Source organism: Lepidochelys olivacea (assembly GCF_965140295.1).
Source record: "Lepidochelys olivacea isolate rLepOli2 genome assembly, chromosome: 2".
Lineage (NCBI taxonomy): Eukaryota > Metazoa > Chordata > Testudines > Cheloniidae > Lepidochelys > Lepidochelys olivacea.
In genome coordinates, this window is record NC_140412.1 from 69,200,521 (window position 1) to 69,269,361 (window position 68,841).

Genomic DNA, 68,841 nt, shown 5'->3' on the forward strand with positions numbered 1-68,841 from the left:
TTAGTAACCAAAATTGAACACCATACTCCAGCTGAGGCCTAAGCAGCCTTGAGCAGAGTGATACTGTCACCTCCTGTGACTTGCATACTATGCCTCTGTTAGTGCAACCTAAAACTGCATTTGCGTTTTTGGCTAGTTAAGGGAAAGGGGCTAGCTGAGGGAGAAGCTGGCAGAGGCTCTACAGCATCTGGCTCACCACAATTCAGCTCCAGAGAGGAGAGCAGAGGGCTGCTGCTTAAGAAGGACCAGAGAATCTGATTAATAGAATCCAGCTCCAGTGAGGGGCATTGAGGACTCCTGTTGAAGAGCATACAGGTACATCTACACTGCAATAAATATCCCAAAGCCCTGAGTCTCAGAGCCCCGGTCATCTGTGGTTGTCAGGTACCAGAGCATAGTCTGTCTGGCCTAGCAGTCACAGCTGGGCTAGAGCCCATACATCAAGGACTGAGGCAGTGAGCAGGGCGGGGTCACAGGAATCGTTAGAGCCAGGTTCAATAAGCAAGAGACAGGCCAGAGTCGCAGATCAGGGTTAGTTATGAGGCTGCAGGCAAGAATCAGGATGAGAGACCACAGATCAGAAGACAAGGTGAAGGCTGGAGTCACAGCAGACATAAGTTGTCCAGACAACTTTCCTGGAGCACCCTCCGGGGTTAAATAGTTTGCCTGGCTGCAGGATAGTGTCACTTTTGGTTCTTTGGGTGGTACTTCCTGTGGCACCCAGTCTCCACAGTGCTCTGTGGATGACTATGTAGCACTGTAGGGACATCAGCTATCCTAGACTCTGCTAACCCAGGTTCTAGTCCATATGTGGGGGTGAAAGATTACAGTGAAGATGTTCAGGCTCAAATTTGAGCCTAGACACTGAGACTGTCCCCCTTTGTGGGGCCTCAGAGGCTGGGATCTTGCCTGAACATCTATGCTACAATTGTATAGCCCCCAAATCCCCATAAGCCTAAGTCAGCTGACCCAGGCCAGCTGCAGATCTTTTATTTCCTTGTAGACATACTCTGAAGGACTAACTAATACAGCCAAGTTCCAAAGAGGAGAACAGGGGACCCCTGCTTAAGGAAGGATTGAAAAGGATTAATCCAGAGATAGAACTGGGAAGGGTTCCAGAGACAGACTGTTTCCAAGTGCAAGCAAGAGTCTCTGAAGGAAGGAGCCAGAGATTCTTACTTGAACTGAACCAGAGACAGTGAATGTCCCTGAGTATATCTGAGTAAGCTCCTATTTATGCTGATTGCTGCTGTTAATAAATGAGACCGTTGGAAGGGGAGGGGAGTCCTTTTTGATTAAAGAACAAGGTCTGTCTGGAGTTGTTTAAAACCCAGGGGAAGCAAAGTGAGGCAGGACTCACTTGCATTGCCACACCTGATGGAAAGGGGGTGCACTGGTGTGATCTTCATGCCATCACAGTGAAGTAAAAATGGCAAGTAGAAGTTTAAAAATATACTTGTAATACAATACTAAGTCACTGAATTTAAATACACAAGTCATAAAAGAGATAAGGTTATTACAGCAACTCAGCCTATCTGGCACATATTGTACACTTCTATCCTTCCTCCAAACCTCCTCTCACCCTTCAAAATGTGTAGCAAAGAACCAGTATCCATATACACTTTTTTTCTTCAATACATCAAAAATATTTATACCACTCAAAATGATAAACCTTTTCAATGTCTGTATTGTCAGAAATGTACAGACTTGCTGAATTCCAGCATTCCCAACTTTGACTGTGCACTCCCTTAAATATCTCTGTGGCTGCCTCTTCTGCAGGGGACACCTGAATTCTGTGTTCTCCCAATGCAACACTGTGGCCAAAAGAGCCCAGAGTCTGCATTCTGTGTGTCCTCATGCTCTGGGCTCGTTTGGCTGAGAGCATTTAAAGGTCTGTCTACACTGGCACTTTACAGCGCTGAAACTTGCAGTGCTCAGGGGGGGTGTTTTTTCACACCCCTAAGAGAGAAAGTTGCAGCGCTGTAAACTGCAAGTGTAGACAAGCCCCCAGGGACAATGACAGGGTTAAAGAGTGACAAAAGCATTACAGAGAAAACATATCTTAACAGAAACAGTTGATACATATGTCTGGCTTACCACGTGTAACCCATCTTCCACGTGTAAACCAGGTTCCAAGTATTTCATATCCTCTCACGGGGCCTGGGCTGCTTACTCACAATCTCATGTCAGTTCTTGGATCAAGGGTGAGTGACCCAATCTCCTCACATCAGGGTGATCACAAAGTTCATACAGTTCTTTGTTTCCCAGACTTCTAGAAGCAGCTCAATCCAGTATATGCAATTTCCCCCAGAGGGTGAAACTTCTACTGACTTGTGACCCCTATAAGAAATTTGCATTAAATATCACCAGTGATTTTAGTTCTTCCATAAAGCCAGGAATGCAATCACTAGCCAGCCCATAAAAATTCATGTAACATTTATACATTTGATATAATAGTCATTGAATATTCTGTGTGTCCACAGCATCTCCCATATTTCAACAACAGTCTTTGAATGGTCCATATTTCCAAAGCATTGCATTTGTCACACTCCCACTGACTTGTATGAGAACAAGATCACGCCCTAAATACATCTCAGCTACACCCATAAGAAAGATGGCTACACTTTGTTTGGCTGCACAATTAGCTTTGATGTCAGATTTGATAAAGAAAAATAAGACAGCAGCTGTTGCTTACAATGCATCATAAAATTATTATAGCTGAAAGAATTTACAAGCTACAACAACTATTCCGTTCTCAATAACAAACATAAATAAAAAGGAGGGCAAGTTGGTACATGACGTAAAACTCTTTTTATGATGTATTGACCAATGGATAAAGATGATGGCTACAGATCAGAAAAGAGATGCATTCAAAGCTTCTGCCTGCTCCAATGTTGTTTGGGAAAAAACTACTGGAGGAAGAATTTAGTAGAAAACTGATTCAAGAACAAGATAAAATGTAATCAAATCAATTCAGGTTTCTTTAGCAATGGCAATGAAAACAACGGAGCTTTGTACCTCTGATAACAAGAAATATGTGGCAATCAGTATATCCATGAATTATATAATCTCTCAGCCAGTTTCTCTTCTATTGCCCCACTGATATAGTCCACAGACTTCAAAATCAGTCCATCAAACATACAGGGTGTTATCTTATTTAAGGATATCTTATCTTGTCCTGTTCCATCACTTCAGGGTAACAAAATCCCAGGTGTTAACATAAATGTCTAAACTGTGGATGTAAAGGTGCATCTCCTCTGTAGGGGCTCCCAGAAGCATTATGTTGCTGCTTTGCCTATTGAAAGAAAGTAGTAAACCCTCCCCTCTGTGTGCTGGCCACCTGTTTGAGGAGGCTAGTGCCACTGTCACCTTGGAACTGCCATTGCTCTCTCTGAGTGCCAGAGATGGAAATGAACTGGGCTCAGCATGGTGAAGTGGGGGCATGTCCTCCTCCACTCCTGTGCACCTGTTAAAGAGCTGGGCATGATCTAACTCAAAGCATTGGAAAGAAAAATAAAAGTACACAATAAATATACAGCAAAAAGGACACATGATAAAAAAGACCTATAACAAATACAGAAACCATTGAGAAAGACTAACATGTACTTAAAAGATACAAAGAAACTCTGAAAGAGGAGGAGAGAGGTATGAAAATAATCAGAAATAAGAACAGACACTAATAAGAACAGAAAGGAACAATGTGTTTTGAAATATACAGTAGACAAAAGGGACAAGCAGATAAGGTACCTTTGTCCACTTAAAGTCCAACTGGAGAGAAATCCAGTACTAGAAATAGTATTTTGCATTTTTTTTAAAGAAAAAGATTGCACTAAGGAGTAGTAGTCATTATTCTAGGAACTTGAGATGTTAAATAGTGTTCAAGAATTGGTTCCTAAAAAAGGCCTGTATTTATAGAATTATAGATCTATATAAATGTATTTGAAAGGAACTAATTGAGGAAATCAGAAAATTTTAAAGTATTTTTGCCAATTCATTGGCTTTCGGAAAATTTCTGAGTGGAAGGTAGGAGATAACTTAATCCACAATTTATACAGATTCACAAGAACAACATGGAAACTAGAGACCATTCATTTTTGTATTCAGTTGTCAGGAAAATCTGTGAAGCCATTTTAGAAGATATGGTGTGTGAACAGGTGTAAAAGTGCACATTCATTATTTCTAACCACAACGTATTGAGGCAAGGAGGTCCTGGGGAAAGGGAAGATCAATGGATGTTATATTTTTAGATTCTCACAGGTCTTAGACATGGTTTAGCATTAAAGTGATGGAGAAGAGAGAAAATTATGTAGTGGTGGTTTCAGGGTGTGTGTGAAGGAAATAGGATGTTGGGAGAAAAAATGGATTAAGAGAAGGAGACAAGAGTTGCCATACCCTGAGAGTTTTTAAACTGATTGAGTTAGCTATGTGCTTTGCATACTGTGCTTATCTTACTAAACAAAAGTATTAAAATATAGTCTAGAACTGAAGTTAACTACAACTCCATGACATGCTCTTTTCTTGTTGGCTAGAAATGCCTGGATTTATGCAAATTGAAACTTTTTTTCATCCAAAATTCATGTATTAATTTATTAAAGCAAATAAGCACCTGTCTCATAGAAATGTAGGGCAGGGAGGGACCTTGAGAGATCATCTAGTTTACACCCCCACACACACTGAGGTAGGACAAAGTACACATACATCCTGATAGGTGTTTGTCTAACCTGTTCTTAAAAATCTCTGATGATGGTATTTTACAACATCCCTTGGTAACTTATCTCAGTACTTAACTATCTGAATAGTTTAAAAGTATTCCTCATATGTAACCTAAATCTCCCTTGCCACAGGTAAAGCCAATTACATTTTGTCCTATCTTCAATGGACATGGATAACGATTGACTCCAGTCCTCTTTCTAACAACACATTTGAAGACTGTTATCAAGTCCCACCTCAGTCTTTTTTTTTCAAAACTAAACAATACCCAGTTTTTTAAAACTTTCCTCATAGGTAATGTTCTCCAAAGCTTTTATCATTTTTGTCGCTCTCCTCTAGTTTCACTCAAATTTCATAGATTCATATATTCCAAGGCCATAAGGGACCACTGTTATCATCTAGCTGACCTCTTGTATAACACAGGGAAGAGAACTTTCCACAAATAATTCATAGAGCAGATCTTTTAGAAAAACATTCAATCTTGATTTTAAAATGGCAACTGTTGGAGAATCCACCACAACCCTCCCTAAATAGTTCCAGTGGTTAATTATCCTGTCTAAAATGGACACCTTATTTTCAGTCTGAATTTGTCTAGCTTCAGTGTCCAGCCATCTGATCATGTTATGCCTTTCTCTGCTAGACTGAAATCAAATATTTGTTCCCCACATAGATATTTATAGACTAATCAAGCCACCAATTAACCATCTCTTTGTTAAGCTAAATTGAGCTCTTTGAGTCTCTCACTATTACGCAAGTTTTCTAATCCTTTAATCCTTGTTGTGGCTCTTCTCTGAGCCCTCTTCAATTGATCAACACGATTCTTGAATTGTTGGCACCTGAACTGGACACAGTCTTCCAACATCAGTCACATCAGTTCCAAATACAGTAATTCCTCACTTAATGTTGTAGTTATGTTCCTGAAAAATGCTACTTTAAGCAAAATGATGGTAAGTGAATCCAATTTCCCCATAAGAATTAAAGTAAATTGGGTTAGGTTCCAGGGAATTTTTTTTTGCCAGACACAAGACTATATATATATATATACATACACACAAACATATAAACAGTATAATTTTAAACAAACAATTTAATACTGTACACAGCAATGATGATTGTGAAGCTCGGTTGAGGTGGTGAAGTCAGAGGGTGGAAGAGGGTGGGATATTTCCCAGGGAACACCTTATTGCTAGATGATGAACATGCACTCGGCTGAGCCCTTGAGGGTTAACATGTTGTTAATGTAGCCTCACACTCTACAAGGCAGCACGAATGGAGGGAGGAGAGACAGCATGGCAGAGAGAGAGACACACACACACACACGGTGTGTGTGTGTGAGAGAGACATGCATTGCCCCTTTAAGAAAGCTGACCGCACTCTAAGTACATTGCCTTTTTAAGTAGATCAGCAAGTTGAGACAGCAGCTGCTGCCAGCAAGCTCCCTCCGTCCTGAGCCCTGTCATGTCCCCCACACTGCTCTGTGGACATGGCCCGATGGGGTAAAGGAGTGAGGTGGAGAGGGACACCTGGTTCCAAGCCCCCACCAGCTAGCTCCAACGGGCTGCTCTTTCTGCAAGCAGGGGACAAAGCAGGCAGCTGATGAACAACATTATAAGGGAGCATTGCGCAACTTTAAATGAGCATGTTCTCTAATTGATTAGCAACGTAACAATATTAACCAGGATGACTTTAAGTGAGGAGTTACTGTACAGAGGTAAAATGATCTCTCTGTTTCTACTCAAGACTCCCCTATTTATGGGGATTGCACTAGCTCTTTCGGCCACAGTGTTACATTGAGAGCTCACGTTCAGCTGATTATCTAACACTGGCCCCAAATCTCTTTCAGAGTCACTGCTTCTCAGGCTAGAGTTCCCCATCGGGTAAGTCTGACCTCGATTCTTTGTCCACGTTTTTTAAACTGTGTTGCCCCAAAGCCATTCGCAATAACTCCCAGATACTTGTACACAGTACTACCTGCCTAGCCCATTATTCCTAATTTTGTATTGGTGCATTTGATTTTTCCTTCCTAAGTATAGTACTTTGCACATGGCTTTATTGAATTTCATCTTGTGGATTTCAGACTAATCCTCTAATTTATCAAGATCCTTTTGAATTATAATCTTGTGCTCCAGAATACTTGTTTTCTTTCCCCTCTTAGTATCCTCTGCAAATTTTATAAGCATACGTGCCACTCCAATATCCGAGTCATTAATGAAAAAATTGGATAGTACTGGGCCCAGGACACACCCTTGTGGGACCCCACTTAGATACGTCCTCCCAGTTTGATAGTGAACCATTGATAACTGCTCTTTGAGTACAGGTTTTCAACCAGTCATGCACCTACTTTATCGTAATCTAATCTAGACCACATTTCCTTCATTTGCTTATGACAACGTCAGGTAGGACTGTGTCAAAAGGTTTACTAAAATCAAAATATATCATGTCTACTGAGTACCCTCTGTCCATTAAGCCAGTAAAAGGGTAAATGGGATGCCAATTATAGGCCTGTCAGCCTGACATTGATCCTGGGCAAGATAATGGAACAGCTGATATGGGACTTGATTAATAATGAATTAAAGAAAGTAATGTAGTTCATGCCAATCAACATGGGCTTGTGGACAATAGATCCTGTCCCACTACCTTGACATCTTTTTTCTTTTTTTTTGGATGAGTTTACAAGTTTTGTTGATAAAGGTAATGCTGGTGTAATATAGTTAGCTCCTGTAAGGTGTCTGACTTGGTACTGCATGACATTTTGATTAAAATACTAGAATGATATAAAATTAACCTGATACATTAAATTTATTAAAAGTTGGTTAACTGATGGATCTGAAAATGTAACTGTAAATGGGGATTTGAGTGGGTGTGTTTCTAGCGAGGCCTGGCAGGGATCAGTTCTTGGCCATGTGCTATTTAACATTTTTATCACTGACCTGGAAGTAAACATAAAATCACCACGGACAGAGTTTTCAAGTAACACTGAAATTGGGGGAGTGGTAAATAATGAAGAGGAAATATTGCTGATACAGAGAAATCTGGATCACTTGGTAAACTGGGCGCAAGCAAACAATATGCTTTAATACAGCTAAATGTAAATGTATACATCTAGGAATATAAAATGTAGGCCATACTTACAGGATGGGGGACTCTATCCTGAGAAACTGTGACTCTGAGAAAGATGTGGGGGTTAATCAGCTGCATATGTGCTCCCAATGTGATGCTGTGGCCAAAAGGGCTAATGCAAGCCTTGGGTGCATAAAGAGGAGAATCTTGAATAGGAGTAGAGGTTATTTTATCTCTACATTTGGCATTAGTGTGACCGCTGCTAGAATACTCTCTTCAGTTCTGGTGTCCGCAATTCAAGAAGGATGTCGATAAATTGGAGGGGGTTTGGAAAAGAGCCACAAGAATGATTAAAGGATTAGAAAACATACCTTACAGTTCTGTGACGAGTATAATGCAAGACGTCAGACTAGATCTTCAGAATGGTTTCTTCTGTCCTTGGAATCGATGAAAATGTGACCTGAGTGCAACCTAAAAGCTCTGAAAGCAGAAGTCAAAAAGAAAGGAAGTAAAACTGTATTATGTTTTTAAAATCTCATGGATTTTTAAGACAATTATGATTTTGGGATACCTGATTCGCTATTTTGAATGCTTGAGGTTAGGAATACAGGGGGTCAAGTTTTTATTTAAATAGTTTTTTGGCACATTTAAAAAAAAATCTAAAGAAAGGCACTTGGGTGTTAGAGGTCTCTTTTTACCCAATTGTATACAATTAAAAATCACACCAAATGAACAAAAAAAATACAGTCATCCAGACCTTGGAGAATCATCCAGCCAAGGAAGCATTTCCCCAGTCAGGAGGGCCCTTTTGATAAATGTTCACCTACTCTCTGAGTCAAAACACAAATATCTCATTTTCTCTTGTGATCTGAGCAAAGGGAGAAAAGCAGTTGTGGCTGGCTAATCCCTTCATTTTTGGGTTTTTATCAACTAAGTCAACAATGTTACTTTCTAAGAATTTTACAGCATGGGAAGTTAATTTCTCTTATGCCATTTCTAGCAGAGGAATCCAGTTGGTCAAAGAACTCTGTCAGTGCTAAGTAACTTGTTTTCCTTTTTTTTTTTAAACCCTCTTCTCTGTGTTAATTGCACTGGTAAGGTTTTAGTAGTTCTAAGGCTTTCTCTAAAGAGAAGTAACATGTGTGACTATTTTCTTTCCTCTCCTTTCTTCATCTAGAGCTGTGCCCTAGAAGCAAGCTATCTTATGCTGCTATCAGAAACTAATGATGCAATGCAGGTTCTCTCATTCTGGGTAGGAGTGGAGTAGTGGTTGTAAGGAGCTGAGGCACCTTTCCGCGTGTGTGGGGTGGGGAGGAGAAAGAGGAGAGGAGAAGGGGACAGACCGAGACCCTTTCCCCAGTTCGTGCTGGGGATGAAGGGGTTGTAAGTGTAAGGGAAATGAGGTTACTCTCCCAGTTCATGTTGTGGGCCAGGGACAGTGGGTGTGAGGGATTGTAACTAAATGCATAGTGGGTTCTGTTCAGTTTCTAAATTTGTGACATGTCAGATAGAAAGTTCAACTGGTTTTTTTAAGTCAGATTTTTCTTACTACAGTAGAACCTCAGAGTTACGAATACCTTTGGAATGTTGCTTGTTTGTAACTCTGAAATGTTCATAACTCTGAACAAAACGTTATGGTTTCTCTTTCAAAAGTTTACAACTGAACTTCGACTTAATATAGCTTTGAAACTTTACTATCCAGAAGAAAAATGATGCTTTTGACCTTCTTAATTTAAATGAAACAAGCACAGAAACAGTTTTCTTACATTGTCAAATCTCTTTTTAAAAGCTTTCCCTTTATTTTTTTGGTAGTTTACATTTTACATAATACCAAAAAAAAAAAAAAGAAAAGAAAAGAAAAGAAAAGAAAAGAAAAAAAGGGCAAATACAGTACAGTATCTGCTACTACCTGATTGTGTATTTTCGGTTCCAAATGAGGTGTGTGGTTGACCAGTCAGTTCCTAATTCTGGTGTTCGTAACTCTGAGGTTCTACTGTACACCAGGTACACCAGGTACAGCATGTACAGAAAGCTGGTGCTCACCAACCAATTTGGAGGCCAGTCTGCAGCTCACCCTGACCCACATGGGTTATAAGGCTATATAAAAAAAATCACTTATTTTAAAAAAAATCTCATTTTACCCTTGTGGTTAGTTACATACCTAACATCATCCAATCACGGTCACCTTTGCAGTCCAGATAGCATTGGTTCCAAGTTTCCAACTTAACCTATGTACAAAGGTACATACATTTTGGCCTGATTAACAAGACAATACTAGGTTATGTAGCTAGATGCATAATACTTTTTAACCTGCAATAGAACCTCAGAGTTATGGACACCCCGGGAATGGAGATGTTCATAATTCTGAACAAAATGCAGTTTGGGCTCACGCTCCAGCTGCAGCTCCCTCCTCAGGACCAGCAGCTTCCTTGCAGGCAGCTTCTTTCCTGAGGTCAATCGGACTGAGTTTGCAAGCTTATCCCCCTTCGGGCCAGGGGTGAGGTGGGGGGTGGAAACAGCGTATCCCCCTCTGGGGCAGAGGAGAGCGGGGTGGAAACAACGCATCCCCCTCCGGGCCATGGGGGAAGAGGGGGGGATGGAAACGGTGCCCACGGCTTACAGGAAAGCAGCGCAGACCTGAGTACTGCTCCTGTTCTACTGGCTCGGGCTCTCGTGGTCTGGCAATGCAGTACCTCCTAGCTGTAACTGGCTGCCCCGGGGGGGACAGGCAGCCCAGAGGTGCCTACATTTAAGATCCACAATACAGTATTTGTTTTATTTATTTATTTTTTTGGTCTCCACTGCTGCCTGATTGTTTACTTCTGGTTCCAGATGATGCGTGGTTGACCAGTCAGTCCATAACTCTGGTATTTGTATCTCTGAGGTTCTACGGTATCATTTCATGTTGTGCTGAAACATCCTATGCATCATCCATTCTGTAATACAAAGCTCATCTGTTGATACTGTTCCATTATTTCTCTTTGTTGTGGCTTCCATTATCACTTCATAATAATAAATAGCAATAACAGTAGCTTCATATCCCCTTTGCTTATTTAGGCCCCCATGAATACAGAGCCATGTTGGAGAATAGGGCCCTACTCTGGTGTCACCAGAAAGTCCCCTAAAAAGAGCCAGGTGTGATACAGCTATGTAGACTCCTGCGCTGCTGGGGACGGCCATTTCCTCAGCTCATGCACCAGGTAGCACAGTTGATGTCGGGCTGTGGCCCCTTTCCTGGTTCATGCATATGGGGGGGAGGTGTGTGTGTGTGTAGAGGGTTCAAGGGAGTTCAGCCCCCTTTCCCAGTTCATCGAGGGGAGCAATGAGTGGAAGGGGACAGAAGTCCCTTTTCTGGTTCCTAGGGGGAGGTTCCAGTTCATGGGAGCGGCAGAGATCAGGTGATCCCAGGGGATCAGGGGATTCCGGGGCTCAGGCCCCTGTCCGGTTCATGGGGGGAGGGGCGGGGGGTAAGCACTCGCTCCCAAGGCCTAGGAGGGCAGGGCCCGCGGTAGGGCGGGCTCCCGCTTGTGCCTCCGGGCGATTTTCACAAGCTCCCGAAACTGGCACCAGCCCTTCTGCCGGGTGCCGCCCCGCGCCCTGCTAACCCTGGCCGGGACCCAGCGGCGCTGGAGACAAAGCGGAGCGCGGAGCTCAGAGCCGGAGCCAGGTGAGCTGCAGGAATCCTTGAGCGCGGGGGACTCTCGGTCCCGGGGGACGCGTGTGGGGACGGGCGGGCTCCACGCGGCGGCTGCTCCCCTGAGGCGAGCGCGCCCAGCGCCGCGTGACAGCGGCCCGCGCAGCAGCCGCGGGGTTCCCGGTCCCCGGGCTGCGGCGCAGCCTCTGCCCTGCGCGGCCGCCTCCCTCCGCCTTGTGCCCTGCGCCGTGGTGCGGCTCGCGCGGCTACAGCAGTTCCTTTAGTTTAGTTTGTGCATTTGACAGAAGGGGGGGCTGAGCCAGGGGCAACAAACAAAACTGACGCTGAGAAGCAGGGGAAGCTTGTGTAGGAAGAGAGGTTGGGAAGATTGGGACTGTTTAGAGATGGAGGCTAAAGAGGCGATAGTTTGCTAAGCTTCTGTCAACACGGACACACACAAGTTAGACGTTTATATAGGATTCAGGGAACATCTGCAGGAAGATTAGGTAATATTTAAGAAAAATGGAAGTGATCAGCTCTTAGTCTTCAGGGATTAACTAACTTCTAATTGATGGGCACTAGATTACCGAATGATGGGTGTTCTGTGTAGAGTATAAAGAGAACAGAATAGGAGCAGGTATTTCATAAATGCCCACTTCAGCGTTTCTTGCATCTTGTAATGGCCACTGACAGAGACAGATTTCAGAGTAACAGCCTGTTAGTCTGTATTCACAAAAAGAAAAGGAGTACTTGTGGCACCTTAGAGACTAACCAATTTATTTGAGCATGAGCTTTCGTGAGCTACAGCTCACTTCATCGGATGCATACTGTGGAATTCCACCCAGCCCTTGAGGAATTCCACCATGATTTCAACAATTTCCATCCCACCATCAACCTCAGCCTGGTCCAGTCCACACAAGAGATCCACTTCCTGGACACGACGGTGCTAATAAACGATGGTCACATAAACATCACCCTATACCGGAAACCTACTGACCGCTATTCCTACCTGCATGCCTCCAGCTTTCACCCTGACCACACCACACGATCCATTGTCTACAGCCAAGCTCTGCGATACAACCGCATTTGCTCCAAACCCTCAGACAGAGACAAACACCTACAAGATCTCTATCAAGCATTCTACAACTACAATACCCACCTGCAGAAGTGAAGAAACAGATTGATAGAGCCAGAAGAGTTCCCAGAAGTCACCTACTACAGGACAGGCCTAACAAAGAAAATAACAGAATGCCACTACCCGTCACCTTCAGCCCCCAACTAAAACCCCTCCAACGCATTATCAAGGATCTACAAAACTATCCTGAAGGATGACGCAACACTCTCACAAATCTTGGGAGACAGGCCAGTCCTTGCCTACAGACAGCCCCCCAGCCTGAAGCGAATACTCACCAGCAACCACACACCACACAACAGAACCACTAACCCAGGAACCTATCCTTGCAACAAAGCCCGTTGCCAACTGTGCCCACATATCTATTCAGGGGACACCATCACAGGGCCTAATAACATCAGCCACACTATCAGAGGCTTGTTCACCTGCACATCTACCAATGTGATATATGCCATCATGTGCCTGCAATGCCCCTCTGCCATGTACATTGTTCAAACTGGACAGTCTCTACATAAAAGAATAAATGGACACAAATCAGATGTCAAGAATTATTCATAAACCAGTCGGAGAACACTTCAATCTCTCTGGTCACTCGATTTCTGATCTCAAAGTGACTATCCTTCAACAAAAAAATTTCAAAAACAGACTCCAACGAGAGACTGCTGAATTGGAATTAATTTGCAAATTGGATACAATTAACTTGGGCTTGAATAGAGACTGGGAATGGTTGATTCATTATAAAAAGTAACTATTTCCCCTTGTTTATTCCTCCCCCCCTCACTGTTCCTCAGACATTCTTGTTAAACACTGGATTTGTGCTGGAAATGTCCCACCTTGATTATCATACACATTGTAAGGAGAGTGATCACTTTAGATAAGCTATTACCAGCAGGAGAGTGGGTTGGGGGGGAGAGAAAACCTTTTGTAGTGATAAACACCCATTTTTTCATGGTTTGTGTGTATAAAAACATCTTCTGTATTTTCCACAGTATGCATCCGATGAAGTGAGCCGTAGCTCACGAAAGCTTATGCTCAAATAAATTGACAGAGACACAACACTGGACCAAATTAAACACTGGCTCCTCTGGCAATTGCTAAGTTCACATGGTTGCATGCTGTGTATAGACCATTTCACCAGTTCCCGTGTGCAGCAACTCAGGTTCTCTTGGTTGGGTTTTCCGTGGAGCAAAGGGAAGAAAATATAATTAAAAGAGTAAAATGTGGTTCAGGGGCACAGCTAGGAGCTGAAACTATTTCAAACGCACTATTTTTAAAATTGATTTTATTTAAAGTTGATAGTGTCCATATAAGGATATTTGTCAAATACGATGGCAGGTTTCCAATTTAAGAGTTGTGGGAGTTGCACTTTTATATCGGTTTATTTGGCTTATTTATCTTTCAGTCATTAGCTTCAGGATTTGTAGAAGCTTCTGACCATTGAATATTTGCTTTCCTGTAGTCTTAATTTTAGAAATATTTCCTATGACAAGACTATTAAATATTACCAGTTCAAAATTGCGGGGGGAGTCCTGCTCAGCCATATACGGGAACATGCTCAGTGCAGATATTATATTAGAGGAATTTGGCTCCTAAACTTGAAGTCTCTACTGAGAATGGATGAACTATGATTTTTCAAAGGCTTATAACTTCACCAAATTTGGGCGGATTTTCATGGGGAGAGCAAAAGGCACCTTACTGACACAAAGGCCACACCCTGCCAAATTTTAATCCCTAGCGCTAAAGCATGGAGGGGGTTGGATCACCAGAATATTTTTTTTATATGGGAAAAACATCTTCCCCTGAACTCATTCTGCCGTGGCCGATAAATTGTGTTGGCTGAGATTTTCCCAAAACAATTTAGCCTGAGGCAGATACCTGGCATGGAAAATTTCATCCCAAACTGTTTAAGTCTGGCAAAGTTATAAACAACCTAAAACAGGGTTTTATCGTAGGGAGTGTCAGGCAACCTTCATAGGTGATACTGCCAGCCCCACCTTAGTAAACCATAAACACCCGGGGTTCTAATCTGTCTCCACAATCATAGGTGTTTTCTTGAAATGCAGCTGCAAGCCACCTTGTTATTTATCCTATTCTTGTGTGTTACCGGTGTATTGAATTTTGGATAGTACCACTGCTGGCACAGGAGAAGGAGAGCAAAGTATTCGGGAAATTAGCTACCTTTTGGTGTGATAATTACTATAATACAGGGCATGGCTCTGAATCTAGGGTGTTGTTTTTTTTTAGTACCACTTCATATCAAAGTCCTTTGCAAAAATTTGCTAATCGGTCCTCACAATACCTAAAACAATTGTAGAACAACCTGATACCACTGAAAGTTGATGTGTTAAGCAAAGACTCAAAGATAGCTGTATTGATGCTGATATTTATTTCCTTTTATTATAGCAGCACCAAGCACTATAGTTAAGGTTTCATAATGGCTTCCGGTGGGAGGGAGAGAAGCAAGTGGGGAGAGGACCATCTAGGAAGGAGCAGGTTCCTTATTTTGGTATCTTGACCACCTTCCTCTCTGATTGCTAGTTTTCCCTCTGCCTCGATGCAGTCCTCCTTCATACTCTTTGAAGACACCTTCCGTGTCCATGTCTCCTCTGACCCATTAGTTGCTGCCTCTTCAGCCTCTTTTCCTCAGCCTCCCCTCATTTGATCATCAGCCCTGGAACAGCTCTTTTGCTCACCAAGATTACCACTCACTGAATCTTGTTCTGAATAAAAACTCTTGAATCTCAGGTCTATTCTTTCAGTGCTCCCTCTCTCTAACCATCACCTAATGCCCAACAATGTTGCTCCTTAGCCCCTTGCACGGGCCTTCCATGACACTTCAGTCCATCACTGGCCACTGCCAGGATTCCTCTGCTGCAGTCAGTCCCTTCTTCTGCTGATTTTCCTCTGGCACTACTGCAATGTGTTAAAAATAGTTCTATCAAAGTCCTACTTCACATGAGAAAAACAGGATATTAAGAACATCATTTAAATACAACGAAAGCATGTCTGCAACTTCTCTGGTAGTAGTAGGAATAAATGAACAATGCATTCTCTCTTTCTAGGGGCAAGATTAAGAAGCTGCTTTGATTACAAAGAGAATTTGACTCCGTTTGCCTAATATTTTTAACAGAAGATGTTAAGTAAAAGTGAATCCCTTACTTCATGGCAGGAATCAGTGATGAGTTCGACCTGGCTGACTTATGTATTAGAACAATGGACTGGTGTGGAGTACCACTATTTATACTATATTGTCTTCATCTTGTGGGTGTTAAACATAATATTTTTTGCACCTCTTTTAATTTTCATAAGCATTAGTTGCTTTTTAAATCTTCTCCTGCACATTTACAAGAGAAAGAATGGCCTAGATGAGGATTTCTCCAGTAAGTCATGGGACAACGGAAGGTTCATGGTGGCATCCGTACTTAGTATGTGTGGAAAACTGTGGCACGGTAAGACATTTTTCTCTCTGAACACTATTGTACTGTGAGATGCTATCATTTGATTATTAAAAACTGGTATCCTGAACTATACTTACACTCAGATGGGGATCACTCATAGATATGAGAATTTGTTGACATTTCCTGGGCATTTTGAGCCGTGATAGATAATAGGAATGATGGAGGCTTTCAGCGATGCCATTGGTTCTTCTCCAGCCCAAGTTGGTAGTAACAAAATGTACTTATTGTTTATGTGGCTCCCTTCTCGTAGCAGTGGTGGGAAATTATTAAGAAAAAACCTACTGTAGAAAAGAAACATAAGTACTGGTGTGGGTTTATAAATATTAGAACTGCCAGGCACATGACAGATTGTGGGTTTTTTGCTTAAATTAGAATCATAGGCATAGTGGATGAAGTTAATGCAGTAGATACAGAGCCTGAAAAACTCCCCCAATACAGAAAGTTTTAAATTTCTATGACTTCCCTTATCTAGAGGCTGACATAAAAGATGAAACCCACAAACAGAGACTACAGTCAGCATCCCAGCAGAAACCTCTACATCCTCCCCTTTCCCAACAGCTTGGGGTTAGGGGGCCTGGCCTTCTCGGTAACACCTTACCTCTGCATCTCACATGCAGGGATTTAGCTAGTTGTTTATATTTATCTCTGGCTAGTAGGCAACCAATAAACAATTTCAAGGCCTGCAATAGGTGCATTGGAACTAAATTCTGCAGTGGCAGCCCCTAAATTTGGTGCCAATATTAATAACTTATTCACTACTAGAAAATACTCTTCATTCTCCATGTCTTCCCCTGCTCTTCAAGGGCAGGACTTCACTACCCGCTGGATCAGCAGGTAGTGATCGATCCCTGAACATGCTCCCTGTTGACTCCGGAAATCCATCACACGAGAGGTAGAAGCGTAGTCAATGGGGGAAGCGGCAGTGGTCGACTCGCCGCCATCCTCACGGCCAGTTATGCCGACTTCAGCTATGCTATTCTCTTAGCTGAAGTTGCGTATCTTAGGTCAACACCCCACCCCCTTCCCCAGTGTGTAGACCAGGGGCAAGTGACCCAGCTTGATTCCCAGGATTTTGGCTCCTACAATGTTGGCAAGGCAGTCTGAGTCAGAATGTCCCTCTCCCAATCCCCCAGTGTATATCAGGGAAAGTGGTGCACATAGCTGGCTTCGTTGTGCCTTGGCAGCCCAGCCCACCATCCTACACTTCTGTCTCCTTCCACTCCTGGGGATAGAAGGAGACAGAGTTCATGGGGCCCTGATTGAGATGAGCAGAGCAGGGATGAGATGAGCAGAGGCGAGAACACCTCTTATGGGTATTGTTTCAGACCCTCTATAGACTCAAGAAGACATTACTGCATTGATTTTCTCACTTCACATTGTCAAGGTTATCTCTGCAAACATAAAGGCTACAAACAATTAAACAAAGGAGCGCTGAGATTCTGGAGTACAATTATGTTACAAGGAGTAAATTCTGCATCAGATTCTCTAATCATGGAATACACTGGACCCTGCTTGGGAGTGAAAGTGGGCAGCATATTTTGGATGTAAGTTTGCGATACAAAATGGCAGCACAAAAGACCAATGCATCACATCTGAAACAGGGAATTGTTAATATTCCTTTCATGTATGGTTTGGAGGGACTATTTATCCTACTACTTGCTGCTCAAAGTGCACAGGTTTTGGTGGGGTGAGAGGGGAGTGTTGAAGCTTCCAAGAATTTCCAGACACACATTAATTTTGAGGGGTAAAACTAAGACACACAGGCATCAACACTTGGGCTCTGGCTCAGTGGCTGTTTAATTGCAGTGTAGACATTCGGGTTTGGGCTGAAGCCTGGGCTCTGGGACCCTGCGAGTGGGGAAGCCAGCACTTAGATTCTGTACAAATAGATGGGAAAGCCACTTATTCCTTTTTTCTAGTTTTAGTTTGTGAGTAAGATGCTACTTTTACATTAAAAAGAAAAGGAGTACTTGTGGCACCTTAGAGACTAACAAATTTATTTGAGCATAAGCTTTCGTGAGCTACAGCTCACTTCATCGGATGCATAAAGCTTATGCTCAAATAAATTTGTTAGTCTCTAAGGTGCCATAAGTATTCCTTTTCTTGTTGCGAATACAGACTAACATGGCTGCTACTCTGAAACCTGTATTTGTATAAAGTGGCTGCATCCTCTACTGGCAGTTGGGGTGAACTGCCTACATGTTATGTTATTGAAACTGTGTCTTTGTGGGCTGAGTGTCCCAGTCAGTCTGGGCAAGGCACTGAACCTATTATTATTTATTATGCACAGCCAGCTGGAACAGGATACAGAACAAACCAGATCTCTTATAAGCACCATGTAAAGTATTCAAGCCAGGGGACGCCAAAACAAATTAACAAAATAGATATGTCCTCTTCAAGAAGGTCACAGTGAAGAAGCCAACTTTTAAACAAAGTTCATAAGGCCCTTACCTTAGGGCCCTAATTCAGAGCTCCTAAAATTGGCATCAGACAAAATCTTTGTGCCCAGTCAGTCTAGTTTCCTGGTGCCTGAGAAACCTGCATGACTTCTGGTTTCCTGCTCAGTCTGTTTCCTATTTAAGTAGTCCAGGTCCAGGCCAGGGCAGGGGACTTCCTTGATTACACCTAGAGAATTTTGGTTGTAGGCGCCTGCCTGTTCCTTCAAGGCTGGTACAGTCCTTCAAATACCTTAAGCACTGAGTGATCACTGAATGCTATACTTGACCACCAAGACGACTTCTTTGATGGCAGCAGCAACAGATCCTTTCCAACAGTGCTGAGGAATTTTGGTTCCTTTCCTCTTCCTCCATCAACCCCTATCTTTTCATCCTTTTCCTCTTTCATCCAGAAGAAAAGAGATCCCCCTGCTCTCAGGCAAGTTCAATAACTTAGCTATTAAAATATTGTCCCATTTGGCTGCATGAGTGTATTGTATCCACTCCATCTTGAACATGTCAAAACGCTCTTCTCCACACCTTCCCAAATAGCTTAATTTTGAAGGGGGTTGTCATAACCATATAGCTAAGGATAGTCTAGAATTCCTCCTTACTTGTAAGGGGTTAAGAAGCTCAGACAACCTGGTTGGCACCTGACCAAAAGGACCAATGGGGAAAGAAAATACTTTCAAATCTGGGGTGGCGGGGGGGGGAAGGCTTTTTTGTGCTCTTTGTTTGGGTGTTCTCTTGGGAAGCAGAGAAGCACCAGGTCAGAAAACTCCTTCTCCTATAAACCATCCTAAAGTGAGTCTCAATATTGCAGAAAGAGTAAGTAAATAAGGCAGGGCATGTTAGATTACATTTTGTTTTCAACTTGTGAATTTTCCTGCAGGAAATTAACTACCCTGCCCTCAGACAGAAAAAAAAAAACTCCAGGTGCTCACAGCTTAAAAAAAAATCCTTAAAAAACCCGCAAAAACCTCCCTGCTTTCCAAGCAGCCAAAAGGAAAAAAAAAATTGTCCTTTTAAAATCCGACTGTGCTTTTGGTTCAAAATGATCCCACCGCTCTGCCACCACGTCAGGGTTCCCTCCCTACTCTGAACTCTAGGGTACAGATCTGGGGATTTGCATGAAAGCCCCCTAGGCTTATTTCTACCAGCTTAGGTAAAAACTTCCCCAAGGCACACATCCTTTGTCCTTGGATGGTATGCTGCCACCACCAAGTGATTTAGACAAAGAATCAGGGAAAGGACTACTTGGAATTCCTATTCCCCCAAAATATCCCCCCAAGCCCTACACCCCCTTCCTGGGAAGGCTTGAGAATAATATACCAACCAAATAGGTAAACCAGATTCTTAAAAAACAGAACTTTATTATAAAGGAAAAAAAAGTAAAAGAAGCACCTCTGTAAAATCAGGATGGAAGGTAACTTTACAGGGTAATCAGATTCAAAACACAGAGGATTCCCCTCTAGGCAAAACTTTAAAGTTACAAAAAACACGGATAAACCTCCCTCTTAGCACAGGGAAAATTCACAAGTTGAAAACAAAAGGTAATCTAATGCGCCCTGCCTTATTTACTTACTCTTTCTACAATATTGAGACTCACTTTTGGATGGTTTATAGGAGAAGAAGTTTTCTTACCTGGTGCTTCTCTGCTTCCCAAGAGAACACCCAAACAAAGAGCACAAACAAAGCCTCCCCTGCCCCCCAGATTTGAAAGTATCTTCTTTCCCCATTGGTCCTTTTGGTCAGGTACCAACCAGATCATCTGAGCTTCTTAACCCCTTACAAGTAAGGAGGAATTCTAGGCTACCCTTAGCTGTATGATTATGACAGGGGTCTAAGAAGGTTTTCTCCTATTACAGCATCACTGGAGAAGACGTGGGTTAAATAAATCAAAGATCCATCAACTGAGAGTTACTAACGTGATACCAAGTCCAATAGGACTTGAAGTTTACACATTTTCTGCAGTTTCAAAGACCAACTTTTCCTTCCTACACCTCAGCTGATGTAGCAGGAAGTCTTTTGGAGTTCTCGATTTGTGGCTGTAAAATTTGAACGTGTGCTCACAAATGAGAATTTGGATCCTCCTCTCTTGCTCTGAGAGCTACCATTGCACACATAGCCATGGTCTGAACTGCCCTCTGTCATTCCTCAGCCCCAGCCCCAGCCCCAGAAGAAGTCATCAGCTAGGAACCCCCACTGCAGAAAAACATCACAAGCCAATCAAAGACAACTCCCAGCATTGTTATACAGCTTGGCCTGTGTTGTTCCCAGTTTCTTGGCTAACTCCTATGCAAAATTCTGGAATCTAAGAACACAGGGCAGGCAGCACCAGATAAAGATCCTACCAGCAGAAACAACCTCATCCAAGCATCCTTTGATGACACTTTATTGTTTGGAGCATCTCTAGAGAGAGCTTTAAATGATTTGGACAGAGCTTTTAATGACTTCTTTGGATCTTAGTCAAAAATTGTCTCCATTTCCATCATCTAGAGCAGTGGTTCCCAAACTTGTTCCGCCGCTTGTGCAGGGAATGCCCTTGGTGGGCCACACCGGTTTGTTTACCTGCCACGTCTGCAAGTTCAGCCGATCGGGGCTCCTGGTGGCTGCGGTTCGCTGTTCCAGGCCAATGGGAGCTGCTGGAAGCGGCACAGGCCGAGGGACATATAGAAAAGGTACCAAGAAGGCTATTGCAGATGATTAGAGGCATAGAAAACTTCAGAATGATGAAAGATTTCTCAGATTATAGAGTTCTTCAAGTGGCTCTGTATATTCCCACTTATGGGTATTGCTCTGCCTAGTGGTATCTAAGTAGGACCCTCTCCTAGCAGTGTACCTTAGAGCACACTCACGTGTCCATTCTCCCCCCTCAACATATCCAAATGTTTTGAAAGTGAGGATATAAGGGGTGGGTTGACCTGAGCTCTTCACCACCTCAGTTCCTTCAAACTGCATGCCTGGATGGAAGTGAACCGCTCCAGTCTCTTTGGATCTGGAGTCCTTTCTGCCTGAAGTGTTCTTTCTTGTAGCTAGTTAGTGTTATATAGGTATAGTCAGTTAGTGCATAGCTCAGTTCCAGGTTATGGCAAAACTGAAGGAGAAGATGGGATTCAAGAGGTCCACTTCATGTCCCACTGTCTTCCCTGTGTCTGATAACCACATGTGGTACCTCAAGTGCCTGGGAGAGGGCTTCTCTCCTTCTAGGTGTTCTATTTGCCAGACTTTTAGACTCAGAGTCTGCAAGGACAGACAGACTCAATTATAGCTCCTTCTTCTCATCCCTCTGGATCTGGACAGTTGTTGGATCCAAAATCCAAGAGGCCAGTCTTGACTCCTGTGGCTTCTGGTAAGTCAAAACTGTTGAAGTGCTCCAGGAACTGGAGCCCCATCAGGTCCAGCTTTGGTTCCCTCTGCTACCTCTGAAGCTACCTATGTCAGAACCGAGGGCCATGTGGTTGGCTTCAGCTGTCTTGCGTTCCAAGAAAAAGTCGAGGGCTAAGATGACCACTCTCAGCTGTGCTGTATCCCATGCATCAGACTTCTCGGATCCATCCAATTCCAACGGAGCCTCCACGGCTTCGAAATCCTGATTGTTTCCAGTCTCTTCTTCAGAAACTAGCAGGATGGATTTGAGTCTTGTATTGGATGTGATGCTGTCCATGTCTTTGGCTCTGACTGTTACTGTTATAAGCAAAAGAGGCCTAAGGACAAATCAGCCACTGTTAGCAGTGCCAGATCCCATGCCTCAGATTTATCAGATCCACCCCATATGACAGAACTGCTATGATTCTAAAATCTAGATTTTCACCTTCAGCTCTGGCAGCTAGGGAGATAGATGGTACCAGATCCAATGCAGGATACAAGTCTAAGTCTTTGGCTTTGGCAACAGTTCCATCAGTTTTGATTCCAGGTCCATCTTTGGTTCCAAAAGATGCAGTGATGGTGATAGCTGAAGTTCACTGTTTAGCTTCTGATTGTTCCTTGGATCCAACTGTGAAACAGAAGGTCTCCAGAAAGAGGCAAGAATCACCGGTCTTGAGATCTGCTTCTTCTTCATCTGAAAGAAAGAAAAGAACAGAGGACATTGTTACTGTTTCCCCAGAATGTGGCTAAGAACTCAGGGCTTCCTTTGGTGCCTCGAACTCTGCTGCTAGAACATTGGCTCCTGCTATGAGGAGACATGCTTGGGTTTGCTGCTCTTCTCTGGCCCTGGATACGAGACTTAAACTAGAGGATCTGTCCTTCAAAGGGGATGATCTCAGAGAAAAGACAGATGAGTTGCTGGAATAGCTAAAGGAGGCAAGATCAACAGCCCATTTTCTGGGCTTGATTTCTTCTGAGACGAGGAGACCTTCTACTCCTTCTTTTCGTTATCCTAGACAATTCTGTCCCAAGTCGTCGTTATCCTATTTTTCGCCTAATATAAGATGTCAGCAGTACCACTAATTGACATCCTTCCAGAGCCAACATTAAAAAAGGTCATTTAAGTCAAGGCCTAAATCTCAGCAACCTGCTGCCTCCATGACATCTTTGTCTTGAAACACTGGGCCTCAGAATTGATGGAACGATTGTTGGAATTATTTTTTAGGCAGCATATTACAACACTAATTTAATCATAAATTTCTTTATTAAATTCAGAGGCCAAATGGTATTGATACAATTGCTCTAAACATGCCTAAAAAGTCTAAATAATAAGCAATTTACTACATCCAAACAGTAACACAACATTTGTAAGCACTTAATCAAGATACTTACAATTGGGCTAAACTCAGGGGTGCTTAGATCCATATTGGTCAGCTTCAACATGGTCAGGCAGGTATTGGCAATGCACCCTTTAAGAATTTACTTTTTTATATCCTTTCACAAACAAGGGATGTCATTGCCAATCACTGACTTAAGCTAAAATCCAGTTTGAGACAGTTCACCCTTATTTCCAGTTTTAATCCAGATAAGATTTACAATTTCCTTTTTCCCCAAAGGCCTTTCTTCCCTATCTCTTCCCCTCCTTCTTCCTGACCAACAGTTTTTCTGTTGCTCCTGGGTTCACATAGGCCCTAATTTCTGAGATAACACTGGTGTGTGGGGTAGGAAGGTCCATGCTGGCTCCTTCTACGACAGATTCTCTCTGTCTTGTTTAAAACCATCTGCAATCACCCCTATTGGTCAGAAGCTTCTTTTTAGAAACTTCCCTTTATTTTATTAGTTATTCTTTGAACCCTACTTCATTTGGTCTGGCCTTCTAACTCATTCTTTTCAAGGCCTTTCTTTTACATGCAAATTACTTCTTTACAAAATATTCCCTTAACCAAACTTAAGATGACTTTAATTTTATATTTATTCTACAATGATTGAGTGTCAAGATCCAACCAGTCAGGACCATTTCCTCCCTCAGTTTAGAGAAAGGCTAGCCCATTTTATAGACACTTGAAGGCAAATTACATTAAGTTTCACAGACTATGCCCTGCCAATTTTTCATGAGGCTATTTTACTTTCAGAGGTGGAAAAATTGCTTCTGATAGGAGGCAGTCAAGGAGGTGCCCAAATACAAGAGAAATCAGGGGTGTTATTCCCAGTATTTTCTGGTTGTCTGGGCCGGGACATGGGCACAAAGCTGGCACTAGGCATAAGCAGAGTAAACAATTTCTTAGGGTCTCAAGCAGCTCAAGGGAACCCCCATTTCCTCTTTATTATTAGAATTAGCCTGTTTCAGTATTATGGGGGGATGCCAAAAATATTCCTGCTTAGGACCTCCAATGGACTAGCACCGGCAATGCATGGGCGGCCTGTCCTAGGGGTTAGCATTGGGTGCAGGCCAAAGGTCCAGTGACCAGGAGGAAATTACCAGGAATCAGGCAAGGTTGGAATGCCAAGAGATCAGAACTGAGAAACAAACTGGAGGACAGGGATCAAGAGACAGTTACCAAGACTCAGGCCGAATCAAGATGCCAGGAAGTCAGGATCAGCTGAGAAACCAGAGGGCAGGAAACAGGTGGCAGTTACCAAGAGTCAGGCCAGATCAGGAGGTCAGGATCAGGAGGCAGGAAGAGGTAAATATCAGACCAGCATTCCATGGCAGGGTGAAGCTTAATTGTATGTCCTGTTTCCTTCTCTCCCTCTGAAATAGGGGCTATGGCCCAATCAGGAGCCTTGGAGCTCTCCTCATCAGAGTGTAGGGACGTGGCTTATGCCGCCGTTGGGCTTCATGGACTCCAGCTCCAGCTGTTGTCTGTGAGCTGCTAGGTGGAAGACTGGAGTGAGATAATTCCCAGGACTCCTGGTTTCAATACCCGGGGGGCCTGACACTGGTACAGAAAAAGGATGGGGGATTCTGTCCAATTTTTTATTTAAGGAACCTTAACAAATACATTCAGAAGTTTTGGTTCTGCATGTTAACTTTGGCTTCCATAATTCCTTCACTTTCAGTTATGGATTTGTTGACAGTTCTCCATTTAAAGAACATGTAATTGCATATATTGATTCATCACATTCATCGCAAATACCTTCATTTCATATCCATCAGAGAATGAATTTGCCGATATCTTTTCAAAAGTCACTTTCTAATAAGGAAGAATTTATTTGACATACTTTGGATGTGAGAAAGGCCCTTGCTGATTAGCTAGATAGAACTAAAAGTTTTTGAAAATCATGTATATTATTTGTGTCTTATTCTAAGAATCATATGGGTTTTACGGTTTCTTCTCAGATTATTGCTAGATAAATTAAACAACGTATTGTTGAATGTTACATATTAGCAGAAATTCCTGTACCTACTTCAGTACAATCACATTCCACTAGAGCTGTAGCAACTTCTTTTGGTTGCCATAAGCAGGTCCTTGTTGCTGAAATATGAAGAGCTGCAACCTGGAATTCTGTACACACTTTTACCAAGCATTATGCTCTGGATTTGGTCAGTAGGGCTGATGCTACATTCTGGAGAGTCCTGCTTCAGTCACTGTTCAATGGGGATTCTGTTCATGCCTACAGATTATTATCAGCACTGCTTGTAAATTGAAACCATAAGTGAGAATATAGTAGAAATAAAATAGGTCCAAAAAAGGACACTGCAGATGATAAGCCATGGAAAAGCTTTGTGAAAGATATAGAATCATAGACTTTAAGATCAGAAGGGACCATTATGATCATCTAGTCTGACCTCCTGCACAACACAGGCCACAGAATCTCACCCACCCACTCCTGTTACAAACCCCTAATCTATGTTTGAGCTATTGAAGTTCTCAAATCGTGGTTTAAAGACTTCAAGGTGCAGAGAATCCTCCAGCAAGTGACCTGTGCCTCACACTGCAGAGGAAGGTGAAAAAGCCCCAGGGCCTCTGCCAGTCTGCCCTGGGGGAAAATTCCTTCCCGATGCCAAATATGGCCATCAGCTAAACCCTGAGCATGTGGGCAAGGCTCACCAGCCAGACACCTGGGAAAAAATGCTCTGTAGTAGCTCAGATCCCACCCCATATAACATCCCATCACGGGCCATTGGGCATATTTACTGCTAATAGTCAAAGACCAATTAATTGCCAAAATTAGGCTATCCCATCATACCATCCCTTCCATAAATTTATCAAGCTTAATCTTGAAGCCAGATATGTCTTTTGCCCCCACTGCTCCCCTTGGAAGGCTGTTCCAGAACTTCACTCCTCTGATGGTTAGAAACCTTCATCTAATTTCAAGTCTAAACTTCCTGATGGCCAGTTTATATCCATTTGTTCTTGCATCCACATTGGTACTGAGCTTAAATACTTCCTCTCCCTCCCTGGTATTTATCCCTCTGATATATTTATAGAGTCAATCATATCTCCCCTCAGCCTCTTTTGGTTAGGCTAAACAAGCCAAGATCTCTGAGTCTCCTTTCAGAAAACAGGTTTTCCATTCCTCGGATTATCCTAGTAGCCCTTCTCTGTACCTGTTCCAGTTTGAATTCATCCTTTTTAAACATGGGAGACAAGAACTGCACACAATATTCCAGATGAGGTCTCACCAGTGCCTTGTATAATGGTACTAACACCTCCTTATCTCTACTGGAAATACCTCACCTGATGCATCCCAAGTCTGCATTAGCTTTTTTCATGGCCATCTCACATTGGCGACTCATAGTCATCCTGTGATCAACCAATACGCCGAGGTCCTTCTCCTCCTCTGTTACTTCCAAGTTATGCGTCCCCAGTTTGTAACAAAAATTCTTGTTATTAATCCCTAAATGCATGACCTTGCACTTTTCGCTATTAAATTTTATGCTATTACTATTACTCCAGTTTACAAGGTCATCCAGATCTTTCTGTATGATATCTTCCTGTATGATTTTATGAAAGATTAAAATTATTAAGAGTATATAGTTTAGAGAGAAACTATTGAACAGTATAAAGAAGGTAAATCGTGCTTCTAGGTACATTTTCACCACAATACAAGAAGGGAGACACAAATGAAATTAAAAGCAACAAATTTAAAATAGATAAAGAAAAAATATTTTTAAACAATGCATCATGAAACTGGGGAACTAAGTGGCACAGTATTATGAAAGCAAAAAGGATCAGACAGTTATATCTGAATAAGTATATCCACAATTCTATGATGCTGAAAATGTGTTAAGCATATAAACTTGTGTGCTTCAGGACACAAGACAACTTTTAACTGCGTGGTTAGACAAAACCCTTTCTCCAGATATGCTTTTTGGTAATGGCTCATTGTGGAGGTTTGGAGCATCTTCTACTGATCACTGTTAGAAACAGGATACCGAACTAGATAGACCATTGGTGTAGTCCCATATGGCATTTTCTATGTTACCACTTTCCAGCAGCTCCACTCTTGGGATTAAGTTGTGCAAAAGGCTTGTGGAGGCCTTCCAAAATGAATTTCCCACTATGGGTACTGACATAAATGGGGCTTCTTATGTTGACTTCAAAGGCTATTGCATTAGGCCCCATGTGTGCAAAATTATCCTAAGAGTCATAATTTAGGAATAATGATCAGCCTAATGCAGCTATACTTCATGTTGCAGCAAGAAAAATAACTAGGATAGTACTTAATAAACTAAAGGATGTAAAAGAAAATCATTTTAGGTTTAGTTGTAAAAGTAAATTATTGGGGGAAAATTAGCCACTTCAGAGTATAGACAAATATAGTTTCAGGCTTCTAATGTGGAAAATACAATATAACTGTTCAACATAACTAATCAAAAAAGATATAGTAGTGAAAGCTAACAGGGAAACAATACCATAGTTTCTTTCTGATGCGGTAGATTTGATAAGCAATTTCCATGACAGCTCATTTTATTGCAACTGATCAGGATTAGCATCTGAGCCATCAACTGTGTTTCACTCAGTGACTGAAATTTATCATGTTAAACCATGATCTACCAAAAGCATTTTTTCCATCTATCCTCTCTATCTCTGAGTGAAGAAGGCCAGTTTCTAACTTGATGGATTTTCTGTTTACATCACACTTGAATAGGCACAAGTGACCAATGAGATTACTGAATTTTTGAAAGCCAATTGAGACTTTGATATCAAGCCTCTTCTTAGCTCTTTATTCTCACATTGCTTTCCAGCGAGTAGAGTGTGCAAGTGCTGAGCTCTTCCCCAGTGTTCCAGACCTCCTGTAGTGTATTTTCGTAAGGCCTCTCTGCAGTCATGAAAATGGCTGAGAAACAACTGAGAAGGTTTAGAGGAAAACTATGGTCCTTCACATATCTCTGATTGTCACTGATCTCTGAGCTGTCATCCACCAATCTGAAGCTGGAGGAAATAACCCAGCATCTCCAAAGCCAATACTTGTGCTTGTGCATTGTTAGGTCAAGTTGAACAGTTAAAGTTAGTTAATAGGACATGGTATTTTTCAGTTCACTAGGCCTTTCTTTGTACTTCCAGCCCTATAGTCATTCTAATTATGTGGTGATTTTTCTATTGTTTTATTACTGTTCTAGTCTTTGACATATCCTTTCAATGAACACTGGCTTCATGGTTATATTTTGTTTTGGGGGTTTGTTTTTACTCATGATTTCACTTTCAAGTTCTAGATATATTTTTTTCCCCACTTTAGATTTTCCTTGAGTGCAATTTTTTTTTTAATCCCATCCATATGTGTCTCATCTAGGTTTGAATTGTTTTTAGTTTTCCAGATTTGTGTATGCTAAAGCTCTAAAAACTAGCAGACCACTTATTCATTTGAATTGATGCTCAACATTCTGTAGTTTCATTGATTGCTAATAACTATCTGTGATGTTCCCCTCTGGTGTTATCCGGACCGGTGATCTGCTAGGTCACTCCAATCCTTAACTCTGGGAATCAGCCTTACCCTGCTCTGTTGTGAGAACCCCCACTCCTGGGCTGTTCATGCGCAACTTCTAGCATGTGAGCTGCTCCTTGGATTGTGCAATCGAATGACACTAGCCAATATCTCTGGTCCCAGACAACCCTAGGAACCTCCATCTTGCAGTGTCCAGTTATGTCCACTGGACGCTGCAAGCTTATATGAGCTTGACAATTTAACAAAGACATTGATAAGTACCAGGCTTGTTATCTCAAGGGGAGTTTCTGACACACTTCAAACCAAACACACTACTTCAGGTAGAATAAATAAACATTTATTACCTATGAAGATAGATTTTAAGTGATTATAAATCAAAGCATAACAAGTCAGATTTGGTCAAATAAAATAAAAGAAACACTGTCAATGCCTTTACAAACTTAGATGCTTCTCACCACAGGCTGGCTGGTACCAAACCTTCAGCCAGGCTCTTCCCTTTGATCAGCACTTCAGTCACTTGGTGTGATGTCTGTAGATGTAGGTGGAAGGGGGACAGAGAGCGAGAGAGCATGGCAAATGTCTCTCCCTTTTATCCTGTTCTTTCTTCTCCCTTGGCTTTTCCCCCTCCCCCTTCAGAGTCAGGTGAGCATTACCTCATCACAGTCCCATACTGACCAAAGGAAGGGAGGTGACTCACTTGAACAGATCCTTTTGTTGCTGCCTAGACCAGTGTCCTTTGTTCATGTGAGGCTGGGCTAGGTTTGTCTCATACCTTTCCTGATGAGGTGTGAACTGCCTCTCTGTTCTTGGAGAGTTTTTGCCTGGACTTATTTTAAACCATGAGGATACATTTTCAGCCTCATAACAATATAGATGAATTTAAAACCTATAACATTATTGTAACAATTACTATAACAACAACGCTCAGTGCATCATTAACCTTCTGAAGACACCCAACATGACAAACTTTGCATTGGATACCACACAGTCATTTTACAAGGATGAACATGGGAGTGCTGGGTGTTACCCCGAAGTACAGAGCATCACATTATCCAAGTGTGACATGAACAAAAAACCCATCAAGTTAGAGAATAGCCTGGATCTTTAGTTGAATACTGTGATGGACTGTACTCCTGTATTTACACTATTATAATAATCTTTGCACAAAGTATGCCTTGTGAGGTATCATTTGAAAAGTCATAATTTGCTGGTCATTATTGTCCTGGTAAAATATGTGTGGTGATATTGTATGTGAAGCTATAAGATTCCACTGTACGATGATACTAAAACATGTTCCAAGTCTGAGGAGTGGTAAAACCAGTTCCTCAGAACAAAGGTCAAGCTAGCGCATCAGCCAGGTATAAACAAGGTCAATGGGCCATTACCGGCTAAGTGGCTATTCATTGGCAGTCAAAAGGGCATGGACAGAAAATTTACAGTTTAGCAAAGGAATAGCATGGGGTTCCTGTCTATGCAGTTTGCCTGCCAAAATGCTCCCAGGTAAAAATGCTTCTCAAATGGAGGACAGGACTATAAAAAAGAAGGGGGCATACACCCCACAGGAGCCCACCCAACCTCCTCTCTCACCCACTCTGTCCATCAATTCACTGCATCAGAAGGAACAAAGGAAGCAGCCATTACACAGAAAAAGGGGTCCTAGCCTTAGGAGTTTGGTCAGTAAGACTGTTAAGAACATGTGGTAACTTTGCTTTGAATTTAACAAAGTTTGTTAAATTAGGAACTATTTGCATTTTGTTTTTCTTCTAACCATTTCTGACTGTTATGCCTTATTCCTTGTATTCACTTAAAATCTATCTCTTTGTAGTTAATAAACTTGTTTTATTGTTTTATCTTAACTAGTGTGTTTGAATTGAAGTGTTTGGGAAACTCCACTTGAGAGAACAAGATTTGTGCATATCATTTCTGTTAATAGAATGATGGACTTTCTATAAACCTGTATAGCCCAGAGAAGGGTTGGGCAGTAGAAGACATAAATTTCTGGGGAAAATCTGGGACTGGAAGTATGCTGGCGTCACCCTGCAGTTTAATTCAGGCTGGCAAAAGCCTAGGTGTGACTGGGAGACTGCAAGTGCACACATACATCGCTGGGAGTGACTTACATGCTAGAGACTGTGAGCAGTCCTGATGGGAAGCTACAGCAGCAAAACAGTGTAAAGGAGGCTTGAGGGCAGGTGTAGCGCAGCTATTCACCACTCTAGATTGTACTCTGGGTATGTCACAAATGCCATTTACAAGTAAGAATTTTTTTCCTTGATTTCTGACTCCTTTTAAATCAAGGTCACAATTACAAAAATAAGAACAATGACTCAAAACTGCACCCATACATTAGGCCTCTGTGGGCTGACATATGGTTCAGTGATGCAGGAAATCAAGAATAGGGTTGCCATTTTCTCACTACATTTTGACTATCAAGTGAAATGTTTGACTATCAGATCCAAGAGTTAATTGTTATGCTAAAACTTACTCCTAGTGCAGTTTCCCCACATATCATCAAGAGTTTCCACAGCTCTAGTAAGGAGTTGTTGGTTTTTTTTTTTTAAATCAAAGCTTGACTGGTATAAAGTTGGTATTGAAACTATTGTACTTTGTACTCTTGACAGGTTATGAGCTTCATGGTATGGAAAAAATTCCGGAAGGACCAGGGCTTATAGTTTATTACCATGGAGCCATTCCTGTAGACTACGGCTACTTTATCTGTAATCTTTATATACAGACGGGAAGACTCTGTTACTCAGCAGTTGATCGCTTCTTTGCTAAGTTACCAGGTAAAGTATTTTTATTATAAATGAGAGAGTTAGTAATATTTTGAATTCAGAGATTCTAATTCATGCCATGTTACAGATAAATACATTATTACAAATATTAAGACTTAAACAAAATGCTTTCCAGGTATGCACTACAGAAAATAGTATAATTTCAAGCATTTGAGAAACTCTGTGGTCTTTAGAATTTCATTATAGCTAAAGGTTTCTAGATTTCAAAAAACTTTGCATGTAGCTTTAACATAAAAATGAAATATGTTCTTTCTGTTCTCTTATTATTGGTATGATTGACTGTTATAAATTGGAAGAATGCATCATGTAACTAGTTTTATTATTAGCTCTTTTAGAGCCAATCCTAAAATATAAACTATTCTCACAAACTTATTTTCTCAGTGTGGTAAATTGCTGCATTATTCTTAAATAAAAATCCTATGAAGCATCCAATTCTCGTTAAGATTGTCATTAGGATCCAGTAACTTGCGTTGCACAAGCACATTTGGACTTGGAAGGCAAAATCTATCCTTGATGTAATTCTATTGAAGTTAATGAAGTTGTACCAAGGGTGAATTTTGCCTATAGTCTTCCAGGATGTTTTCTTAATAATTTTGTTTTCCTGTCTTCTTCCAATGGATGTTCTGAAAATGAAGACTGGTTACTTATAACTGAGATTCTTCAAGATGGACTCTGCATATTCACAGTCATGGGATGTGTGATAAATAGGGTAATTTCCTGAAATATCCTAGATGAACTTTACTGAATTAAGTTTTAAAATCTGTGGACTCTATTGTATTAAATGAATTGTTTATGTATCCTCGCTGGGCAGGGATTGCGTGTATTTCCATGGTAAGCGTAAATATAGCTCCCCCCAGAACTTAGAAAAATATGGAGTGATTAGTCAAAGTCACACAGGTTCCAAAATCTCTAGAGAAGCATCACCCGCAGGAGAGATTTGCCTAAACTAGTTCAAACTGGATTCTTCAGGGACCAAGAGACAAAGAAAGGGTTTTTGGTTAAATAGTCTGGTGGTAAACTGACTCAGGGCCTTCTTTCTGATCCAGCAGACGGACAGGATCTGTGGTCCATGGAAGGTCCCAATCCTTAGGGAAGGGTTGGAAGGACTTTGGCCTACTTAGGCCCCAAAAGACTGGGTTTCTGTTCTGAGCAAAGGGTGTTATGAACTTGAAACCATAGGGAAACTCCTGTGTGCGGTTTGAAGGACTGCTCCTTGCAGAGCCCTTATTGGATTTGGAGTGATGTCCAGTAAGCTTATTAGCACGTATGTAGGTCTTTTTCTGTTTTTAATGTGTTTTTTCTGTATTGCTTTTATGTTAAGACTAAAACAAGCTTGTTTAAAAAGGGATGTTTGGTAGATTAATAGTGGTAATTATGTAAGCGGGGAAATAGTCCCGCTATTGTGGGGAACTTTCCTGGCTTCTGCACTATCCCAGTGAAGTGGGCTAGCGAAAGGATCTGAGTCCTCGCTCCCACTTCCTTTACCCAGAGGCCTCCCTGCCCTTGAAGACTCCCCTTCCACTCTCCTGTCTGGCAGAGTCCTCGTAACCCCAACAAGGCTGGGCCCAGGATTCCTAGGGAGCTCAACCCCCAACCCTGCTGTCGTCACAGGGGCTAGGGTGTCCCCACTCCAGGTTACTCTCTCTGCACTGGGCACTTCTCTGACCCACTGACCATTACATACAAGTTAAAAGAAAAGGAGTACTTGTGGCACCTTGAAGTGAGCTGTAGCTCACGAAAGCTTATGCTCAAATAAATTGGTTAGTCTCTAAGGTGCCACAAGTACTCCTTTTCTTTTTGCGAATACAGACTAACACGGCTGTTACTCTGATACAAGTTAAAGCAAATGCAAGTTATTTAATCAACAATTAATTTTAAAAAGAATAAGAAAAAATGGGAAAGGTTAAAGGAAACACATCAACCCGCTCTGTGGCAGGGAACATCACAAACAGTGTCTCTGGAACATCAGGGCAGTTCACAGTCTGTTCCTTGTAAGTCCCAGGCCTCCTTCTCAGGCCCTGGCTGTGCTGTACGGATGCTGTGGGTTGGACACTTGCTCTGGTGGTGGCCACACGCTCTCAGGCTCTAAGTGGTAGGACCCTTCTTCCCAGTGTCGCCCCCGCTCTGTCGGGGTTACGATCCAAGCCTGGCCTGCAGAGCCTCTTGGCTGAGGCGTCTCCTTGTGCTGGGCCTGCTGCCCAGGGTCCCCCTCGCTCTCCCCAGCTGCTCACCGCACCCAGCTCCGGACTGCTCCAGCCCCAGCTCCACCACTCTGTCTCTGCCTTGCTGCTGCTGCTCTGCCTCCAGCTCCCTGGGCTGCTTCTCTGGCCCCTCTGGCTCTGGTTGCTGCAGCTCTGCTCCCAGGACAGGTCTGCTCTGCAGGCTGCTTCTGTGACTCTGCTCCCAGCACTGACCTGCTTCCTGGGCTGCTTTTCTGGCCCCTCTGGCTCTGGTTGCTGCAGCTCTCCTCCCAGGACAAGTCTGCTCTCTCTGGGCTGTGCCTCTGGCTTTGGGGCTGCAGCTCTGCTCCCAACCCAGGGTCTGCTCTCTCTGGGCTGCTTTTCTGGTCCCTCTGTATCTGGCACAGCTCTGCTCCCCAGCTTAGCTTGAGCCCCTCCTTTCTCCTTAGCTTGGCCCCACTCTGTCTGACCCAGGCAAATCCAGCTAACACTGAGGATGGGACCCCCTGGCCTCCTGACTCTCTGATTAGCCTGCCCACCCTGTCATTCATGCTGACTTGGAGCATTGGCCTCTCCCCATTGTTCCTGGGGACTATCAGTCTCTGGGTCCTGGTTTCCCATAGACCCTTCCCCTTTTTGTACTGGGAGCTAGCCAACCAAAACACCCCCACTGAATGTTAGTAAGGGGGCAACAGTCCCCTTACAATTACACTGTTAACCATCTCTGAAGAGAAGGCAAAACAAGCTGCTTAGGCTGCCTGTGTTTTGTCAGGGGTGATTACAGTAAAGACAAGGAAGGGTTCAGCCTGGAAATAACCTGATCAGAAAGGAGAGAGATGCATGTCTCCACCCAGTGGCTCAATCCAAGGGCAATGGCTGGGGAGCCGGAAGCTTGAGAGTGGGTGCACTTGCTGGACCACTGAGGGGATATACAGGTGCCCTGAACTGTGACATATATGATGGCAGTGTGTGTGTGGGATCTGTATCAGTGTGCATAAGTTTCCATAGCAGTGGAAGTAGGTACCCTAGAAAGGAGAAGTACAGAGAAAAGTCTCAATCTTTTCAGGAAGGTCTTTGTGAAAAGAGGCAGGGGAAGATGATGATGAATTATGAACCGCTGAAGAGACATCGGCTGGTTGAGCTGTGCACAGAAAGGCAGCTCAGCATTGAGGACCTGATAAAAACACAGTTATTAGGTTTGCTGTATTCTAATGAACGGAAGAGGAATAATGGTTCAGGTCTGCAGGGAACATCCAGGCCACTGGCAGAGGGTACAGCTGGCAGGGTAAACCTTGGAGCCAGCTCTTGGAGGGAAGCAGGTAAGAGACTGGCAGAGGCACTACCTCTTTTCTATGCAGTCTGGGAGCATCACTGCAACTGGGATCGGAGACGGATCTACAAATAGATCAGGAGAATCTGCAGCTGGACAGGGAGAAACTGCATTTGGAAATGCAGCAGCTAGCAGCCCGGGAGCAAGAGAGAGAAGACCAGGAGAAACAGCAAAAGTGCAAGAGAGAAGAAAAGGAATAGTACCAGCATGAGGAGATAGAGAAAGACAAACAGCTTCCAAGTCCTTATCCAGTAGGAAGAACTAGTCCTCAGGTACTTGTCTTGGTGGGTGGTATAGACTCCAAATTACTTCCTCATTTTAGGGAGGGGGGTGACATAGATGTGTTTCTAAATGCTTTGGAAAGGGATTGTGAATTAATAGGTCTTAAAATGTAATTGTTAACAGGGATTGTCATTGAGTGGGTGTATTTCTAGTGGGGTCCCACAGGGATCGGATCTTGGTCCTATACTATTTAACATGTTTATCAGTGACCTGGAAGAAAACATAAAATCGTCTGTGATAAAGTTTGCAGATGACACAAATTGTGGGAGTGGTAAATAATGAAGAGGACAGGTCACTGACTGAGAGCAATGAGGACCACTTCATAAACTGGGCAGAAGCAAACAATATGTGTTTTAATATGGGTAAATGTATACTTCTAGGAACAAAGAACATAGGCTGTACTGACAGGATGGGAGATTCCATCCTGGGAAGCAGTGACTCTGAAAAAGATTTGGGGGTCATGGTGGATAATCTTCTGAACATGACCTCCCAGAGTGATGCTCTGGCCGAAAGGACTAATGCGATTCTTGGGTGAATAAACAGGGGAATGTCGAGTAGGAGTAGAGAGGCTATTTTATCTCTGTATTTGGCACTGCTGTGACTGCTGGTGGAGTACTGTGTCCAATTCTGGTGCTCACAATTCAAGAAGGATGTTGATAAATTGGAGAGTGTTCAGAGAAGAGCCACAAGAATGATTAAAGGATTAGACAACATGCCTTATAGTGAGAGACTCATAGCTCAATCTGTTTAACTTAACAAAGAGAAGGTTAAGAGGTAACTTGATTATAGTCAATAAAAGTACCTAGATGGGGAACAAATGTTTAATAATGGGCTTTTTAGTCTAGCAGAGAGGGGTATAATACAATCCAATAGCTGGAAGATGAACCTAGACAAATTCACACTGGAGATAAGGTGTAAATTTTTAACAATGAAGATAATTAACCATTAAAGCAATTTACCAAGTGTTGCAATGGAGTTTCCATCACTGAGAATTTTCATATCAAGATTGGGTGTTTTTCTATAATATATGCTCTAGGAATTATTTTCGGGAAGTTTAGTGGTCTGTGACAGCTCGTGATGCCCCCAATATAATAACGTTGCGACCCCCCCAGGGGTCCCGACCCCCAGTTTGAGAGCCTCTGCTCTAGCAATTATTTTGGGGAAGTTAAGTGGTCTGTGTTTGGTGGCCTGGATCTGAATGTCTTGTATCCGAATATGTTCCTCCTCTTCAGACAAAATGTTTGCTGTCACAGAAGGCAATTGAGGGTGATAATTACCTTCCATAGTCAGATCTGAGAACCTCCGATTCAGAAAAGGTAGTTGTAGTGACAGGGGCATGGCCTCCCTCTGAGACTGATGGGAATGAACCACTCTCCATCCCATGGTGGGAAGAGCTAGGTAAGCCATACCCACCCCGCAGGAAGCAGAGGGGCAGTACAGAAAGTTTAAAAGGCAGGTCCTGCAGCTCAGTTGCATGAGAGCTGGAAAAGGAAGCAGACGTTGCTTGCCTGCTGCCAAGCCCTGTGCCTGAGATGGAGCTCTGCTGTGCTGAGGACCCAGAGGACGTACCAGGACTACTGACAGACCAGGACCTGGTGGAGCTACTGGGACTGCCATTGGCTGTGTACCCAGGAGAGATAAAGGAATCCCAGGAGATAGAGGTACACGCCAAAGGGGTAGTAGGAAGTAGCAGAGGGACACCAGATGATAGTCCAGTTTTGTTGACAGAATTCAGGTCAGTGTGTTTTGGACGGATCCCTGCTGAACCAGTGGCAGAACCAACCGCCACTGTTAGGACACTGGCTTAGGACCTGGTGGAGTAGGGTGGGCCCAGGACCCCCTACCCATGCAGCTGCCTCACCCTGGGGTGGCCGCCTACCCACTTTGGGCCAAGAGGGCAGTGTTTTCTCACTATCCTCCTGAGCCTGAGGGTAGGCAACAGACTACTTAGTGCTCTGCCCTGCCCAGAGGGCCAGAATCCTGAGACTGCTTTTTGCTCTGTCCCGTCCCAATGGCTAAAGCCCTGATACTATTAATTCCCCAATGAGTCTTGCCTTTATAGATATGTGGTAGTGTGGGGCACGTGGCATCCCTCCAAGACTGATGGGGACAGATGGCCACAGACCCCTACAGTAGTTATAGACATCCTTTATGTGGTCTCTTGAGTTACAGGTAATATAGAGCCAAGCAATAGGGCTCACTCAGTCAATGCCATTCTGGCCAGGATTCAGTCATTGGATCTGATTAATACCCTTGACCATAATGCCAAAAGGATTTAGGGTTCTGATATTTCTTGTTACGATCAGGCAGTCGAGAAGGGGATGGAGGTTTCTGCTGATCTGCCTCTGATAGCTGTTCCGATCTTGTATCCGATGGTGAGCATAGAGGTGACTGTGGTGGACCTAGTAGAACTGATCATAGAGATAATACATTCAGAGACCTGAAGGGTGTCTTGAGGGGCAGAACCAGTGGTGAAAATAGCTGTTCCTCTCTTCTCTTCTTATCCTCTGGAGGTAAAGAAGGGAGCATTGGAGAAGAGATCCTCTTATTTGCTGTTTATCTTTTGCTGGATCCAAGAGTGATGAGGACTCAAGCAAGATGGATGTAAGCCATTACTGTGGGATAATGAGTAGGGGGGTGGATTCAGAATGTTGCACAAGAGCAGTTCTCATTGGCTGTGGTTGCGCTCCCTAAATCGCAGGTTTAAGAGTCAGTTCCAAAGTATTGGGAATCTGGTTATGCACTGTTCCTGAATGGTCTCATATATGTGTCTTAGCTCTGTTCACAGAACTTCTGTGTGCCATAATCTTATTGAGATTTGTAAGCCCTGGATCTGATAAAGTTCTCATTCTCGGAATGGTTCTGCAGCAGAGGCCATTTCCAAAGAACATTTCTCTCATCTTGATTCAGATCCACAGACTTGGAGAACTTCTTAGCCACATTCTTCCCTTTTTTTTGAAGGTAGCACAGCAGAGGCTGCTGGAGTTGAAGGTACCATCAGAATGGATGGAAGTCCATAAGGTTTCTATTTATCCTGACCCAAAGGACCTAGAACTGAGGATGGTCTCTGCTTATCCCCTGTATCTGATGTCTCTTCAGCTTCTGTGTTAGCTGGCTCTCCTTCTTAGCTCTTGGAGTAAACATGACACAGATTGAGCACTTTGATGAAGGGCATCCCTTCCCAAAGGAAGCAAGGCATCCAGTGTGCAATTGATGTGGAAAACACCTCCAGACAGGAGACATGTTTGAATCTAGGTTTCCTCTTCAGAGCCACCATTTGAATTCTTCATTAAAATTCTTACTTTAAAACTAAACTGTCCTAACTGACTACACTATAAATTAACTCCTATCCTTAGCTCCACCTGAAGAACTATGTGAGGGGTTTTAGTATCTGTATCAAATGTCCGGAGAGTCTGTTGTTGCATGTGTTGAAAGGAACTGAGGTGGCTGTGGCTCACCATGCCCCTTTTATAGCCTGGCCCCTAGACTGTTCAGGAACCAGGGAAAGGAAGGGTAGGAAGGGATAATGTGAGCTCTCCAATGGGCACTGTTAGGGGGCTTATTCCTTCACCCACTTACTTCCCTGGTCCTTCTTGCATGAACAGAGAGCAACAATACCTGAAGTCCAAAGGTGCAAACAATTCGATGTTTATTGGGGTGAACTTCCAGCAAGCATGATTCCAGTTTCCTTCCTTAGTATCCTCCTTCCCAGCTCTGACACCACAGAGCCTTACACCTGTGTCCCTGTTCCCATTCCTGCCCTTAGCCAAACATGATTCCAATTTCCCCGGCCCCATTTCCTGTTCCCATTTCCCTCACCCGCATGCCCACGCCCACCCCCACCAAAGCAACAATCTGATCCCCCAGAGCCATCCCGAGGCTCAGTGTTCCCATCAGGCACTGCTAGTTATTAAGGCTGGAACTCTGCCACACTTGGAAAGTGCAAGTACATTTCCATTCTACTGTGGGTTGAAGCTGTAACCCCTAATTATATCTGAGTATTTATACCGGATTTATTACTGATGACTATGACATCTCCAGTTTGATCAGATATGTAATATGTAGACACACTTAAAATTGCTGAAGGGGTGGGTGGGCGTGTGTGTGTTGGAGAGTTTTTGACTGGGTTTTATTCTGAATATGTGTAAGTAATAATTATGTAATGAGGTCTAATATACCATATTGATCTCTACTGATTATGTTTATTGCAGGAATACAACTGCTTTTTAACCTGTTACCTGCAGTGCATAGTGGAAGAAATGAAAGTGTTGAAATTCTGAAGAAAGGCAACTTATTGGGTGTCTCACCAGGTGGAAGTCGAGAAGCATTCTTTAGTGATGAAAACTACAACCTCCTGTGGGGTAATCGCAAAGGCTTTGCTCAAGTGGCCATAGATGCAAAAGTGGTGAGTGGTTTCTTGTGCGTGTATATAAATATGTTTAACTCACTGATCATTGTGTGTTACATGCCCATCTCTGTGCCCAAGCCATGAAGAATGTGAGTCTATTACAGCTGCTAGCTACAGAGACTAGCTCTTTAATTGAAGCTTTCAATACTCATGCTTTTCGCTCTAGAAGGAGGCCAGTGGCAGGCCAGGGGGTGAGGAGGCAGGTGCCGGGCCGGGGGTTGAGGAGGCAAGTGGTGGGCGCAGGAGTGCGGAGGGACGCAGCGCGCCAGCAGCAGGTGAGGAGGTTTCACAGTGGTCGGGGGCGGGGGGTGTCTGGCAATGGTTGGGGGAGTGAGGAGGGACGCAGCGAGCCAGCAGCAGGTGAGGAGGTTTCACAGTGGTCGGGGGCAGGGGGTGTCTGGCAGTGGTCGGGGGAGTGAGGAGGGATGCAGCGAGCCAGCAGCAGGTGAGGAGGTTTCACAGTGGTCGGGGACGGGGGGTGTCTGGCAGTGGTCGGGGGAGTGAGGAGGGATGCAGCGAGCCAGCAGCAGGTGAGGAGGTTTCACAGTGGTCGGGGGCGGGGGGTCTGGCAGTGGGTGGGAGAGTGAGGAGGGACGCAGTGAGCCAGCAGCAGGTGAGGAGGTTTCACAGTGGTCAGGAAGGGTGTGTGTCTGGCGGTGGGTGGTAGTTGAGGAGGGATGTGGTGAGCGACAGGTGGGAGGGTGAGGAGGGACGGTGCAAGCGGCAGCAGGGGGGCCGGGCCTGGGGTCGAATAGCAGTGGGGCCTGGGGTGGAATGGGGGTGGAGTGTAGGCGTGGGTGAAGGTGGAAGAGGCAGGATAGACAGGTAGCGTTCCCCAGGAGAAGCTTCAGCCGCCACCAATGATTTTGCTGTGGTGTTAGGAATACCTTTACAAGACCCAAATAAGAGCTCTGTGTGGCTCAAAAGCTTGTCTCTCTCACCAACAGAAGTTGGTCCAATAAAAGATATTACCTCACCCTCCTTGTCTCCCCAATGGAATAAAACAGTTTGTTAATCTTCCCTTAGGTCTGGTCTACACTACTGACTTACATTAGTATAACTGTGTTGCTCAGGGGTGTGGAAAAATCCATCCTAACTCCCAGTGTAGACAGCGCTTTGTCAGTAGGAGAGCCTCTCCTGTAGACATAGCTACTGCCTCTTGGGCAGGTAGATTAATTACGCTGTCTCCCATTGGCATAGACTGTCTTCATTAAAGTGCTACCGTGGTGCAGCTGGCTTCACCAATGCAGCATTTTAATTGTTGACTTGCCTTTAGATCCTTACCCATGTGTAGTTTGTGATAGGGGTCTATAATTGGGTCCTTGAACTAAAGATAGCTTAACTATTTTTAAAAAGAAGTAGAGAAATATGAAAAAGAATATGCAAAAGCTATCACGAAACTGCAATTAATGATGTTATGGTTCAAGCTACATTCTAGAGAGAGATTATAATTTTACTCAAATAGTCTGTATTCATGCTCCAGAACAGAGTTTATGTATACAAACCATAAGAGCAAGTGTGTGCATTCTGTGTATAAAAATATGATGAATAAAGTTGGTATTGACAATATTATTGTATCAAAACATGCCCTTATGTGGGCTGTTGTAGAAGCAGTACAGATCTCCAATTTTGAGAATACTTGTTTTTCTATCTCAAAAATTTAAAGGGTTAGTACTAACAAATTTTTTAGTGGAAGGGACTAAAAAATAATTTCTTAAAGGGCCCATTTTTAATTATTTTCTCATTTTATAAATGATCAGATTGGGTTTTCTGAGTTTTCAAGTCAATCTTTAGTCACAGTTACATGCTGTAAATTTGGGAGTTCTTCCTACAAATCAAACAGGTTGAATCCTTGCTTTAAGTGCAAAACTGAGCAGATGTCCTAGTGTCTGTGTCTCCATAACATAGATTCTATCATGCCCCTACAGGACTGTTGTCCCTAAAATTACTGCCACATAAGTAGTGCAGTGTGGAAGGAGACTTCAAAAATATAATTTGGCATTATCTGAAAATACAGAATTATTGACAGAAAATTGTAAATGATACCAAAAACATTAATGGACCGAGAAAGGTAAGTTCTCCCTGCAGGAGGCAGTTTTAGGAATAAACAGTAACAACCTAAACGCAAAATCTCAAAACCTTTCTTAAAAATTTTGGCCCAGATCTTGGGCTGTATCTGATCTTTGCTCAGTGGATCTCAACATGGGAGGTGCAAAGGTAGATTTGTCACCTTTGCACTCTCCTGATCCTGGGGCTACAGGGCCTCGGTGTTGGTGAAGTTTTGAGGATACTCTATTTTAAGTAGGCTGCCCTTGGCCTCAAGGGACCAAAATGGCAACCATGGATCTCCAGGGTGTAGACACCCCCTGGTCATGCTTCCTTTTCCCCAGCTACTTCCCCCCTGCCCCCAGCGCCCCCATGCTGGGGGTTGGAGAAGAAGGTGTAATGAGAGCTAACTGTTGCAAAAGAGGATTGGGCCTGTTCTTTCTAGCAGGCAAATATACTATAGTAAGAACGTGGAAGTCGTGAGTCTCCCCACACCTTGTAGTGACTGGTTATGCAGTCCAGTTATGTGATGGAAATGGAGATCGGACTTCTAACTTTAAATTTTTGAAAAGATTGTAGATTCCCTTCCCAAAAGAGCAAAGGGGACAGAGTGACTAAATTAGTCCAATTTCCAGTTTAAATAAATTCAATATTATATCAGTGGAGTAGAATGAAGAATTCTTTGGGTGCATAGTTGTACAATAGCAGGTTGTCACAAGGTGCCTCTTCAGCTACCCAGTGGGCAGTGCTGCCCAGCCCGTTTTCATGGTCTCTGTCAGAAACTCACTCATGCTGTTTCCCTTTCACCATGTGTACATTTATTGTTCAGTTCCCAAGCAAAACAGAACATGACACAAGTATACAGCAGGAGGAGACTAACACACAGCCTTCTCTTATCCCCACAGTCACCCTCTGAGCTCCCAGGCTTCCTGTTCCTCCCAGTTACTGAGCCAGTTGTCTCATCAGCCCAACAGTTAGCACCTGGGTGTCATTTATCCTCCCACCAGAAACGGGTTATTTGCTTCCAGTTAAGTCAGCAGCCTTCTCTGTGCTGCAGAAACCTCTGTGGTCAGGGTGCTTCAGTAGCTTTTTGTCACATAGGTGTTACAGTATTCAGCAAATGGTATTCTGGCTTATATTTTTTACTGCAGCTTTGTTTGACTAATGAAGAGTAGAGCTGTTATGACAGAAGAAAGGCGAAGAGCAAGATTAATGCACAAATTCAATCTGTCTTGGAAATATGAAATGTGGTCCAGGGAACATCATCCTTCCCCTCTGTTTATTAGTCAAATTTCTATAAAGCTGTATAGATATGACTTGAAAGAGATACATTTTAAAGAAATAAAAGCAGAAGAAAAGGAGAAGTCATCTTAGCTGTCTCCACTATGGGCTGCTGCTTCAGAAGAGGAGGAGAGGAAATGGGAGCTGCCTTTTGGGACCAGAACTACCAGCAGGAGAGGACCTGGAAGCTGATAAATAGGAGTCCAGCCATCAGTGGTAGAACAGAGCCAAGCAATATTTGCAGGAGAGAGGGTGACAAGATGTTCCACAGTGTGAGAAAAGAAGGTGACCTAATGGCAGAAAAGCCTAATCAGGATAAGCGAGAGATTTGGAACAGATGGCATGAGGATGAGATTAAATGAAAAGTTCAGATAGTGTGACTTTAAAAAAATTAAATAGTTTAAATATAACTAATTTCCTGATGTTACTTTTCCCTCTGAACAGTTGTTGTAGGGATGTTGCACAAGAAATACACTCTCTGTTAAGATGTGGTCTACACTATAAAAAAATGTAAGAACCCTGCTCTAATTCATATCTCTGATAAACCTCTTGGCATGAGAACTAAAGGGGAAGAAAATTCTGTGCCACGCCATGTACATGGTTGGCACTCGATCTATAATATCAATAATGAAGACACTGTCACAACATAAGGTTTAGGAAGAACCTCTACTGTGACTTGATGTGACCTATACTAGCTCAATATGTGCTTCAGAGAGACGATGATCTGTATCATATTTGAAGGAAAATAATTTTCTGAGAAATTACAGCTTCTTAAAGCTATTTAGTATTAAAGGCATAAGAAAGGAAACATTCAGTTATGCATGATCATCCTTTCTTGTCCTCTGCCCCAACATTTGCAGGCGTTTCATAGTAAAAGTGGGATTCTTAAATTGCATAGTCTGTTTTCTATAGGACTTTTGCAAGATTTTGTTACCAAAATAATACGTGTGGATAATTTTTTTGACTAACTCACTAGTACTCTGACTTCTTAGGCACTGAAAAAAATTGCTGAACAAACTCATGAAACTGATAATTCTGATATCTGTGGAAATATTTTTTCTGCTTCTAAATGTGATCCTGTCAGTGTTGTTTTGGTGTTCATCGTGATAACAGCAACATGTGACAGAGGTTCTAAGAGATCTCAGAAAATTGAGCCTCACCTGGTACATAACTAGCTGTAGGTTTTCCTGACAAACATGCAGCTCCTTTGGAGTTTCTAGTCATGATAACTTGTCAGTCCCATTTTTATTTAATGGGATGGTAAAGTGGACTATAACCATGTAATATAGATGCAGAAGGTCTCTCTACAGAGATGATGAAATATTTAAAACAAAAACGGAGGCTGAACTTAAAGTCTTTCCACTTCTTTTTCCTCATTTCTTAGCCCATCATCCCTTTGTTCACACAGAATATTCGGGAAGGATATAGGATGTTTGGAAAAATAGGTAAGATTTACTTCATATGCATCTTTTCAAATTCTTGGAGTTTTTCTTTTATTTATCTTTTCAAAATCAACTGTTTCTGGGAAATACTAGTCTTGTGAATTTCTTTCGACTCTGTTGTTCTCTTTTAACTCTAGTAACTGTTTCTTTGTCATGTAAACCAAAGTGCACATGGGTTATCTAATCTAAATATGCATTTATTGAACTAAGCATTAATTGTTCTGTACATGGTGAGCCATTTAACCTGATATTGAATATGCAAGAGGTAACATAAGAGTAGATAATTATTTTCAAGATTATGTGTGCTGCATATTGTTTGACCTACTTCATGTAGCCTTTTATCAAACACCCATATCATTTAAAATTTGTTTGTTGCAATCCAGACACCATTGTGATTCAGGGACTCTGCTGACTTCTAAAGGTTCTCTCTCAAAATGTAAACCTCCCCTCCTCTTTTTCTAATTCACAGGGTTTTTTAGGTGGTTCTATGAATGTTCTCGATTGTTACTCATTCCTGGATATGGAGGGTTCCCAGTCAAACTTCGCACATATATTGGAGATCCCATTCCATATGATCCAAATATAACAGCTACGGAACTAGTTGAAAAAGTAAGTTGGATATTATTTTTGTAATTTCAGGGAGTCTACGGTCTTAATTTAAATGATGTTAGTTAGGTCTGAAGTATTTGACATTAAATTCCATGTCTATTGTTTCTTATGAAGTAAAACTTTCTTACAGTACATTGGCCATCTTACATAGTGTACTGTTATTCAATAACGTATCTCCAGCTGAAATATCATTTTATCCTGATAACATTATCTTATACTGTTAGATTCCTCCACAGATTTGTGCATTGTTCTAATCTCAGCGCCATCCTCCCTGGCCTTCTCCCTCAATACTTTACACCAGAGGTTTCTGAACTGTGTTCTGTGGAGCACTTGCTGTTGGTCGGTGAAGAGTTGGCTAATCACAAGGTCCTGGCTGTGCTCCTTGTTTCCAGATGGGAAACTGTCTTAAAAGAAGCTAAAATACATTGCATTACATTACATTATTTAAACTGATGTAAATTAATAACTTTTATAAATGCCCACACAAGGCTCTGGTGCCTAACACATACTTAATATTACAACAAAACCCCAGCAGCATTAAAACAATCTTTCAGAGAAGAACTCTCCCAGCCAGCCACCCACAGAAGAGCTTCTTTCCACATATTCCTAGTTTCAGACGGTATACTTCAGCCCCCTCCAAAAACCCATCTAACAGATGTCTGGCAGCTATTTACAGCAAGTTCTAAAATCTTAGAGCTCTCACAGAGAGTGCCCTGCTATCCACTACTCTCTCCTTTCTAGTGAAGGGGATTCAGCTTGAGTGCCTCTGGTGACCACAGCTGTGGCATTATGGCACGGGAAGAGAGGCAATTTCTCAGGTAGGCAGGTCACAGGCTATTTAAGGCTTCCTAAGTCATAGCCAACACCTTAAATTCCACACAGAGACCATTACACAAATGCCAGAGCACTGATGTCATGTGTTCCAAGAATGATGCCTTACTCAACCACAGTTCCACTGTTTTCTGCCCTAGTATTCCTCTCTGAATGCTTTTAATGTGTAGCTCTAAAGAAAGCACATTGCAACAGTCTACTCTTGGGTAATAAGGGTGCAAATGGCAGAGGTGCGTCTTTAAAGGATACAAGGTCCTAATCAGACAAAGAAGGTAAAAAGCTGACTGGGTTACTGCTGTCATATTATTGTCCAACAGCAGCTGAGTGTCTGCAATCACTCCTGAGTTGTGAACCCTGTGAAGATGCACTCCCTCAGTTAAAGAGATGGAAATACTTCTGTGAAGTTACTTTTGGATGTAAGCAATCAGCTGTGTTGCTAGTGGGATATTTTCTCAATCATCCCTGAAGGGGAAATGGTTTATGAAAAAAATTCTCTGCTAAGGTGTGTGTCCTATCTTAGGGAAAAGATTGGGAACCTATGTCTTGAATCAAAAAAAAAAAAAAAAAAAGTCCTGGGTGGCACAAAGTAGGTTGAATTTAGGTATCTTGATTATAATACGTCTCATTTTATTTTGATCTGAATGAAAATACTTCTTAGGTTCTGTCAGGGTTCCCTCCCCACTCTGAACTCTAGGGTACAGATGTGGGGACCTGCATGAAAGACCCCCTAAGCTTATTCTTACCAGCTTAGGTTAAAAACTTTCCCAAGGCACAAACTTTGCCTTGTCCTTGAACAGTATGTTGCCACCACCAAGTGATTTAGACAAAGAACAGGGAAAGGACCACTTTGAGTTCCTATTTCCCCAAAATATCCCCCCAAGCCCTTACACCCCCTTTCCTGGGGAGGCTTGAGGATAAACAAGATGAGCACAAACCAGCCTTGGATTTTTCAGACCCAAAAAAACAAATCAGATTCTTAAAAAACAGAATTTTTATTAGAAGAACAAAAAAAGATAAGAGAACAACTCTGTAAGATCAGAACGGAAGATAATCTTACAGGCAGTCAGATTCAAAACAGAGAATCCCTCTAGGCAAAACCTTAAGTTACAAAAAGACACAAAACCAGGAATACACATTTCCTCCAGCACAGCAAATTTCACAAGCCAAAACAAAGAAAACCTAATGCATTTTCTAGCTAGATTACTTACTAACTTTACAGGGGTTGGAGGGCTTGCATCCTTGATCTGTTCCCGGCAAAGGTATCACACAGACAGACAAAAGCCTTCCCCCCCCTCCAGATTTGAAAGTATCTTGATCCCTCATTGGTCATTTTGGGTCAGGTGCCAGCCAGGTTACCTGAGTTTCTTAACCCTTTACAGGTAAAAGGACTTTGCCTCTGGCAGGAGGGATTTTATAGCACTGTATACAGAAAGATGGTTACCCTTCCCTTTATATTTACGACAGGTTCCAATATCAGACCCCAGTCCAAACACATCTATAGTCATCTGAGCTGTGCCGCTCCTGAACGACTGTGGGTCTGAACAACCCAGGAGAGACTCATCAAGTTAGGATGAAGTTCTTCCTCTGGGAGATCCAAAGGAGAGAAGAGAAAAGGATCTACTGCTGCAGACTGTGGAACACAGTGGGCAGTGGAGAGCTAACACAGGCTTCTTATCTCTAACCACCTGCTCTTACTCCCATTCAACTCCTCACCTCTGCTCTGCCACACACAGTGCTTCATCTCCAAATAGGAACAGCATGACTGTGTGGTCAGGGATAGGTAGACAAGCTCAGCAGATGGGTTTTAGTTTTGTGGTGATGTTAATATAAAAAACGCCTTGCAGTGCTTTGGGGCATGAGAAAGGGCATAATTAATATGTGATTTATTTCTTTATTTTTTGGTTGCAAGTGGTTAAACTTGGAGGTCAGATACAGTTCCCTCACTGCACTTTCTTGGCTAGTCACTCATTCAGGAAGTCGTTTAGGACGAACATTAAGCATGACGTCCCCAGCAGTACTAAAGGGGTTTTTAATGGTCCAGGGCTGTCAAGTCTCCTCTTTAACAGCTTAGAGAATGAGTGTAGAAGCCTGAAAAGAACAGTGCGCCTGTATTCTTCCCTCCCAGACTTTGCCTCTTCCAGCCCCCACCCCCGCCCAAATTATAATCCGTACAATAGGGAAGAAAAGACTTACCCTGTTGGGTTGTCTGGAATCTGGAAACTATGTGGCAAGTGTATTAATGCAAGGAGGCAGTGTAGAATAGCTATATAGGCATTCCACAGCCATCAAGAAGGGATAAGCTTCCCTGTAGCCTACACCCCAAATCACAGATTACCTTGCAAAGGCTTTGTCTGCTTAGCTTCATCAGAGAGGCAGGTCCTCATCCACAAAGCATGGAGGCAGCAGAAGTGTTGTTTCAGGATGTCTTGCATCATAGCTCCTTGCCCTCAGGCAGCTTCTGTAATCTTTTTCTGTGGGGGCTAGAAGGACTGTACAATTATTGCCTCTTTCCTCCTAGTTTTTTTATTCCTTTTCTATTTTATGGTATCTTTTTGATTCTATAGTGATAAGTGAAGCGTAAATGCTTATCTGGATAGAAGATGATTGAGGAACTTCACAAAGCCGTTTCTAAAACCAAAAATGACTTCAAATGCAGGGAAGCCTGACTTCCTGAAGGAGCAAAATACCTTTTCTGCTCCCAGGAGCCATTCATTTGGATCTGGGAATACAGGAACAGTTAGATTCCCACACCAGCATAAACATGATTTCGACCACTTACAAATTCAAAGAAGCATTTGTTTTCCCTTAGATTCAGATCATCAACGTCCTGTCTCCCCTTTCCCCTCACCACCACCACAGAGGGGAAGGGCATCCTGAGTGTACAATGGGAAAATCCAGGGATAAGGGAAAAACACACATTTTGCGCTTTTAAAAATTTTCAAAGAACAAATAATCTAATCATCACCTTGTTCTGTTCTGTAAAATAGATCCAGAAGATCCAAAGAGAAGGTCTGAAAAGGAAAGGTGACTTCTTTTCAAAGGAACAAGGGGAAAGGGTAGAAGCCTTACTCAGACAAAATGACAAATCAGCCCCTGGACTTTAGGAGGTTTCCATGTTCTCCTCCTATATTTGCTTGGTAAAGGGGGATTCCTGCAGAAAGCTGAAGCAGCAGGCTTTCAGTGGTCTCTTCTTTGACGACAATGGGATTGCAAAGGTGTATCTGAGGGCATAATTTGACCTGCAAAATCTTTCAATAATGAGGATGCCTGAGAAAGGGACAGAGCTTGACTCTAAATCCAGGAGTTTGCAGGAGTGGCTATTAGTGAAATTTTGTGCCATTTGTGACATGGGATTACTATTTATCCCAGATTAAGTTGTCCTGTGAATTTAGATTGCTGATGAATAGCTGACAGTACTATTTGATAAACATCACTTTGAACACGTAAGATCCTGCAGGCTCCTAATATTTGTAATACTTTAAGATTGGGCAGTGGCAGAGGAATATCTTAAAGGTTCTCTGCAGAGCAAAGGCAACTATTTGTTTTGCCCCGTACTTATCCCTCCTGCCTTGGAGGGATTACCTCACCGTTTTTTTCCAAAGATGCTTTTCAGTGGCTGTTAAATTTGTTTTGCAATAGAAATGACAATTGTCTATAGTCTTCTCTTCCCTTTCTTTGGTATAGAAACTGACTAATGATATCTCACAAGGCTGTATCCTAAACTGAAACTCTTCAGACACAATCCCTATTTATCTAAGAAAAAATCTAGCCTTTGTTTGATTTATGGGAGAGAGGAACAGAGGGAACAACAATTTGTGGGTAGTCTCGGGGACTGTCTGGAGGGAAAACAGAAATTTAGCTCAGGATATCACTTAAGGCTGCAATACTAATTTAATCTTTTAGTGATTTTATCAAAGTTCTCCTGTAAAGAATGGAAAAGTCTATTTCCAATGAAAAATATATGGAAATAAAATCCCTGAGTCTGATTTATTTACTTATCCTAGAGGAGCAATGTGTTAGGGCAATGCTCTGTTCCCATCCTGTGCTGCCCCAGAAACTCTCACACCCACTTTCTTTTAGAGTTCACTCTGTATTTTATTACAAACCATTCTCCCAACACCAGTGTAGTGCAACATCACCGTTTTTAATTCCTACAGTTTTTAGTCCCTCTTTACCAGGACATTAGGAAATGAGATATCCCTTTTTGGGAACTGTTTCAATCTGGCTCAGCTAGGCCAGTCGTCTCCTCTTATAACACTTCCTTCCTGGTTTATCAGGTTAGCCATCTGAGGCCTAATTAGTTCCTTACCTCCCCAGCATCACTTTCTGATTAGCTGCTTACTCAATGAGCCATCAATGGGAAACAAATTCAGGCTACAGTGATCAGAGTGCTGATCCACCTGTCAGGCCTCAGCACTCTGTCACAAGAAACTAATAGCAAAAAGGTCTCGCTTTGCAGGCCATCTTGAAATATGTAAACTCAGAGGCAGTTTCTCTTGATTTTCCATTTAAAAAAATCAAGAAAATATATTAATACAACATGAAATTAAAGACAGAAAAATCAGGAAAAGGTGAATGTTTTCACAGTGACTTGGGGAGATCTTCCAAGAGATAAAAGGGAATTAGATGCCAGTTCCCATTGACTTGCATTGACTGCCCTTTGTGCATTTTGAAAGTCTGCCCTGATCCTGTACTACAATTATAGTCAAATCCTACTCTTCAGCCTCCTAAACATGAAATACCTCGCAGAGCCCTTCAAAATGTGTAAGAAGGAACCACATTCCAGTCACTTTTTCCCTTGCATGGACACATGCAAGATAGCAATAAGGTGGGTGAGGTAATATCTTTTATTGGACCATCCTCTGCTGGTGAAAGAGACAAACTTTTGAGCTACACACAGCTCTTATTCAGGTCTGAGAAAGGTACTCAGAGTGTCACTGCCTAATAAAAGGTGGAGCAGATTGTTAAGCATTAGAAGTTAACATATGTTGCAAGAGACCATTGAAGATGAAGTGGACAGTTACCACATCTGCAGTCTTAGGACAAAGGAGAGTTAGTGGTCATAGATTGTGGTAATGAGACATAAAACCAGCATCTCTATTGAGTCCACGATTTTTAGTGTCTAGCAAGGTTATGAATTTAAGCTCCATGTCTTGTCTTTTGATGATGTTATTCTGGTTTTCCTTTTATTACAAGGACAGAGAGGTCAGATATGGAGTTGATCATTTCAGGAAAAGTGTTTGTCCATGGGTGATAGGGTATTTTTGTCTTTTATTATTAGGACCAACACAGTTACAGCAACACTACATACAGGATATATAGTTAGACATCTGCAAATGATAAATGTTATGAGACAGATCCTCAATTGGCATGAATTGGCTGAGGTTCTGGCCTTACTGGAGTACAGTGGGGGTTAATGCCACTATCAGAAATGTTTTTCATTTCCTGACTCTCATCCATTTAAATAATTTAGAAAATTTTGGCCAATATATGTGCCTGATCTTAGGCTCACTAATCCATAGTTAGGTGCCTAAATAAATAGTCTGATTTTTTTCCACAAGTGTGGAGCACCCAAGAGCTCCCATTGACCTCTTTAACTAAAACATTTTTTTGATGCTGAGGGGAAGCCGTTGTATCACTTTGGGTGGAATAAATGGGCCCAGAGAACAGGAGGTGTTAACATGATTGTTGTTGTACAATATGAACCATTTTAAACGAGGTTTGGGGTCTTGAGTACAGAGACCTTAGGCTGCTTAGTTATTGTGGCAAACATAACGAGAAAACTCCTGGCAAAGGCTGAAATATATTGACTGATATACACGGAAGGAAAAGAATCAAAACAAGGCGAAAAGCATTGGAATTAAGTGATTATGCAAAACAAACAATCCCTTTTTCAGAAATAGCAGATATGAGTTAGAGTCTCTTGCTCTGTCAAGCAGCCCATCTTGGTGGGGAAGAGTTAGTTTTGCTGTTCAGTTTTCAGTCCTGCTTTTGACAAAAACAGACACAGGAGAAGAGATGGAATAGTATAAGTAGGGGGAAATACAGCTTTTGTTGATGTGCTCAGGATACAAAGAGGCTAGTCAGGGATATCATCTGATTGGTCTGTTTGTTTCCAGGGGTTCTTTCAACCTAAAGCTCTTGGTAACTTTTACTCTGTGCAAGGTGGTGTCAGGAAATAAATCAGGGGAGACACAGCTGTCCGACCGATAGATGGCTGGCACAAACAGGACAACACAAGAGTGCTTTCACTTAAAGCTAAACTTTACTTAGTCTCAAGCACTTACACACGTCTGCAACAGGTTAGTAAAACACCCCCAACCCTTGATAATTACCAAAGCTGAGTGTGGCTCTCGAGTGGCACAAAGGCAGCCCGTCTGCCAGTGGGGAACACAAGATGCATTCAGAGGGAGAGTCCAGTCCTGGAGAGTCCCTCTACCTCAAACTTTTCCCCCTTATTTATATATTAGTAATAGAATGACATGTCCCTTAAAGCAAACTCGTTAAGTGTAAGCAAAGTCAGGATGAGCTCCACCCTGACATCTGGTGGTGAGGTGTGGCAAGTTGTGGAAAAATAAGATCAGGGGCCGATCTTATTTGCATAGGCACATATGAAATAGGCCATAGCTGCCCAAATGGTCACTTTGGCTGCTGTGGGATCCCCAGTGTCTCTGTTATTGGGGCAGGAAGAATAAATGGTTATTACCCTGATTATGGGAATCAAGGACAGTGGAACTGTACTTGGCCTTTTGTTATGATGGAGGGACTCGCCATCAACTAAGTAGCACTCGCTAGGCAAGGGACATGGGTTCCAAAACTCTGTGAATGGAGAGAGGCTGGGGACAGGTATTAATACTTGGTGGCATGGGCCCCCTGGTGAGGGTCTTACATGCTAATTGCACTTCCTCCTCTCTCCACTGTGGAATATCAGAGCTAATTTTGATTCCATTAGGAGTCTAGTTACAGGCTGCTGAGCTGAATTCACTTTGGGCTAATGGTGCACCAGCATTGAGGCTCCCCTACTACAAACTGAAATCACAAAAGAGCGAAACTTACTAAGAGCTGAAATCACTGAGTGCTGTGTTAAGTAGTGAGGGAGCCTGAAGATATATGGTGGAGCAGTTTGCGGGACGGCGAGCAGAGCAGCTGGTAGAGCAGAGCAGTTTGTTGGATGCCTAGAGCAGCTCATGGGGCGGCTGGCAGAGTGGAGCCCCATGGAGAGGTGGGGCCATCAGCTTTGGACCACGTAAGGTGCCCCTTAACTCTCTCCCCTCCAATCTCTACCCAGGTTGGGAGGTAAAACTCTGCAGATAAATTTTCGAACTCTGGGGTTGCCCTGACCAGGGACAGAGACTTTTGGGTCATTGGACTTTTGGGACTTTGGGTGATTTTGGGTTGATGGACTCAAGAACCAAAGGGAAAGGACATGCCCCAATTTGCTTGGGGTGGTTTTTTGCTCATGGGTTGTGTTATGAATCCTGTTGGTGGTGTTTCCCCAACATAATGACACATTGTTTCTCTCTGTTATTAAAAGGCTTTTTGCTACACTCAGACTATGTGCTTGCGAGAGGGACAGTATTGCCTCTTGGAGGCGCCCAGCGGGGGTGGTATATATTTGTCCCAGGTCACTGGGTGGGGGCTCGAGCCAGTTTTGCATTGTGTTATTGGAATGGAACCCCTAGATACTGAACCTGGCCCTTGTTGCTGCCAACTCTGACAGGCAGAAGGGTTACATGAGTAAGCAGTTTCAGTGGTCAAGCGAGAGGTTCCTTCTGATGATCGATTAACCAGGTGTGGGTTTTTCCAGAGTTCGCAGCGTTGAGTCCCCAATAGACATTCCTGGGGCACATTCTGCTCTTCTAAAATGCATGTATCAGCAACTTCAACACAATTCTTATCAGGAAGGACATGGGGTCAAACTGCCCTCTCTGTGGCACCCAAAACCCTCCCTCCCCTCCTGCCTTGGTTAAACTGAGACTGCTGAATGGCCAATTTACAGCCTGCTGACTTGGCTGCTTTTAGCAATAAGCCATAGTGGTTTCAGGCACTTTATTGGTTTGCCAAAGTCTCCTCGTACAGGTTCAGGTCCCTTGCCTTTGCCAGTCGTTCTCTGACTGGCAGAGTTGGATGGACCATCTCACCTTGTTATGCTGGGACCGTGTGATGCTTTTGGTCTTCAGATTAGGCAGAAAGCTGAGAGAGGACAGGAGGTAGATGGTGAGGGACAGGAAGGGGGACACGAGAGAGGAGGACAGAGTTGGACCTCATGTATCAAGTTGGGGTCCTTGCTGGGGCAGTGGTGATGGTTAGGCACAGGGCCGTCCTTAGGGTTTATGGGGCCCTATGCAATACTATTAAACTGGTGCCCCTATGCCCGACCACAGCCCGGGCTCGCAGCCCGGGGGGGAAGGTGGAGGGATGAGGTAGCAAAGGATACCAAGCCGCCTAGCCCACCTCATGGCAGCAGACAGTCACAGTTCACAGCAGAGACCCCTGTATCCTCTCCGTCATGCAGAATGCATCATGCTGACACATTCAGCTCTGTGAATACAGCCCCTGCGCACTGTGTGTGGGAGCCGACCTGCTCTTATCTGCTGTCATGGGTGGTGGGCGAAGCTGCCGCTTGGTGAGGCTAGCTCCCCAGCCCTCCAGTGGCCCCGCCCATACTCCACCCCTGCTCTGCTCCAGGCCCCACCCCACTCTGCTCAGGCCCTGTCCTCTCCCCACTGTCTCTCTCCTCTTCCCTCCCGCTCCCTGATCACCCCCTTCCAGCCAAATCCCTGAACCCAAATGAAGCAAATGACATTTGAAAAAAACACTCTTCTCCAATTTCTTTGTAAAAAAGGTGGAGCATGTTTTCCACTGTATGCCAGAAGGTGAAGACTGGACATGCAGAAGGGACCTAATTAAAAGCACTAAATTTGGGAATAAAAAATGTCAGTCATGGGTTTTTTGATATACACTGAAGTTTGTCAGAGATTTATTTGCAAAAACTGTGTAGTAAGAGCAAGTCAGCTGTTGTGCTGAATACAACTTTAAATATTATGGAATACATGATGCAGCTCTTCTCTGCTTTATATTTTCTTAATCAGTATTTCTAAGATGATTTTATATTTTAAGTGTACTCTTAAGCCTTCATAAGGTAATAATTCCAGATTATTACATATTTAACTCACTAAAACAAAGACATGATTTTAAATTAATCAGTCATAGAGGATTAGTGTGTTCATAGCAATGTTCATTCCTTTTAGAAAAAGGGAACACTAATTTACTTTGTGTGATCTCCATAACAATAGACATGTTTATGAAATTTCACCAACTTTAAAAAATATGTTTATAAAGATGTTAGGCATAACAAAGGATTTTATGACAGGTTTCAGAGTAACAGCCGTGTTAGTCTGTATTCGCAAAAAGAAAAGGAGTACTTGTGGCACCTAGAGACTAACCAATTTATTTGAGCATAAGCTTTCGTGAGCTACAGCTCACTTCATCGGATGTATACTGTGGAAAATACAGACGATGTTTGTTTTTATACACACAAATCATGAAAAAATGGGTGTTTATCACTACAAAAGGTTTTCTCTCCCCCCACCCCACTCTCCTGCTGGTAATAAACACCCATTTTTTCATGATTTGTGTATATAAAAACAAACATCTGTATTTTCCACAGTACGCATCCGATGAAGTGAGCTGTAGCTCATGAAAGCTTATGCTCAAATAAATTGGTTAGTCTCTAAGGTGCCAAAAGTACTCCTTTTCTTAAATGATTTTATATCTTACTTAGGTACTGATTTTGCTAGAGGGTTCTCTTAAAACTAGTTCCTCAAATAGTCAGAAGTAAAGAAAGGTAAACTTGTTTGTCCAGGTATCTCTCAGGAAAGGGGTGTTGTCCCTTGGGCTCTCTTCAGTAGGGGTGTGAAGGGAGAAAGGGGTGGACAGAAAGGATAGGAAGACTTTGGAAGCAAGTTTTTTGTATTATAGTAATTAAAATTAAAATGTGTATTTTATATAAGGGTGATCCTTTGAAGGATTTATTTAAAAAACTATGTCTGAAGATCCAAGCATTTAAGGCTAAAGATGAATACTCACATAGTGCATCTAAAAATCTATGCAAGGATTTTTTTAGAGATGTGATTTTATCATCTTTAGCAACACATGAATGAAATATTTTTAAAGCAAATTTTAAACTAAGGTCCTGTAGACTAACACGTTCTGAGTAAATATGACAGTAATGCACAACTGTTTTTGTCAGTAAATTCAGAAACTGACAGTATATACCTGGGGGTTGGCAAATGCCTGTTAAATGGCTTCATTACCACTTGAATGGCTCTTTAACAATTTCAGTGTTGTGCTAATCGGTCTGGCAGGCTGGAAGTCTTTGTTACTAGATCCCCTCCAGAGTAAGAGTCATCAGGCTGCAGCAGCTAGCTGTGGGAGCCTACAGGGAGGCTCAGAACAGGGATAGGAAGAGGCAGATGGGTGGACTGTAAGACCCAGGGGTGCCCCAAATTTTCGGGTGCGCAGCCACATATGTCTAAGGAAAGAAGAAAAGGAGTACTTGTGGCACCTTAGAGACTAACCAATTTATTTGAGCATGAGCTTTCGTGAGCAGTGGGGTGAAACGAGAGCTCACGAAAGCTCATGCTCAAATAAATTGGTTAGTCTCTAAGGTGCCACAAGTACTCCTTTTCTTTTTTCGAATACAGACTAACACGGCTGTTACTCTGAAATATGTCTAAGGACAGCCCTGGTTAGGCATCCCCATTGGTGTGCCAAGGTCCATGTGTCAGATGAAAATCCCCCAGCAGCAGCTGCAGTAGTGCTAATGGTTTTTCTTTTCTCTCACAAAGTCTCTAAAGGATCCCAAAAGGGGGTGATGGGCAGAATAGCCCATCCTTTATTTTGTCCACCAGTTAGGACTAATTTCTGAAGAACCAATTTTGGTTCATTGAGTTCCAGTCCCATACTCCTCTTGTTTACCAGACATGATGTTAAGTACAGCCCTTGGGTGCTATCAGTACATCCTCTCTGTTTAATTCAGTCTCCTTTTTCCTTTTCTTAAATAATGTTCTACAGCAAGGGATTGTGACAATTATGAACTTTTACCCACTTTCCACACATTAAGCTCATAATCAGAGAAGGCCCTCTGGGCCCTAATCATTACAACAGAGCAAGGGAAAGGGTCGAGGCTGAATATTCATCAGATTTTAGTCTGAGCAAAATTATTCAGTAGATGAGATTTAACATGTCTGAAAAACCAGGGTTTGTAAACTGCTTAAGGAACTATCTTTTTACATCCTACAGCTCTATCTTTATTTGATGCATATGTTTATGAATGGTAAACATTTAAAATAGGGGTTGAAAAGGTAGTAGCTGTTTTTGAAGGGGAAAACTGCCTTCTACACCTTGCATCAGAGGTTTTACATCTAAATAGGATTTCCGCAGTGATAGCTTTGTTAAAAGATCTTTATAACAACTCCAATTGAAAAACTGTGAAACTTAAATATGAAATTATATCGAGTCGCACAGTTTAAGGGCTCAAACCTGCAGGTGAATAATTTCACTTACAGCTATAGTCCTATTGAAGCTAATAAAATTAATCTCCTGAGTTATGCATATGCCTAAGGGTTTGCAAGATGGAGTAGTAGTGAGCTAATATTTTCATGTCACTTTTGCATATGTAGATCTGGCTGTTTAGTATGCTTGGTTATCACAGGGGAAAATACACAGGTGTGTGGGAATGAGACTATCCCTCAGCATGGGCTTCATGGGATCTTGTGAAGAATTTACCCTTCCTGCCTTCTCCTCCCCCAACATTTTCCACAGAGTTTTATGTATATCTTTAGCATCCTTGGAAAACTAGAAGAGAATGATGATTGAAGTGGTGATTCTTGAAATATAAAAGGTTTCCCCCTCTTTCTTTCTCTTAACAGACAAAGACTGCCATTGAAACGCTAAGAGACAGACACCAAAAACTACCAGGAAGTATACTAAGAGCTCTGTTGGAACGATTTGATAAACATCAGAAAGAAGACTAGTGTATTTAAATATATATGTTGTTGTTAAATATTAAAAACTGTTAGTGTAACTTGTGGGAGGAAAAATTGTAGTTTTCTTAAAAGGACAAGAGACTGCAAACTACATGCATCAAACATTCAGTCATATCACTGCCTTAAAATCTCTCTCTCTCTCTCATCTGGTCTGGCAACTTCAATCCAAATAATAAAAGAAAAGGAAATTAAGAGGATCATTATCCTGAGAGAAATTGATTTGAGATTGTTAAACCAGATGACAGCAGACATTATTCTGACATAAAAGTTAGAGCTCATGTAACATTAGGAGCACATTGTGGGAAGTCAATTATACAGGGAATTGACATCAGAAAACTTCTGTGTTTGGTCTGTTTCCAATTGTTGATAGGAGAATACAGCCCATGTACAGACCAGACGAGAGAGAGAGACAGAGAGATATTTTGAGACATTCTGAGTATAACACACTTGTAACTATATTTTAATATTTAATAAAGGTGCACATAAATGTATAAAAGGTAAAAAAGTTACGATTTATCAATGTTGCCTTTGCATTAATGTTGAGTGTTTCCCTTACAGTTTTTTCCTTTGAACAAAAAGCCTTTGATTAATTTTTAAAAATTGCAATTGAATTATTGATTGAGGCAAACTATATGTACATATATTTCTATTGGAGGTCCTTATGCACTCTCCAAAAAAATGTTGGTACTCTCGTTAACACCCAACCATAATAATTAAATAGTGTGATACCACTGTGACACTACACCCCATATTCATCATAGTTGTATGATTGTGATATGTCTTATGAGCCTTCTATGGAAAAGTTATGATTTGCTGAATATTATTATCCTATTTGTGTGCATGTATCATTTTTGTATCTAAAGTTATGAGTATTGACTATGTATCTGTATTTCAAATGTGCTTACTCTGGGTAACAACTAGCCTTTCGGGTATAACAATGAAGAAGCTATACAATGCTGGTGGCTCATCAACAAAGACAATGGACAATGGAAGAACTTAGGCTTCCTGTGACTGTTTCAGCCAGGCTATGAGTAATGGCTGCTATGACTCAGCGAGGCATGGAAGGGCATGTGACCAGACCACATGACACTAAACTCCATTTTGGTACCTGTATTTTTTCACAAACTGGGCTGGGACCTTAGCTTGGAACAAAGGATTTCCACCATATGGAGAAACTATATAAGGTGGGGAGTGACATCATGATTTGTCTTCAGTCTCCTGCAACTCAACACCTGAAAGAAGCTCTGAAAGACAAAGGGTTTGTAATGGGGGAGGGGAACCCAAGCTGCACAGCAATTGTGATCTGTGCCTTAAGAATCTGCAAGCCTGCTTTTATCATCAGTCAGGGTGAGAAATTGCTCATCTGCATCCTATCTATCTAATACATTAGGTTTAGTTTGTGTTTTTGTTTATTTGCTCAGTACTCTGTTTGCTATAACTTATAATCACTTAAAATCTATCTTTCTGTAATTGATAAAATTGTTTAATGCTCTATCTTAACCAGTATGTTTTGAGTGAAGTGTCTGGGAAAATCTCAGCTCTGTGAACAAAGGCTGTTGCATATCTTTCCCACATCGAGGGGGAAGCAAATATATTAATAAGCTTACATTGTACAAATCCCTGTGCAGTGCAAGATGGTACAATTCTGGGTTTATACTCCAGCTAGAGTGCAAGGCTGGGGAACTGGGAAATTGGCTGTCTGTCCTTGAGTGATTTAAGTAAAGCACTCAGCTAGCTCAGTTGGGTGTGTGGTGGCACCTGCTGTCATGCTGGGTGACAAGAGGGCCTGGAGCGGCTGGCTGAATCACCAGCAAAGCAGTGTAAGAGAGACCTGCCCAGCTGGGGAGTTAGGGGGCACAGTGGTTTCCATAGCTCCCAGACTGCACCCCAGAGGTGATAACCTGTCACAACCACTCTTGTTAAAAATAAATTATAATTGAATATAAAACCTCTGGACATCTGAAGAAGAAAAGATAAAGTGTGTTGTACATAACAGACCAGTCAACTATACTTCAGCCCACCGTATATGGACAATTGAGTATGCAATTGACTAGAGAGCCATTATAAAGACCATTAGCCTGGCCAGGTCTAACTAACTTTGTATTAAGTATGTACCTGTGGTTTTAAATCTCTCATTGGAATATAGCTGAATTTGGTTGGTGTGAAAGAGCAAATGTATCATTACTGTATACAACTTTCTTAATTAACATGATAGCATCTTATCAGGAATGTGCAGAAGACTCAATGGCTGGGCAAAAAAAGTATTCCCCAGTCTGGTACCTTTCAAAATAGGAGACTCCAAAGTCTAGATGGAATTATTGGTTACATTTCAGAATTATTTGGAACTGGAATGTCTATTCAGAAAATGGGTCAGATGAAAAATATATTTAAAAAAACCCCTGTTATCTATTTTGAGCACCAGGCAGTGGAAACCATCTCTAAATGCCTAATTCATGGTATTGAGGGCTAGCTACTAAAAAAAAACCAATAGTATATTGAGTATAATATGTATAACATTGCTAAACTGTTTAACCAAACACTAGCAAAACTTGAATAAATTAATTGCAACAAATAAAAAGGTAATGGAAAATCAGGAAGGGAAAGCAATTATTTGTACCATTTATGGGAGTTACATGTTAACTACTATAACGAACTCATTAGGAAACACTGAACAGGGAAAATTGCTTGACCTTATTAGTGATAAACAATCAGCTAAATGTTGTCCTCTGTGCATAACAAAAACTGTGTTAAATTGGCAATGTGTTAAATTGTGTGGACAGATCTCCTTTGTACCATTCATCCAAATTGGGGCACATTTTATTCAAAACAGTCTTGCTCAGTGTCTGGTCCCAGGTCAATTTGTTTATGGTATCACTACCAATATTGGATCCTTCACAAAGTGGTTACTGGCCATTCAGTAGGTTATCTGGAAGACAGCATCCACACAAAATAACTGGACTGAGGTCAACTACTGGTGTGTCACGCACCAATGCACACCTGAATACCTCTTCACATAGCTTCTTGTGCCAGGTTTGTTTTTGACATCACAACTCTAGTGTGTGGCCATGATGGCTCAGACCTGTACCATCAGATAGAGAAGCTAGCCACTGCTGTCTCTGACCTGATGAAGCTTACCAAATGATGACAACCAGAAGTAAGGGTAACCTATAGTATGAGTGGACTGTACTGTGTAATAACTACTTACAAGAAATTTATATATGGAGACCTCACTTGTAATGTCGCTACTCCAAATTTCTGTTTTACTCCTCATGTATGTAGCACTGTAGGACATGCTATAATAATGCCTATCCCTGTTTTTCAGAATAAGTCTATTATCCAAAATGAGCCCCAATATCAGGAGACGGTTGAAATTTACCTACTAGTTATTAACATGCATATTAATCCTCTGACTTTATATTTAAAAACAGTACTAGATCGGAAAGACACACACATTATTCAAATTGGAAATGAGGTGCATAAGGCAAAACAAGCCTTGAATGACCTTATCCATGATGGGGATCTTGAAATACTGGTTTCCTACACTTAAAGCAAAGTTGCATGTAAAGCTGTATATTGATATTAGGTGTGTTAATTATGTATTGTCACTTATACGTTTGGTAAAACACTTAAAATCACGTATAACCCCCCCTCCCCCATTCATATATTAATTTGGCAAAGGTGTCGTCTTAACTACAACATTACCAAGGCAACAAGTGGGGATTTGTTGACCAATATGCTGTTGAGCATACATACGTATGTTTATATGTATTATCCTTACCATTACACATTAGCATTTATTAAGCAAAATAGTATAGCAGTTATAAAACCTAAATTGTCCTATACCTTTACTATAATCCCATTCTCTTATGCTAAGTGTCTCATAACATCTTGCATTACCTTACATAAGCTTTGGCTTAATGTCAGGGTCAGGACACATGATTATTTTACCATAAGAACAGGTAGGGAGTTATTTTCACATGCCAGCATTGGAATGTCCTAAGGAAGAGGTCAGGATTTAGGATAGTTCTACCTAGAAGGTGCTTTCACACCCAGAATGCATATGTTCATGGGTACACTATGGTACCACAAAAACAAGATAGAAAGCTGATTGGTTAAATCTCATTTCAGATGACATGTACATGAACTTGTAGAAAGGTAGGATATGAAAAGATGGCTTTAGGGTAACTGTGGAAGCACAAGTTCTACATAAGGTGAATGTAATAACTCTGCATGAGATGGCTTCCCAGAGACTGATTCATATAGAATTTTTTTGGTACTATATTATTTTTGGCTTATAGCAGTAAGCCTGACTGACAATGGTTATTTGGTCTCTTAAGTATATTTCACAACAAACCAAAGTGTGGTCAAGAAACTGACTACGCAATTTATTAACAGTTTGAGAACCCAAACCACCAATATTCTATATTTTAATTGTTACTTTTCAAAGGTAAAAGGCAAAAATAAATTATGTCTATTAATTTCTTATAAAGTAAAACTTTCTTACAGTAGCTCAGTCATCTCTTATATAGTTAATTGTTGCCCACTAACAGAGAGCTGGAGCTTTCTGTCAATGACTTATGACCTCCTTGTCTTAAATTCTCACAATTGTTTTAATTAGAACTGGTTGAAAATTTTTTGATGGAATAGTTTTCTATTGGAAAATGCTGATTCAATGAAATCCACACCTTTTGCAAGAAGAACTGATTGTGTTGCAATGTTTGATGAAACACTATTGAAGTTCTGCATTTTAATGTTATTTTGACTTTTTATTATAATATACGTAAAATGTTTTGATAAATTTGTTTCAAAATTGGCAAAAAAAATTGGAAATTTTTTTCAGGAAATTTTGAATTTTTTTACTTTTTTCGTTCAGATTCAGAACAAAGGAAAAATTTAAAACATTGTCATTTCCTGGAGAATTATAATTTAATTTCAACCAGATATAGTTTTATTCTAATAACCCTACTCTCTGCTACCGTCCCTCAGTAATTTACATCTGAGGTTTCCAAACAGTGGTGCAAGGAGTAACTTGTTTATTATGTATGGAGAGCTGGTTGAGTACAGGCACTGGTTTGACTTGTTACCAGCTAGTAAATTGCACTGAAAGAATATTAAAAGCTTTCTCAATTTCTTTTACATGAAAGGAATCAGTTGAATCATCACAGGGATATTATCTGCTTGCAAAAGGGAAGGAGTTGAGTCGTATAATTATGTCTCAGAGGGGAACTTCTACCTGAGGCATTCATCTATCTATCAACTATCATTGTACTATATTTTGTGGGGAAAGTGTGATGCAAAGGAGGTCAGTTTTAGGCATCCTGAATACAATGACCCCATTCTGGGTTGCCTGAAGCACTCTGGAAACACTCACTTGAGAATTCCCAACAGAAGGAGATTAATTGGGGGGTGTATGAGGCCCCACACCATGCTCTCAGCTCCCAGCCTTTATGGGTATGCCCAAGGTGTGGCTGAGATAAAGGTATGGCTGGAGATCTGCCATGCTGTGGTTATTTCACTACCAAAAAACCCTCTGAAGCAGTTGTGTCCAGGGTCTAAATCAGAGTACCTGAGAACCAGATCATTCCTTAGCTGACCCTAGAATCTGTGTGTAATGGGTAGTCTGCCCTTAAGGTTTGTAGGGCTTAGTGGTCAGCCCACCCTGCCATGTGGCATGACCTTTTAAGGATTTGAAAGGCCCAAAAGATATATATTTATACAAGTACCTATAGGGGATATGGACAGAGAGGAAGCAGTCCTGTGAATGACTGGTGCTTGGGAAGATATCCAGTCACTGTATCTTAAAGGACTTGGGGCCAGGTGCTTTGTAGAGCGGGTGGAGCAAGCACCCTTCATCCCTCAACCACTTGGGGATGAACTGGGTGAAGATTCATAGAATCATAGAATATCAGGGTTGGAAGGGACCTCAGGGGATCATCTAGTCCAACCCCCTGCTCAAGGCAGGACCAATCCCCAACTAAATCATCCCAACCAGGGCTTTGTCAAGCCTGACCTTAAAAACTTCTAAGGAAGGAGATTCCACCACCTCCCTAGGTAACACATTCCAGTGTTTCACCACCCTCATAGTGAAAAAGTTTTTCCTAATATCCAACCTAAACCTCCCCCACTGCAACTTGAGACCATTACTCCTTATTCTGTCATCTGCTACCACTGAGAACAGTCTAGATCTTTGGAACCACCTTTCAGGTAGTTGAAAGCAGTTATCAAATCCCCGCTCATTCTTCTCTTCTGCAGACTAAACAATCCCAGTTCCCTCAGCCTCTCCTCATAAGTCATGTGTTCCAGTCCCCTAATCATTTTTGTTGCCCTCCGCTGGACGTTTTCCAATTTTTCCACATCCTTCTTGTAGTGTGGGGCCCAAAACTGGACACAGTACTCCAGATGAGGCCTTACCAATGTCAAATAGAGGGGAATGATCACGTCCCTCATTCTGCTGGCAATGCCCCTACTTATACACCCCAAAATGCCATTGGCCTTCTTGGCAACAATGGCACACTGTTGACTCATATCCAGCTTCTCATCCACTGTAACCCTAAGACCTAAGATTGCCTGCACAAAGGCTGCCTCCTCTCTCTGTAGCAGGGAAGACAACAGGAGTTAACAGCAGGAAAAGGCTGACTTGCTGAACACCCTGAACTGATGCCTAGTTAAGGAAAAGGGACAGGTGAGGGAGAAGCTGGCAAAGGCTCTACAGCTGGCTAACCCACTACTCAGGTCCAGAGAGATCTGGGAGGAATCCTCTTTCAGAAAAGAGTGAGGGACTAACTAACGCAGCCCTACTTCCAAAGATGAGCTGGGGCAGAGGTGGGCAAACTACTGACCACAGGCCACATCTGGCCCGCAGGACCATCCTGCCCGGCCCTTGAGCTCCTGGCCAGGGAAGCTAGCCCCTGGCCCCTCCCCTGCTGTTCCCCCTCAGCTACACCACCGCGCAGGCAGTGTGGCAGGTTCCAGCGGGGCTGCGAGCTCCTGGCGCTCTGAGCAGCATAGTAAGGGAATGGGGGGAGGGAGGGGTTGGAAAAGGGGAAGGAGGTCCTGGGGGCAGTCAGGGGACATGGAGCAGGGGGTGGTTGGATGGGTTCTGGGGGGAGGGGCAGTGGATAGGCATAGGAGTCCTGGGGGGCCTGCCAGGGGGCGGGGGTGTGGATAGGGGTCGGGGGGGGGGCAGTCAGGGGACAGGGAGCAGGGGGGGTTGGACAGGGGGTGGGGTTCCAGGGGAAAGTTAGGGGCAGGGGGTCCTGGGAGGGGGCAGTCAGGGGACAAGGAGCAGAGGGGGTCGGATGGGTGGGGAGTTCTGAGGGGGGCAGTCAGGGGGTGAGGAGTGGGAGGATAGGGGGCAGGAGCCAGGCTGTTTGGGGAGGCACAGCCTTCCCTACCTGGCCCTCTATACAGTTTCACATCCCAATGTGGCCTTCGGGTCAAAAAGTTTGCCCACCCCTGAGCTGGGAACTTCTGCTTTAGGGAGGATTGTAAAGGCACAAAAAGGAGTAATGCAGAGAAAGAACGGGTAAGTGTTCCAGAAAAAGAGATTGTTTCCCGGTGCAGAAAAGAAAAGTCTCCTGAAGGAAGGAGCCAGAGATTGCTAGTTTGGACTAAACCAGATACAATGAATGTCCCTGGGTGTATCTAAGTTTCTACTTATGCCTATGGCTCTTGTTAATAAATAAGATCCTTGGAAGGTGGGGAGCAAGGTCTGGATTTGTTTATAATCTGGATCAAGGGAACTGAGGCAGGGAGCACCTGCGGTGCCACACTTGACCAAAAGCGGGTGAACCAGGGTGACTTCCAGCCATCACAATATGGTTCCAGGGCTGGGGTGAAAGATTTCTTCCCATCAAGGAGGGATAGCTGAGCAGCAAGACACAAACACCTTCCCAGGGAAAAAGATATTTACCCTCCTAAGTTTGCGTTTGGAGGGCTAGCTCCCGCTTTTTGCAGGCATCATGCAATGGGAATGAGACAGTCATTGAAAACATTGAAAAAAAAGAAGGCATGGGCTCATGCAACTGTGTGCACTGACTGCAGGTAAACAGGGCATGTAAAATGGATTGGTCTCTATGGGAACAATGCCTCTGTGGCATACCCATTTGACCAGAGTACTGAGAGAACTGGAAAGTTCCAACTAATAGAGAGGCTGTGCCCCAAAGTAGTAGAACTCAGACTACTAGAGTCTAAACCAAAGTGTGAGGATGCAGTTTGGGGTAAGAAAGTGTGAGGCCCTAGTGGCCACATGTTTTGGGAGAGGTAGGCCTGAGGTTTTGAACTCCACATTGCTTATGGGAAGTACCTTGACTTCAACCTCGCCCCAGTGGGTAAAAACTTCGGGACTTGAGCTACCTTATTATAGGAACCAGATCAGATGCAGGAACTGGGAGGGGCTCCATGCAAGATGGGGATGGCCAACTGTTATAAAGGAAAGCAGGATTACAGGGCTGGGAGCACCTCAAAGGTGAGTGACTCCAAGGTTCTAAAGAGCCAGGGAATTGCTGGCAGAAAGATTATGAAATTGTTCAACAACACTAAATTGCAGGTCCAGAAGAAGCATTTCTACCTAGATTTGGATGGTTGGATAAAAAGGTGTAGGAAGTCCAAATCCAAGAGTTAAAGGAGAAACTCCTGGGCACTCCTGAAGGGGCTAACTGAACAGCACCAACAAACAAAGCAGATAGAAGCAGATCTGGAAAGGGCAAGACAGACATGAGAGAACAACTATTCTATGCTGGTCAATTAAGTGAAGATGATTCTACATGGCAAAGGAAACATTTTTCATATATGGGGACAAGTAACAGAATTGCTACTCAGTTTGAAAAGGAGCTCAGGAAGGCCAAACCAGGAGAAGAGCAAAACTTTCACCCACAGGCATTGTGGGGACCCAGCTACAGAGAGTTCATGAATTGTTACAAGAAAAGATGCACCAGAAACTAACTCTCAGGACCCAGATGGAGTGGGTAGTGGCTAAGAAGAACCACTTCAAAGAGAAGCTATGTGAAGGGGCTGAACTGAAAAGAGACTGTGAGAAGATCATCCATCAACAGACAGGAGATGGAATATCTGTTAGTTCTGGAGAGGAGCTGCTCTTCTCACCACACAAAGAAGTGGGAACATGCTGTAGCTGAAGTTTAGGAACTAGAGATGCTCATTCTGATCCTGGAGTAGCAGGTCACCAAACTGGAGACTAAGACCGGTGAGCTTTGGGGGTTGTCCAACAAAGCAGTACTACTGCACCCCTTGGCAGAAGAAACTGGGTTCAGGGGAAAGTGAGTCTGGAACCTTATAAGAATGCGGGGACCAGGGCACTAGAACATTTGTGAAGACATGTGATAAGGTGCTGGGCACAAAGGTGACGTTCTGAGAGGTTGGTGTTAATTCAGAAGAGCTGATTAACATTTCATATCTTGAGGAAGACTATTCTGATGGGAGAGGTGATGGTTCAGCAAAAGACTGCATATTCCCAAGGTTCAAACACCAATATGGTATTCAAGTTAGAAGCTGCAGTATTGGCAGTAGCTTCTACAACTACACAGCAGACCTGTACAATAATGGACTGGGGTGAATTAGAAGAGAAGGCAACTTCTGCAGATAGTCTCCAGGCTGAAACCTTATGCTACAATCCCAGATCCGGGAGTTCCAGTGGTAGCTACAGAAGACCTGTTTGTCTCTTGGAAAGATCCTAGCACAAGCTGTCCAGATACGTCAACAATGATTTTTTCTAAGAATTTTACAGCATGAGAAGTTAAGTTCTCCTATGACACTTCCAGCTAAGGAATCCAGTTGGTCAAAGAACCCTGTCAATGCTGAGTCGCTTGTTTCCCTTTTTTTTAAACCCTCTTCTCTGTGTTAATTGCACTGGCAAGGTTTTAGCAGTTCTTAAGCGCTCTCTAGAAAGAAGTAATATTTGTGACTATATTCTTTCCTCTCCTTGCTCTACAGAGCTGTATCCTAGAAGCAAGATACTTCATGCTGCTATCAGAAGCTAATGACTCTCAATCCAGGTTCTCTCATTCTGGGTGGGAGTGGAGTAGTGGTTGTAAGGAGCTAAGACACCTTTCTACATGTGTGGGGTGGGAGAGGAAAGGAAAGGAAAGGAAAGGGGGACAGACTGAGACCCTTTTCTCAGTTCATGTTGGGGATGGAGGGGTTGTAAGTGTAAGGGAGCTGAGGTTACTCTCCCAGTTCATCTGCGGGCAGGGGCTGTAAATAAATGCATAATGGGTTCTGTTCAGTTTCTAAATCTGTGACACATCAAATAGTAAGTTCAACTTGGTTTATTCAGTCAGATTCTTCTTACTACAGTAGAACCTCAGAGTTACGAACACCTTGGGAATGGAGCTTATTTGTAACTCTGAAATGTTCGTAACTCTGAACAAAATGTTGCGATGGTTCTTTCAAAAGTTTACAGCTGAACATTGACTTAATACAGCTTTGAAACTTTACTATACAGAAGAAAATGCTGCTTTTGACTATCTTAATTTAAACGAAACAAGCACAGAAACACTTTAGTTATCTTGTCAAATCTTTTTTTTAAACTTTGCCTTTTTTTTTTTTAGTAGTTTACGTTTAACATAATACTGTAAAATATTTGCCTTTTTTGGTCTCTGCTGCTGTCTGATTATGTAGTTCTGATTCCAAATGAGGTTTGTGGTTGACCAGTCAGTTCGTAATTCTGGTGTTCGTAACTCTGAGGTTCTACTGTACACCAAGTACAGCATGTACAGACAGGTGGTGCTGACCACACAATCTGGAGGCCAGTCTGCAGCTCACCCTTACCCACATGGGTTACAAAGCTTTTATAAAAATAAAAGGAGTACTTGTGGCACCTTAGAGACTAACCAATTTATTTGAGCATGAGCTTTCGTGAGCCACAGCTCATTGTGAGGTGC

At 42.5% G+C, this 68,841-nt stretch overlaps 1 protein-coding gene across 1 annotated transcript; it reads left to right on the forward strand.

Moving 5' to 3' along the window:
- The first annotated feature begins 11,388 nt into the window (after positions 1-11,388).
- On the forward strand, positions 11,389-58,518 carry LOC311516064 (DGAT1/2-independent enzyme synthesizing storage lipids-like). Its single transcript, XM_084619698.1, has 7 exons — positions 11,389-11,437; positions 15,599-15,985; positions 31,311-31,475; positions 39,488-39,681; positions 44,396-44,456; positions 44,923-45,062; positions 57,827-58,518. Exons 2-7 carry the CDS (start codon positions 15,670-15,672, stop codon positions 57,929-57,931), a joined length of 981 nt encoding a protein of 326 aa, XP_084475824.1. The 5' UTR covers positions 11,389-11,437; positions 15,599-15,669; the 3' UTR covers positions 57,932-58,518.
- The last annotated feature ends 10,323 nt before the right edge of the window (positions 58,519-68,841 follow it).

Bases quoted from the DNA above. Each gene is read 5' to 3' on its own strand.
- LOC311516064 (XM_084619698.1), top strand. From the start codon at position 15,670: ATGTTAAGTAAAAGTGAATCCCTTACTTCATGGCAGGAATCAGTGATG. The intron at 31,476-39,487 runs GTAAAGTATTTT...TGTTTATTGCAG, and splicing joins CTTCTTTGCTAAGTTACCAG to GAATACAACTGCTTTTTAAC. The intron at 39,682-44,395 runs GTGAGTGGTTTC...CTCATTTCTTAG, and splicing joins TGGCCATAGATGCAAAAGTG to CCCATCATCCCTTTGTTCAC.